Genomic DNA, 67,473 nt, shown 5'->3' with positions numbered 1-67,473 from the left:
TTGTCCTATATGTGAGTCAAAAACATAAACTATCCTTCATAATTTTATAAAATGGGGTTGTGCAGAGTTGCGGAGAAGTTGAAACCTATTTTAAGAGGAAGTTTAAAGGATTGTATGCATGATAGATTCCTCCAACTTTTAAAAGATTTGGTTGAGTGGTGTGTAATTAATTAATTATGCTGTGGTGAAATGACATCAAAGGAATGCCATAATTCATGGTGAATTATATATAAATATTTCGCTTATTATAAATTAATCATTGAAAACAAAGGTCACATAAAAAATATATATTTCATTAATAAAACAAAGGTTGAATTATATTGTTTCATCCTATGTCAATTCTATGATGCTACATCACTAAATTAACTTGCAATTAATAACAAATTATTTGTCATTTTAGCTGCCGCATCAATACATGATTACAATATTATTATTTTTTTCCATTTAATTAATGTAGTTTTCTTCTTAATTTCTTCAACGGTTTATGACTATCCCATTAATTTAGTTTGAATTGAGCAGCGTTAATGACAAAATTCTTCCTATTAAATTTTAATAAAAATGTATATATAATCAAAATCATTAAATAAATTAGAACAACCGTTACCAATTAATATAACTTTAGAAAGGTAATAAAAGATCAAATCAATTAAATTAAAAAAAATTATAAATAGTTATATTACTACTATAAATATCCCAAAAGTATTAAAACATTTAGGTGGTGTTTGGCTGGGAGCTTTTCAACCGAAATCTATGTTTCTGAAGTATGGCTTTTAGAAACACCATGTTTGTTTCAATGTATTTTCACCAAAAATCCATCTATTTAATTTGTCTGAATTTATGAGAAACGTAGATATCCGCACTGTTTAGAAACCCAATTTGAAAGTGAGATTTTTCGAAAAGCTTTTAATGCATTGTTGATTTCATAAAGTTACCTAATTTTCTCAGTAAAGTTTTTTCCCACCAAATAACTTTTTTTTACATTTTTCTACCTATATCACTTTCTCTATCTTTCCAGTCATTTCTTTATCTATTACATTTTCTTACTATTTCAAAAATTTTCCTCAAACAAACATCCTCGAGCGATAAAAGGTCCAATCAGTGGCACAATGACATTGCATCCATTCATATTCGTATTAGGTTCTAAATTTAAGTCTTTGGAATAAAGAAAGAAAAAGAAAAAAGTCTCTTGTGGGCCAGATCAAACGGCAATACCGCGTTCACTTGAACAAACCGCAACAGTACTGCACGAAATTATGACAACATTCATGATATTAGCAGTGGAATTGGAAATCAACACCTCGCATAGATGGATGAAATATAATATAATTATTATAGAATAGGTACCATAGTTTTTTAAATTATTAATGAATAAAAATATTCATATTTAAAAAAAAAAACCACAGACTGACATCCTTCACCAAATTAACATCCGAACAGAAGTTATAAGTGAATTTGTAATTTTACTTTTGGGAAAAATATTTTTGTAATTGTTGCAAACAATTTTATCTATCATACACTCTGTATTATTGGGAGTATATAATGTAACTTTTGTAATTTAAACAAAAATAGAATTCATTTCAAAAGTTACATTATATACTCCTTAGAATATATAGTGTGTGACATATAATTTTTTTACAGTAATTGTCATATAACTATTGCATTATATAGTATTTACCAAATAATAATAAAGTAAATTGTCATACATGCATGTATTCAATTTGTGCATGCAAACGATAAGAATATTCAGTTAATTTGACAATTTACATAATGAAAATCAAATCTAAAAATGTTACATTAACTATTATTTTTTATTAGTTCAGTACAAATGACAGGAAATATTGTGTGTACCGTAAGGAAGTATTTGATAGAAGGAATTTTTTTAAAATTATGGAAAAGTGAGATTGATATTTCAATTTACGATTGTAATTTCTTTTTTTCAAGAAAGTCGGATTTTGGGATTTATGTTTATGAAAAAAAAAATTTTATCTTAAAATACCACCAAATGGGTGATATTTTAAGAATCCCATATAATGAGAATATTTAATTATTCTTTTGGACATAATTAATCTCAATCCACATTCCCAACAATATTTAACAATTAACCAAACACAGCATCAAGAAAATTAACTCAACATTTGCGTAAATATTTCAGCTTATCAAACAACTTTTTGGTAACATTCGCAAAAAAATTCATTTTTTCATCATATTCCTTCAAATCGTGATTACCTGATAAAAAAAATTCTCCAATAATAAACGCTACCTAAGTTTTTTCTATAGGATGGAGATTTTTTTTTCCATTAGGTTTGTCATTTGGAACAGTGACAAAAATGTCATTGTTCCCAGATTTTTTTCCCCTAAATGTCACACCAACAGTGTTAATTCTCAACATGCCACGTGGGCATAGCAAACTTGGTTGCAATTAATGCACCTGCATGTTTTTACCTGCCACGCCACGTGGCAGGTGGAAACGTGTAGGTGCATTAATTACAACCAAATTCGCTACCTAGAGTAGCGAACTTGGTGTCTACCAGAAATGTGACACATTATCAAACTGAATTCGTTACAGTGTCCAACAAACTTGTTCACGTGATATATTGAGAATTATGGCGTGACATTTAGAGAAAAAAGTTAAGGAAGAGTGGCATTTTGATCATTGTTTGTTCTCATTTCCATTCAACTAATTTTCAGTTCCTTTAGTTTACTTCCCCGTCTTATTTCCTAACATAGGTTCAAAGAAAGCAAAAATATGGACGAAAATTTTGGAGGACACAATATACGAAGTAATATTGTATACATTACCTTAGATAACCTGGAGTAAGGTCCATCAGATCGAGTCTTAACATTTGAATAGTTGTCAAGTGGTGGAGTACTTATGCTGGTAGACGCAATTTGCTTTTCTTCTTTTATTTTGCTGAATATAGCAGTATAACCCTCTCCTGATTTGGGGTCTGTGACATCCCAAGTACCAAATTTGGGTATTGCTGTTGCTTGATGGTTCTGTCGCAACAAAACCATATAAATTTGATCACCATAAAAGACCAAGACTAAGGAAACATTAAACATATATATATTATAAGATCATTTAAGGAACATTACCGCATGGTCATTAAAGGAATGGCTTCCACTTCTGTGTCTATTATGACTTGATGAAGAGAAGCTATTAATGCCACTACCTCCTTTGGACATGTTCCTCTTGTAATCTGATTGTGGACCTATACCGATGACAGAGTAATCAGAATGGCTAAACTCTGCTGTGAAGCTACCTAGACTTTCCCTGCTCCTCCTGTGGTGTGAATAGCGTCGAGTATGGTTTCCCATTACCTCGTGGCTTCCCTTTAAAATAGAACTTTCGTTGTGTGAGTTGGTATGATAAGCCTTCACTTCATCAGCATCAACATTTTGGTCAACTCTCATGCATGTATTGAAGGCCTCTGGATTTTCCATTGGATCATTCGGATTCATTATGGTCCCAGATTTTTCTTTGCGCGCATTCTCAAAATATGCACTGTATGGAACGTTGTCACTGTCCCAATTGCCAAACTTTGGAACGTGAGAATGGTGCTGTCGACGATCCATTGGCAAAAGATTTATCAATGGATGTGGGTTCAAAACAAATGGAGAGGAGTAGTGATAAAAAATTGGAAATGGATACATTGACTATGTTACTAGGGAAGATCCTAATTATTTATGAACAAAATCAATGCTGAAAAGAGACAAGAGAGAAAAAAATGTTGGGATAGACTGACAATATCATTATCATTGGTTTGTCTTAGGATTATCTGATATAATCATGTTATACTATATAACTCCTCAAGTGATCCACTTCCTAAAAAATTATATCATTTCTGAAATCTTGGGATTAAAGGTTGAAATGCTAATAAATTCTAAATATGTTCAATATGACTACCGTTTAATCAAACCCAAAACCATTCCCTTTTAAATCTCGACTAAGTAGAATAAGGATTATCTCACATAATCATGTCATGCTAATAAAAAGAAGTTATTGTGAGAGATACTCCAGCTCAGATGCTCACAAATACATTAAGTTATTACTGAGTATAATAAATCCAATATAAAGTAATTTCGGAAATTATTGTTTGCCAGTTGCCACCACCAAAAACAAGAAATAGATGTTAGATTAAAACAAAATTAGTTTCTCATGTTTAATTCCCAATTATAAGATGCTTTGAACTGAGAATGTATAGAATGAAAACTTACCGCCATTCTTAGTTAGAAGAGTTTCTTATGGCACAGAATCCCGGGCCCAACCACTCTCTGTGCCTCTGAGATTAAAGAGAGTCTCTCCTTTCTGCAAAAACAAAACCCTTTATAGTTGACACGCTGAGGAATGATTATTAATATCTTAGCAATATGTATAATAAGAAACTTTAACCCCAAAAACCTGAGGACCCGGCCAACAAAGTAAATCGATAGTTACAAAGCTTCTTTTAATATTATCAAAATATGAGTCACTTTCTTCCAGTTAAGCAAAAATGGCAGGGAAAATGAATATGTAGCTTCCTTGACTCGAGTTTTGTTCTGCTCTCCACGACAGCATTCTCCTTGTCAAAATCTAATTTCCACCTATTAGAGATTCTTTCTAGTTGCTCTACCTCTATGTGGACATATTATATTTTTTAATAATATATCTAATTTGAGATATCAAAACCCTATATTTGATCGTGCCATTACTCTCAAGTCTTAACACTATCCTAGTATATCCTGCGGTACTGAAGAAGGAAAAGCATTTTTCCCCAGTTCTTTTTGATTGGATATATTACACAAGAAACCGTTGAGATGTCTATTTTCTTTATTCTATTTTTTTTAAAGATCCCAATATATGAACTAAGGCAAATAATTATCTCACGACTAAGAGCTCGTTTGGATGAATTTTTTTTTCTTCAAAAACTACTTTGTTTAAGAAAAAAAAGCACTTCTCAAAAAAAGTTTATTTGGATGTCTGCTTAAAAAAAAAACAGAAGTCATAAAAAAAGTCAAAAATTTACTTTTTTCGGAAGCTAAAAATTTTAGCTTATCAAAAAAGTAGAAGTCAAAAGTCAAATATTTTTTTTTTCAAAATCTAAATAAGTGTAACTTTTATAAAAAGTACTTTTAAAATAAGAAAATGATAAAAATGACTTTTAAAAAAAGTGAATACAAACGGGCCCTAATTATATCATGCAACGGAGAGCCGAGTAGTAGGTTCACTATTTTTTCTTTTTTTCTTTTAAAAACAATGGATCCCACTAGATTCCATGAACTAATCTCCGTTCAAATTTAGAAACTTGGCCTGGCTACACACAAGATGTTTCATATTCTTATTCTTAATAAAGCATTGGGTGAATGTTATTTATTATATAACCTAAAAACATTTATTTCATATTTTGATTACATGACAAATCAAGGAAGGTATGTGCAATATTTAAAAAGTAAAGATAAAATAAATATGAAATAATTGATATTTCTAAGCAAACTCAGCTCATTATTTTCTTCTTCTTGTTTTTCACATTTTTACCAATTCACCTTCTTCTGTTTTTGGTACATACCACCATTTATTTTCTTGATTTTCTTTTAAGTATATATATATTTTCATACATAGCAAATAGAGAAAACAAATAAACAACCAATGCCCACAAGATAAGGTTCAGGATCCTGAATTTAAATGACCCATTATATACAACCCAACTTTTAGATAGAATTAAAATGGAGTAAAAATACTTAATTGATATCGAAACATACATGTAACATTGTTTTATCATCTGAGAAAATTTACTATAATTTTAATTAACATATTATAAAAATGAAATTAATTTAATTTTCCTGAATAAATTAATGTTAACTTAGTCTCTCAATTAATGAGTATTTTATATTTTATATAATTTTTTAAATTCAATTAATATTTAAGAAACTATAGATAAAATAAGAGGTATTTGAGTCCAAAAAATGATATGATAGTTAGATGAAACATAATTTGATTTTTTTTAAATAATGATAAATGATTAAGAGAGAATAAAATAAAAAATTAAATTATATTAAAAAAATTATTCAAATTTAATAAATAAACAAATTACAAAGAAATGACATTAAATTGCAGCTGTATGTTAAAGCTTATTTCCACAACAAATGGATGTTTGCTAAAAAAAATAAAAAAAAATCTTACTTCAAGTAAATGCGACCTTAGAAAGTGTGCTAAGTCATAGAATATTGTTTCAGCATATGACTGGCAGTAGTGTTTTTTTTTTTTAAAGAAAATAATAATTTTCCTTTTAAGTTCAGTAAGTTGTTAATTATTTTTTTGGCTCCAAAAAAAAGTAATCAAACATGTACTAAAGCAAAACAAAGTTCTTAATACTCAATCATATAAAAGGTTCTAATTTAATCTTTTAATAATAAAATTAATATTAATTTATATTCTTTTCAAATACTGTTTTATTTATAAATAAATTAATTCCTAAAATCAATCATTCAAAACACCCTCATAAACATAAGAACTAGTATATAAAAATATCATATACTTTTAATAATATATCGCAAACATGATAATTATAATTGATAAAAATTAAATAATAATAATAATATTTATTTTTAAATAATTAGGATAAATAAATCTTATAACTAAATATCGTTATATTATATATCGAAAAAAAATATCGTTATACTTATGCAATTCGTAAACCCTTATCTGTGTTTTTTCGTTTTGCTTCAGTTCAGCCGCACGGACTCAGTAGTCAGTAGTAAGTTGCGCTTGCAATTGCACTGTGCAATTTGAAGTAGAAAAAGAATTACACAACCAAACAAAGTATCTTCCTGCACGTGACAACAATCGTGGCATAAACCCTAAACCCTGTGAACGAAACGCTCTGTGCAAAATCCATGGCGAAATCATCAAAACGCAGCAGCACCGACCAGACGAAGAAGAGCAAGAAGAAGAAGAACAAGAAGTCAGGTCCCGATGGTGTAGCTATGAAAGTGAAGGCTCCGAAGGTGAACAACCCTTTCGAGTCGATTTGGTCCCGAAGGAAATTCGATGTGCTGGGGCAGAAGCGCAAAGGCGAGACCCGACGCATGGGCCTGGCCCGTTCCCTGGCCATGGAGAAGAGGAAGAAGACGCTGCTGAAGGAGTATGAGCAAAATGCCAAGTCCTCAGTGTTCGTCGATAAACGAATTGGTGAGAAAGATGATTCGCTTGATGAGTTTGGCAAGGCTATTTTGAGATCCCAGCGTGAACGTCAGGTCTGAAGATTGTTGAAATTTTTGTATGTTTATTTTGTTTGTTGTCGAAATGATATCCTCTTGTTTGATGTTTTTCCTTTCTCCTTCTTTGGCTTTCCATAGCTGAACATGAAGCTGAGCAAGAAAAGCAAGTATCACTTGTCCGATGGAGAAGAAGACTTTGAAGGACTTGATGCTCTGGGAAGAGATGATTTTGAGGATGAGATGCTTCCTGACGATGATGGTGATGAGGCTGGTGAAATTGACAGTACGTGGCATTTACATACGATTTGTATACTCAACATATTAATAATTTGGAAGTGGATACCATTAACTAGTGGAGTATGTTCACCGTTTGATCTCTGGTATTTGACTATTTGTATTTTTGCACTGGAATGCATGATAGTTATACGAGATTATGTACATTATTATGTGACTGATGAATTGATGGTCTAACTGGTTATTTGTGATCATTCCAGAATAATAACTAAGGGAAAAATGTGTATCATTTTAAAGGATGTGAAGTTGTGTCATTTGAAGTGAGAGAAAGAGATAGATAAAGGAAGAGAGAGAGTGGACAAAAAAATATAAAGGTGTGGGTCCCATATCTTTGTGAGAGTGAAAGGATATAAGTTGTGTCATTTAAAAGTTTAAAAGGACAAACATTTTTCCCAATAACTAATTAAGCTGACTGTTATGCCATTTTTTGCGTCTTTTTTGGCTACACATTTCTGGCATTCCTGTTGCTGAAGCTATGACCTTATTTCCTACTATTATTATAGCCTTGTGCAATTTGCTTCAATTTTAACCAACTTCTTAGTATGCCCTTGTGTTATTTTTGCATCTTGGGGTTATGTTGAATATTGATTTTGCAGGAAAATCAGATTTGGTTCAGCATCTTAATGCTTATAGTACACGGATTCCGGGGGAAACTAGTGCAGTCGATGGTGAGGAAAATGTAAGACCTGTTATGCTATCAATGGTGATACTGTTATTTTTTTTTCCCTGTTATGATGGAATTATGCATATATGACATTATGCATCACATATGGTTTGTATAATGTGCCAGCTATTTCTCTTTTAATTGACTATATGAAATCTTAATATCCTATCCTGCTAAACTTCTTCACAATTGTCACTGTTTTTGAATACTTTGAAGCTGTTTCTTAATGGTGACTTCTCCTGCAGAAGCATAAAAGCAAGAAGGAAGTGATGGCGGAAATTATCGCAAAAAGTAAATTTTATAAGGTGTGGGATATTTCTTTAATCAGAGCTGTGGTAGTTTATTTGTCTTCTGTATTTGTTTACTTTTTTTTCACTCTAATATTTTCCAGGCTCAAAAAGCAAAAGATAAGGAAGAAAATGAACACTTGGTGGAAGATTTGGATGGAGGTTTTCCTTTGGTTAATTCTGAGAACTTATTACCTCTTGCTGCTTCTCGGACAATGGATAGTCTTGTGCAGGTACTATTTACCCATGAGGGTTCTTCTAGACCCTGATAACTTCCTATTATTATAAGAATATCCTACAATCCAACTTGCTCTATGTGGCAGGAAAAACCTAGTGATTTAGTCAAGCTTGCCAATCAAATGAGACTTGGAAAGCGTGCTCGCCCTTCAGAGAGGACAAAGACACCTGAAGAGATTGCTCAGGAAGAAAGAGAGCATTTAGAGCAATTGGAGGTTTGATTACATGACTTTTAACAATAAGTTTGTCTTTATACTATGAAAAATAAATAAATTACTCCTATGATATGAAGGAGCATTGTTTCACATTTTTAAGCATTAGTTGAGCTTCATTCTTGGTTGAATAGCTGAGTTGCATTTTTAGATGGTTTAGCTTACTTGTTTATGGCCCAAGTGTACGGATGGGCATGAACCCAGGACTGCCAAACTAAATTCATGATTGATGTTTGTAATTTTAATATAATATAGTATCTTGTTGTAGAGGGTGAGTGAGACTTATCACTATGGAAAGGTTGCTGTTTTGTGACCTGGTGGTCGTGGGTTCTAGTCATGGAAACAGGTCCTCTGCACATGGGGGTAAATACATTTTTATTTTCAGAGTCAGCTAATAAGTCCTTTTTATCCATAATTTCAGGAAGAGCGGCAGAAGAGGATGATTGCTGCCGAAGATTCAAGTGATGAAGACAATGAAGATTCAGAAAATCCATCTAAACAGAAACCAAGATCTCTCTCTGGTGACGATCTTGGTGATTCCTTCTCTGTCAATGAAGAAACTGTGACTAAGAAGGGTTGGATTGATGAGATTCTTGAAAGAAAAGATAAGGAAGATTCTGCTAGTGAAGATGGTGATGGTGAAGATTCTGATGACCTGGAAAGCTCTGAAGATGCTGATGAAGGATCAGATGAGTATCTTGATGAACACGAGAAGGGTCTTTCTTTGAAAGATTGGGAACAGAGTGATGATGATGATATTGGTACAGATTCAGAAGATGAAAATGATAATGATGAGGACATAGAAAGAGCTGCAGAAGAACTTGATGGGAAAAAAGGATTGGATGCTGGGGTTCATGTCAAGGCAAAGAGAAATGATTCTGTTGAAAGTGTGAAAAGAGATAATGATTCTTTGGATGGCAAGAAGATAGATGTTGGAGGAAAACAGTCAAAAGAGTTGGACATTCCTTATATAATTGAAGCTCCAAAGACCTTTGAAGAATTATGCTCATTGGTGGATAACTGTTCGAATTCTGACACTATCTTGGTCATCAACCGGATTCGGAAAAGCAATCCAGTCACACTTGCGGCTGAAAATCGAAAGAAAATGCAAGTATGAATCTCTTTACTTTCTATTTACCTTTTGTTTAGATTCAGATCTTCTCTTCTTGCTTGTATTTCTGTGTACTGAATCCACTGATCATTTTCTGTCCCAGTTATTATCAGCAAATGCACAATCTCTTGGTCTTTTTCTACTTGAGTAGAATTATTACCTTGTTATGAACTTTGATGTGGAATTGACAATTAACGAAAAAATTTATATCGCAATTACTATAATTGCTTCCCCCAACTGTGTAAGTAAAGGGTTTTTACTGTCTCATGTTTCATTATTTGAATGAAACCTAGCTGATATATTTTAACTATATTCTATTTTATGCATTTTCTGGTACTGCAGTTAATGCCTATAGTGAACTGACTACTGTTGCTGCCTCGGTGTACTGATTGAAAATTATTCCTGAACTATACCCCAAAAAAAAAAAAAATTATTCCTGAACTGATACAGATACAGATAGTGCATGCTTTATTGAAGGAATCCTGTATCATCAGTTGGGTCAAACTAATGGTTTAATGATGCAAGCCAGATGATGGGTTTTGATATATATATTTTTGTTTGTATATGCATGTGCCTGTGTATCCATCTTCTATTATAACCTTTAATAGCTCATTCATTTAAATATTTTGCTCTTGAAATCTGTAAACTGTAACGCCCGGCCGCTTCAAAAATCAACGACTATCCCCACATACTAACACGAGACTTTTCAGTGTGCTTTTTCCTCACTCGCACACTTCCCGGGAAAACTTCCCAGGAGGTCACCCATCCCAGAATTGCTCCAAGTCAAGCACGCTTAACTATGGAGTTCTTTCGTTCCGGGCTACCGAAAAGCAGATGCATCTTGTTAATATAGGTAGTACCAATTAATTCTTATAAGCTATCCCAAACTGTGCAATCCTATACCTGCACAGCTTTTGGAATCCCTCTCTTTTGGGTGTCGATTCGATTCATTCATGCATGTAACCCCCCACTGGAAGCCTGTCAGGAGCCGCTCCTTGTCTATGCCCTTTCGCACCGGCGATCACTCCCCGCCCTCATCAGTGCTCGGGATGTTACATGCCCACCAGCTTCCGCTTGGTTCGTCCTCGAACCACACCGTACTGGAAGAGAGGCTCTGCTCTGATACCACTTGTAACGCCTGGCCGCTTCAAGAATCAACGACTATCCCCACATACTAACACAAGACTTTTCAGTGTGCTTTTTCCTCACTCGCACACTTCCCGGGAAAACTTCTCAGGAGATCACCCATCCCAGAATTGCTCCAAGTTAAGCACGCTTAACTATGGAGTTCTTCCGTTCCGGGCTACCGAAAAGCAGATGCATCTTGTTAGTGTAGGTAGTACCAATTAATTCTTATAAGCTATCCCAAACTGTGCAGTTCTATACCTGCACAGCCTTTGGAATCCCTCTCTTTCGGGTGTCGATTCGATTCATTCATGCATGTAACCCCCCACTAGAAGCCTGTCAGGAGCCGCTCCTTGTCCATGTCCTTTCGCACCGGCGATCACTCTCCGCCCTCATCAGTGCTCGGGATGTTACATAAACGAATTATGAAAAAGGTCAAATTATGAGCTGATCACTGTATCAAATTATTCATATATTCTCTTTGTCTTTACTGCCCTAGGGGGGCACCACATGGTTGAACATTGGGTAGTTCCAGGTTCAAATTCCACCAGGATGAAATGGATAGGGGCTATATGTAGCCAATTCTTCTTTATTTGGAATTTGTTTAGGATAAAGGTCCTAGGATTAAATTTGTAGCACTTAAAAGAAACAGAGAAAAAATTATAGGCAAAGATATATGGTACACAGCCTGCCGAGGGCTGGTCTCCTGGTCAATAACCGGGAAAATAAATGAAATTCTTCTGTAATTAAGAAAATTTGAGCAGTTCCCTTTATAAAGGATCGAATCCTAATTTAAAACAAATCCTGACCTTCTCATTGATCAAATTTTAGTTGTCTAAAGTAACTTAAATAAAAAGGAAGTCAAAGATTGAAATAAAATATCAAGTATGGATGCTACAATATTTGTGCTACTGATTACTGAAGAATGGACAATATGTAAGCTACAAAAGCATGAACAGTAAGGCACAATGGCATTAGCAGTAACTCATTCCCCTCCTCCTCTTCTCCATTAATTGCTCTGGCATCAAAGATAGTTGGCATGAACAACAAGTCATCCCCCCTGCTCCTCCCCGTCTCCATTAACTGCTCTGGCATCAAAGATAGCTAATTAAAGTAGTTTATGTTGTCATTTATGGTTAGAAAGGTTTAGTTTGTATATTTATGGGACGTAAAAGATTATGTAAAACATATGCCTGATGGTTGTAGTCTAGTTCAGGTTGCACTATTTTGGGATGTTACACATGACTGTTTTGTATACTAGTTTAATGACAGACTCTTAAATTCTGTTCCTAAATATTTTAACGGGAAATTGTTGTTCATGATTAATATATGTCTAACTATATTGGAGGCATTTATAATATTCCTTCTCTTTTCAGGTATTTTATGGAGTATTATTGCAGTATTTTGCTGTTTTGGCAAGTAAGAAACCGTTGAATGTTGAGTTGCTTAATATGCTGGTGAAACCTTTGATAGAAATGAGTATTGAAATCCCATACTTTGCTGCAATATGTGCTCGTCACAGAATAGAAAGGACTAGAAAGCAATTTGTTGAGAGTATCAAGAACTCAGGTCAGAATGAAATGTAGTTGAATAGTTGCATTCTCTACATTAACTATTATCGAAAACTTTGAATTGGCTGATGTTTTTGTAACACATGGTATGAAATCCTTCTGTTGTCACAGAAATCAGTGGTTGGCCTTCTTCAAAGACGTTGTTTCTCTTGCGTTTATGGTCCATGACATTTCCATGCTCTGACTTTAGGCATCCAGTTATGACCCCTGTGATATTATTGATGTGTGAATATCTGATGCGTTGCCCAATAGAATCTGGTCGGGATATTGCCATTGGCTCTTTCTTATGCTCTATGCTTCTCTCTGTAAGTACATCCTGAGGCAAGATACTTTATCGAGTTTATTCTGTCTTTGACTTGTACACTTTTCATATGGTATCATCAGTAAGGAGTTCTGATGAGATCTGTTTGAATTTTATCATGGAATGATGACAATTTACCAAGTCAATCATGGAAATCCATATATAGGATCTGTCTCCACAAATGAGTATTGCTTTTGGATGTCTTGCTTTTGAAGATATTTACTCCATTCCTGAACCTCAATTTTCCCTGTTTTTCAGTTATTGCATTTGCATCTTGCTTATGGACTTAATATAAAATACAGGTATTTAGGCAGTCTCGGAAGTTCTGTCCCGAAGCAATAATATTTCTTCAAACTTTGCTGTTGGCAGCTACTGAAAGTAAAGATATTTCTCATGAAGATTCCGAGGTATGACTTCTTCATTGATCATTTGTAGTTCAAATCATATATATATATATATGTGTGTGTGTATATATATATGTGTGTGTATATATATATGGGGCAAAATTCTTTGAACACCGGTGTCAAACTTTGAAATTTGACACCAAATCCTAGCCGTTGATTTTCACCAATCAACGATTATCATTTATTGAGAATTAATAGTTAATTAATAAATTTGATTCCCAATAAATGATAACCGTTGATTGGCGGAAATCAACGGTTAGGATTTGGTGTCAAATTTCAAAGTTTGACACCGGTGTCAAAGGATCCTATCCCTATATATATATATATATAGGGCTTATCGTTTCTCAAGCTGCTTGAGATAATGTTATCTGCGGCTACTAAATCATAACCATACAAAGATGGATCAACGGTGATAAAGGAAGAGAGAGAAAAAGAGAATCATAACCAATCAAAGGTAAATCAATTAATATAAGGAAATAAATAAATAAAACGACGTAGTTTTGGGGTGGCCGGAGATAAACTTATCTCAAGCAGCTTGAGAAATGTTTTTCCCATATATAAACCACTCCCCATTAAACCTGACTAGCGAGTGTGGGGTGGAGGCAATTCTTGTACGCAACCTTACCCTTGCATAATTGCGAAGAGGCTGTTTCCTGCATTCGAACCTATGACTTTTCAATCATGAAAGGCTTTACCATTGTTCCGGTTCGCCCCCTTTATATATATATATATATTTGTTTGAGGGGGTGGGGGGTGGGTGTGTATCTATTTATGTATGGGGAATACTAACCTCCTCATCCTATGTATTAGCATCTTCCACTCTTCTCCTTAAAAGAAAACTTTTTCAGATATTCAAGTTCTTTCATAGAAAACCAAATTCCTTAAGACTAGTGCTAATCATTGTTTTCTAATCTTTCCATTTTAGACCATATCTGTTAGGTTCCAATCACAATGGGGAAGGAATTTAAAGAGAAACAGAACTAATGGATGTATTAATAGACTGATATCCCCAAGAAAACCAGTAAAATGTTCAAACACCAATGGAAATATAGAAAATTACAGAGGAAAATGATTCAACTACAGTTGCTTAAAAAAGATTACAAAGTACTAAAAATGCTGAAAAGGAAAGGAAACTAATAATGAAGTTCTCTCTCTGTTAGAGAATAATATAAACCATTAAAAAAACTTTCATCCCTTCACCTTAAGGTTTTGGGTTGAAATGGTTCTTTACATAGTATCAGAGCTTCAATGACTATAAGGTCACGAGTTCGATCCTCACCGCATCCCACTTGTGGAATTAAATAAGTATAAGGTAAAACCAAAAAAAAATATTGGGCCTATGCAATATCCACTTTTCAAGCCCAAAGGGCTCTTACGTGAGGGGATGTGTTAGAGAATAATATAAACCATTAAAAAGGTCTTCACCCAATACCTTAAGGTTTTGGGTTGACATGGTTCTTTACACTCCCAAACATCCCAAGTCCAATCCCCAAAATACCATGCTATCCGATATGATACCATTTGTTCGGTTCCAATCACAATGGGAAAGGAATTTAAATAGAGGCAGAACTGATGGAGGTATTAATAAGACTGATTTCCGTAAGAAAATGTAAAGAACCTTGGGATACACCACCCCAAAAGCTAGCTCAAAGGGTGAGAGTGCTCAAGGCCTTATAAAGGCCACATTAGTTGCTCATACAACCAATGTGGGACTATATATCTCAACACGCCCCCTCACACAAGAGCCCATTGGGCTTGAAGAGTGGACAATGCAACAGGCTCAACCTACCTGTGCTAAGAAACGCCCCAAGAGAAAGTGGGGGACGGCGAGGCTTTGATACCAAGTTAAGAACCTTGAGGTCACCACCCCAAAAGCTAGCTCAAAGGGTGGGAGTACCCAAGGCCTTATAAACCTCACATTAGTTGTCCATACAACCAATGTGGGACTATATTTCTCAACACGCCCCCTCACACGAGAGCCCACTGGGCTTGAAGGGTGGACAACATACAAGCCCACCTACATGTGGATATTCCACTACAAAGAAAGTGGGAGGCAGTGAGATTTCGAACGCTCTGATACCATGTAAAGAACCTTGAGGTCACCACCCCAAAAGCTAGCTCAAAGGGTGGGAGTGCCCAAGGCCTTATAAAGGCCACATTAGTTGCCCATACAACCAATGTGGGACTATATTTCTCAACACGCCCCCTTGTGGGACTATATTTCTCAACAGAAAACCAGTAAAATGTACAAACACCAACAGAAATATTGAAAATTATAGAGGAAAATGACCCGGCTACAGTTACAGAAAAAATTTACTGAAGATTAAAAATGCTGAAAAGGAAAGGAAATTGATAATCCAGTAGCATTTGAGAGGCTATGGTATTCTCCCCAAAGTCCCAAGTCTAATACCAAAAATACCAAGCTATGCTATCATTCCCCTTACTCTCCTATATATATGCTAGATTTGCAAGATTCCCAAATCTCCAAATCCTCTACTACACAAGTTAGTTATCCAGATCAGCAAGGGGGGAGTCAAATCCTCTGCGGATACACCTTTATTTGCACGTTCCTATCAATATCCTCCTTTCCTTGTAAATTTTCTTTTGCTATAGCATAATACAGTTGAGAAAACACATTCAAGCTGCTGGCTGTTCATTTTCTTGGACATTTATTTTGTTGCCCATAACATTTTATCTTTTTTCCCTGTGTTCTAGAGTCTGCAATTCTAAGGCCTAATTATGTAAGCTTTAGTACTCTCAAATATAAATAATAAATAAGGAAAGGCCACTGTGCTATTTTCTTTTTTAATTTTATTCATACTATACAGATACTATAGTATAAACATACTAATGAGATGTTGATGCTGAATACTATATTAAACATAATAAACAGCCAGTAGACAAGAAGTATATAATATGAAAAGGTGAATGGTCTGACCGTGGGAAACATTTCCTCTTCAATTTTCTTGCGGAATACACATTCATTTGTCTGATTGGTACTGTATATAAGTCTGCTTAACCTAAACCTCTAATTGAAATTTTGCTAAGGATAAACCTAATGCATAAAGAGGGGAGCTGGGCCCGGGAGAGGAAAATATTCTGGAAAAGATCTGACTATAAAATAGTGTCAACTTGTAGGAATTTGGTTTTCTAGAATTGCTAATTATCAAACAAGTTGATGTTGATTGGAGGAAAATCTTAATTATCTCTTAATACTTTCAGGTGTACCTAACTTTTGTGGAAACTGGTACGAATATGATCTAATTTCCAATTAACATGATGTTCTATGTGCATAATCTAAATGATATGAACTTCTGATTTACTGATGAATTTGGTAAAAAGTTTATTCTAAAAGAAACGATTGACTTTTGAATGATGTAACTTTGATTTAACTTTAACAGTGTAAGTGCATGTTTGATTTTGATTATTTGACACTTTAAAAAAGTTTTTTTTAGCCAAAATCACACACTTGAATATTTTGATTATAGGCTTTTCTAAAAGAAAAATAAGCTAATCCAATCACACTGAATCTAGATAGTTCTTGCACCAATTAATTGCTTTTTAAAGATAAAGTGATGAATGTTCCTCAAAACCTGCCATTGGATTAAAAGCTCTTAATGATTTTCTGCCGTATTCTTTTAATGTTGTTTTAAAAAGAATCAGTCAGTCTATGCATTTTCCTTCAAATTATGGGTCAGTTATTTCTATTCTTGCAGTTCCAATCTTAAGTTCTCTAAAGATTCTTTTCATGATCTTGCATGTGAGATTCAGTTCAAGTAAGTGTATTGCTTATCTATTATGATATGCTGAAGGTTAGCGCTTGAGTAAATCCATAACCTAGCTAGATATTGGTTTTGGTGTACAATATCAGTGGTGACTACATCATGATAGTACTACAGTTTCATGGTTGGACACTAAAATGACCATATTATTTGTTTTTTCTGCCAGTTATATCATCTTATGGAACTGAAAGCTCTCAAGCCTCTGCTGCGCATACATGAGACAGTAAATGAGATTAGCCCACTGAATTTCTTTAAGATAATAGACATGCCGGAAGACTCTTCTTTCTTCACTTCTGTTAATTTCAGGTAACCAATAATTTGTTACCGCCTTTTATCAAAATAAAATAAAATAAATTTGTACAACTATGTTGTTCTTTTATTGGACTATATCTTGGTTTTGCATGGGTCTGTGTTTAAAACAAGAATAATAATCAGGGAAGGGTGCGTAGGCTGGGGGGTGGGGTATATGTTGTATCATTATCATACTTATTTTTAGAGATATATATATGATGAAGTGGTCTGGAATTCGATCTTTACCATCGCTGTTCTTCCAATAAAAAGTGGAATTTCAGCATACCGTATGTAAGTCTGTGCATTTTTCACACTCCAAGCTTAAAGAGCTTTTACATGAGGAGACATATTAGGAATGTAATATAAAACCATTCATGTGTCCTTGTCTAAAAGCTTAAACTTTTGGGATAGTTGGTTCATGACAACTGTAATCTCAAGAACTAATAATGGATGCAGCTAATGTTGAGAGCTTCTATCTTCTGAACATTGATCATTGATGTATTTTTTTCAAGGTTTATGGTTTCCTTTATCTCGGTTATGATTCATTGATTACAGGGCTAGTGTATTAGTTGCTGCCGTTGAAACCCTACAAGGATATATCAACATCTATGAAGGCTTAAGTTCATTTCCTGAAATATTTTTACCAATTTTGAGATTGTTACTTGAGATAGCAGAACAGAAAACTATGCCAGATGCTTTACGAGATAAAATTAAAGATGTGGCTGAGCTCATTAACTTGAAAGTGGATGAACATCACACTTTGAGGCGACCACTTCAAATGCGGAAACAAAAGCCAGTACCAATCAAATTGCTGAATCCTAAATTTGAGGAAAAGTAAGTCCCTCCATGTCCCTTCCTTAAATTTGATAAAATGTTTTAGCCATGCAGGTAGCACTTAAATGTCATATTTGTTATGTAGCTATGTCAAGGGTAGAGATTATGATCCTGACCGCGAACGAGCTGAAATGAGAAAATTGAAGAGACATTTGAAGCGTGAAGCTAAAGGGGCTGCTCGTGAATTGCGTAAAGACAACTACTTCTTGCTTGAGGTGAAGGAAAAAGAGAGGTCTTTACTGGAAAAAGAAAGAGCAGAGAAGTATGGAAGAGCCAAGGCTTTCCTTCAAGAGCAAGAACATGCTTTTAAATCTGGACAATTAGGAAAAGGAAGGAAGAAAAAGAGATAAAACTGACAGCCTTCCTGTTGCTTGCATATTATTCCCCTACATGTTATGTTGAAATAGGTGGGGCTTTACCTTCATATTAGACAGCTCAAGCAATCGTTTTTGTTCAGTCTAGTTCGAAGTGGAGGAACGTACTTATAATTAGAGCGACTTAAAAGTAGACTTTCCTTTCCCCACTCACTATTTTAGAGTAGAAGCAAACTTGTTTAAGACTTTTAGTCTTTTAGACTTTCCTTGTGAATAGTATTATGCTCTTACTTTCCCGACTTATTCTTCTGGAAGGGCAAGTATTATTTATATTTAAGCATGGGGATTGGGAGAATTGTACGGAGATGTAGCTTTTTCTAAATTTCCTGTAAACATTCACAACCACTCTGGTTGAACAAAGATGTAACTTTGCAAATGAATTTGAAATTTAATATTCACTCGATTTTTCCTTCTATTATTTTCATGAAAAGATATGAGTGTGATTATGCAAACATCCAGTAGGTAGAACCATAACTCAGAAGTCAAAGCCCACTAAGCGTTCTCGTGGAAAGTTGATGATCTGTCTTCAATTAGCTGAATCTGATTTCATTTACATTTTAAAGCACATATTATCAAGCCAACCAATGTATGAAAGATAAACTTATATATTATACTATGGGAAAAAAGAGTATCATGTAAAATGATACAAGTTGTGTTCTTTTATATGATTTACATAAAGTATGATCGGTCATATTTTGTGTAAATCTGAAAAGCTGTTTTTTTTTCTTTCCTCAGTCACATCGCTGACGTGTAAAGTGAAAAAAAATAATTTTTTTAGATTTACACAAAGTATGACCGTAAGGACACAAACCCTTATACTGTTTACTAAAAGCAGTGACAAAATAAGGATGTGCTGTTAATAAATTCAATAGTCGAAACAATTATAATATTCGTTTTTTTTTTCCATTTATAGAATCGACTTTTTTACGCCATCGCTTTCTCTCCCATTTCTCTCCATTATCTGTGGCATGGTCTCATTGTTTGTGAGCTTTGAACTCTCTTGAATCTATAATACTTTCTACACACCATTTTCATCAAATATTAGATCTGAGGGAACAATTATGGCTAACTAGAAACAATAAAAAATTGGAGAAAAAATTCCGTTGAGTATACCTAATTACGATATATATATATATATGGGAAGGATCAGTTTACAAACTTTTTTGAATTTTTTTTACAAATTACACTATGTTCTCCCGTGAGAACATAGTGAAACTAGTGTTCTCCCGGGAAAACATAGTGTAGTTTGTAAACCAAAAAGTTTGTAAATATAACCTGCCATATATATATATATATATATATATATATATATATATATATATATATAGGGTTTAGTGAGTATAAAGTGACTTGATGTAAAATTTGGTCCAGTGCACTAAGTTCTCCCGCGAGAACACCATTATAATATTTTGTGTACTATGTTCTTGCGGGAGAACTTAGTGCACTGGACCATCCAGTCACTTTATTTTTATTTTTCCCATATATATATATATATATATTGGGAAATCACTTCTGCTGTCACTGCAAAAGTGATTTCCTTCTGCCACACTCATAGTCAGTTTGTCTTTTTTTTTTTTTAAATGGTGGAGCCCACTATGTTTTTGTGTCAGCTGCAAACTCACAAACTTTGCAGTGAAAGGAGAGTTGCAAAGCTATATATATATATATATATATATATATATATATATATATATATATATATGAGGTAGGATCCTTTGACACCGGTGTCAAATTTGAAGTTTGACACCGGTTCTGAGAGCCGTTAGATCGAAAAAGATCAACGACTCTGATTTGTAAGCATATGATACCATTGATTTTTTTTGATCTAACGGCTCTCAGATGAGGTGTCAAACTTCAAATTTGACACTGGTGTCAAAGGATCCTACCTCTATATATATATATATATATATATATATATATATATATGGTAGGTTATATTTATAAATTTTTTGTTTATGTACCGTATGGATCTATAAGCCCACTATGTTCCCTTCAGAGATGAGTCACTGTATGGATAATACCTTTAGCACAGGTACAGACCAAGCTAAGAGGTACTTGCCCAATATAAGCAAGCAATCAACAATGGATAAGTAAGCGATAATATGACTCAAAGTAAATGGGCAGAATAACGATACATAAGATACCTTCATGGTGTGCCCAAGGGGGCTATTTATAGGAAAAATGGTGTGGGTTGGTGAGGAGGGGGTCAACCCTCCTTGGGATTCACTCTCATGGTGGCAGTGTTTGGCGTGGCAGGCGCTGCTGTTGTAGCAGCGCTGCGCCTTCTGTGCCTGGCGATGTCAGCGTCGGGCAAAGGGGCAGTTTCCCTTTAAGGTGCCTGTGACAGTCGCCTTTGAGGGTTAAGGTCCCAAGTTGGGACATTTTGGTGCTTCCCCTTGGACGCGTCGCAGTATTGGGGGATGAAAGGGTCCACGTCAGCCCTTAGGGCTGATGTGGGTTGGAGCCTGGAGTTGGGCCTGAGCCATTGGGCCACTTAGTAGTTGGGCCATCCGGAACAGTTTACAAACTACGTACTCTGAGAAGTACACACTTAAGTGTTTGTACTCTCCAAAATACATAATGTAGTTTATAAATAAAAAATTTGTAAATATAACTCTGCTTTATATATATATATATATATATATATATATATATATAGACTTTAATGTTTCTACAGTGAATGTAGATAAGTTATCTACATTCCCTCCCAAAACGACGTCGTTTTTGGTTGAAAAATTAAAAAATTATAATGAAAAAAACTATTATAACCCTAGAACAAATTATAATTATAAAAATACCTTGATTTTCGCCTCAAAATGACGTCGTTTTGAGCTTAATGCAGATAATTTATCTACATTGACTGCACAAAAAATTAACCCTAAATATATATATATATATATATATATATGTGTGTGTGTGTGTGTGTGTGTGTATGTATGTATATATATATATATCCATTCATGCGTTGTGTGTTTTAAATTGTACAAGATAATTTTTTATCAGAATCATGGAGTTAGGAATTTGCCGGGAGACACAAACTAAACGGCATAAAGATAATATTTATTTACGTAAGACAAATATTAGTATTAACAAAATTTCAAGAGCAATGTATTTATGCAGAGTGACATCGTACCCTAAATGAGACTGAATCAATGTGTCTAGCGAATAGCAAAAAATATAAATAATTTCTTTGGAATAAGAAAACAGAAGATATGCCAAATGCATTATGAAGATGTTGTTGAGCTCAATAAGTTGAAAACGGATGAACATCACACTTTGAGGCTACCACAAACCGTTACTTTTCATTTTCTAAATTGAAAACATACTTAAATCCATTTAAACCATACATACTCAATATTTCCACCTAAAGGAGACCAACAATGCAAAAAAGAAAATTCCTAACCGAGACACACTTCAATCTCATCAAATAGGACAAAGCTAGTTAAACTTCATTAGTTTGCGCCCACCACCAACTAAAATATTATTGATTCTCCTTGTTTACTTGCGCAAGTCACGGAAGTAACCTGCAGGGTCAAGTTCAAAGTCATTTATGAAAATGCGATAATTCCTCCTCGGAGCCTTCAATCTTTTTCCTCTTGCATGGTCAGAACCTCTCCACACATTTTACTAAATAAACGAAATAAAAACAATAGTTGCCACTACTACCCAGAGTTTTAAAATCCCGCCCCACCTCGGGGTCAACCTCGCTGAATCATTGACCCCCTCTTTCTGAGGGTTCGGATTAGTAGTTAGACTTGACCCCTCTAATCCCCAAAATTCCCCGATTGAACCTGTAATTTCCGGGTCAGAGGAGTCGTTGTATTTTTTTAAAAAAAAATTATATACGAAATGACATCGATTGATGTGTAAAAAAGCAAAATAAAACAAAAACTCACTGCTGCTTAATTTAGAACTAGATCTGAAATCTGAACTGTTCTTCTTATTCTCTTTCGATCTTCTCTCCCATAACCAGTCCTAGTCTCACTGATCCGGTGATCTCTTCCTCCTTTCTGGTTCTTCTCTCCCCACCGTTAATTTATCATGTTGCTGCCTCTCCTCCACTATTCTCTATTGGGTAAGAGATCTCCTCTCACATACTATTGTAGGTGCATATTGAGAAGGACAAGAAGGACATGAGTTTGATGATATAACTTTTCATTAACTCCATTGGAATATGTGTTTTATACTTTGATTAACTTGTGAATATTGACTTGTGGATGTAATTGTTGAATTATGTTAAGTATATTTTGAATCTTTAATGATCGGTGGTTTGATTGTTTTGAATTTTTCATATAGGATATATATTTATATTTTTTTAATGTATAAAATCGTGTCAGCGAAGTGACCCCAAGACTCCCCCAGTTGAACCCGTGACCCCTGATCTCGGCCGAGTCGATGGCTGAGCCGGGTTTTTAAACATTGCTACTACCACAACAGCAATAGCAGCATATTGAACTTTTCCTCCTCCTCCATTTGTTCTACGTACCTTGTACACAAGTGTTGGTAAAGTCACTTTCTCTTGAGTTCTGTGTGCTCTCACAACAACCCATTCTTGCGCTAGCACACTATCAACGAAACTTGTTTTGATGTTGTTATACAAAATATGGGGATATATTATATGGGGTTTGCATTTGTCATTTAACATGACACAACAAACTTTTCTACACACACAACATTTTGTGGGACCCACACTTTTTGAAGAAAAAAGAAAAAAAAAAAAATTTGGCACGCAAAACGAATCTCTATAACATTACACAATCACTTTTCCTACAACATAACTCTTATAAAACCCATATCATATACATAGAAATTTATGGGAAGATATACGGTCATGCAATAGTTGTGCTTTCTCCCTGGATTGGATATTGGAAATGAGTGGAGAAACTGATCAATGAATGCTTCGTATTTGTGTTTTACATGTTTTAATACATGTGAAGTTGATCAATGCATGCAAACATTAGTTAAGGTTATAGGCAAATAACATGAATTATGAAGAGACACATTGTGTATTGAGAACTATATTGAGCATGCAAACATTAAGGGTGTGCATGACAATCTTCCTGGAATGAGTTTTTTTTTTTAATTTCTGTTCCCGGGAACAAAAATGGATGAGAATTGCGTTTGATAAAATCGGTTTATTCTTTTGTTCCTGGGATGAACCAGTTTTTTTTTTATGCTGGGGAACAAAAAAAAGAATAAAAAATTTTCTACTTTTCTAATTCTGAGCACAAAAAAAAAAAAAATCAGTTTTCTCTCACACTCTCACCCACTCGCTGGCTATGGCAGCGTACCAGAACAACCCCTTTTGAATGATTACTCTGTTTTCCACTTGGTATTCGTCCCTCTGGTCCTATCTTCTATTGATCCTACATTTTCTATCTCTCTCGTTTTCTCCATCTGTTAACAGTACAAATTGGGTTACCGTAGCACAAATTCCAAACCATGGAATAAACCAGATGCCAGATGCTAACAGTACCCAATGAAATGAGTTTTCACATAAACCATGGAATAAACCGATTTCTGGACAGCATTTAGGTAACCTAATTTTGTAGAATGTCCAATGAATAAACGAGAATAAACTGATAACGCAATTTACATTCTGATAACGCATTTAGGTAACCCAATTTGGACATTCTGGACAAAGGTTTTCACATAACTCATTTCTTGGACATTCTACAAAAATTGGGGATTGGGTTACCGTGAATTGCCAGATGCTGTTATTGGTAAACAATTCCAAACCTGCAATTTCTTGTAATATAGCAACCCAATACCTAATGAAATTCTAATTCTCAGAATGGAAAAAAAAAATTGTGTTAACAAACGTAATTCTGATTCTCGGAATAAAAATAAAATATGTTAACAAACGTAATTCTAATTTTCAGAACTCTTCCAAAGCACAGAAATAGAAAAAAATCATTTTTTTTCAGAAACAGTACCAGGAATTAGAATGGTTGTCATGCGCAGGCTAAAGGATATAGGCAAATAGAATGACTTACAAAGAGACGATGGTATATTGAAAATAATTTTACTTATCAGTTTTCGAAAGTGTTTTTTGTTTAAATATATTTTGATGTGAAGCGCAAACACTCTATTGTATGATCAGGGCAGTTGTTTGGTGTACTAAACCAATCACATTATTAATTATGGTAATTATTGATTGATTAATTATAGTGGTTATTAATTAATTATAATGTGATTGATTTAATTCACTTAAATGAATTAAGTTTATACAAGTATTTCTTGAAAGAAAGAGGGAATTGTTGAGTTTTTTTTAGTGTTACTTATTTCACAATAAATATTTAAACGAATTCTCTAAGGGATATATTTTTCTTATGTTGTAGGAAAGGAATTACCTCATGTTGTAGAAATAAAAGTATAAGTGGGACCCACATGTAAGAGGAGAGAGAAAAAAAAAAGTGGTGGGACCCAACCCTTTTTGTGTGTGTAGGAGAGATGTTTATCTCATGTAAAATGAGATAAACATAACCCATTCTCTAATTAGTACACCACGAGTTAGGATAAGAGATTAGTGTCTCTCATGTTGTAAAAAATAATTTTATCTCCTATACACATAAAAGTAAGTGGGGCCCGTGTTTTCTTTTTATCTTTCTTCTTTTTATATGGCCCTATATGGGCCCACACGTGAGTGTAGGAGATACAATTATTTCCTACAATATGAGAAACATTAATCCCTCATCACAACTTGTTGAGGAATTAAAATCAATAACAATTATTTACCAAAAAAAAAAAAAAAACAATAACAATATCCTTTGGACTAAATCATATTATACCAAAGGAGTTAGTTTAAGTGATACATACTTAATTCTGTTTAAGCAAAATCTTGAATCAAGTTCTTGTGAATGCGAAATATCACATTTGGGTGACCTAACCCCACCATGATGTGGATGTTCGTGGCTCGAAAAGGATTGCCTTCCATAGAGGATATCAATGGTTTATCCAAAATAAAAATAAAAATAAAAATCATACTATATCCTCCAAATTGCTTAAATTAATTTAATAATAAGTATTAAATAAAAAACAAAATTGTTTAATGCCTTGAAAATAAAACATATTTAATAGTAAGTTAAAATATTATTAGAAAACTCAATAGACGAATATAAAATTAGGGTTCATTTTTTCAGCAGTTACTGCAGATAAGTTATCTGCAGTAAGCCCAATACGACGTCGTTTTGGGACGAAAATCATGGTATTTTTGTAATTTTAATTTATTTTAAGGTTATTCTAGTCTTTATAATTATAATTTTTTAATATTTCAATCCCAAAACAACATCATTTTGGGAGTAAATGCAAATAACTTATCTGCAGTAACTGCAGAAATATTTTTCTGATAAAATTATTTATTCGAAATTGAAACTTTTGAATGTAAATACATGCATTAAATATCTTAAAAACCCAAAGAGCATTTCATATTTTTTTCTTTTTTAATAACTAGTACTATTGCGGTTCTTAAGCATTAGCAAGACCCATATTTAAAGGCCGATCAAAGGTACATTTAGATATAAAAAGAAATTATAATTTTTTTTTTTGTCAAAAACTTCTATAGATAATGAGAAAAATATTAAAACTGCCTTATATAGATTTTAACCCGTTTGTTTTGAAAAACTTAACTATTTATCTTTAAAATGTATACATATATTGATAATCTAAAATAATTTTTTTAATAATAAAAGCAAACGAAAAGGTTATAAAGTTTTCTTTAAAATATTTAGATACATTTTTTGATTTAAAAATTATTTTTTAATAAAAAAGCAAACAAACTGGTTACAAAGTTTTATTAAGGGCACAAGTCATAGTAACAAGATGCTTCCCATTGCAATTCCTCATTTTTTCATGATACTAGTTTTATTGCCGTGCTCAAGTGTAGCCGAATGGATAGCTAATGTTGCTTTAATGATCTGAATGGGATGATAACTTTCATAGCTTTCGTAACTAACTCTCCGTAGGTCAATTTTCATTGTTTAAGACTAATAAATTGTATATTCAAGTCATCGTATGTAAACAAGATCAATGACTAAAATTGGGTATAACACACAAATGTAAATTCATAAGCCTTTTAGTACATAATCCATTTGGTTGTGTTGTGTCTTTAGCATTTCTGTTAGTCCAACGATGAGTGGGACTGATATTCTATCTTTATTTGTTAAGGTTTTCATGATTAATAAGTAACAGAATTTAATTCTGTTCTGACCCTTTTTTTTTTTTTTTATCTAAATAATAAACCAAAGATCACACTACGTACGTTTAAACCATAAATAATATAAATTTCCAATACAAATAAAACGAAAGAGAGACCAAAAGAGCAAAAAAAAATTCATATACTCATAATTGAACTACACACACTTCAATTCCATAAAAAAGCAGAGAGCTAGTACAAAGAAAGTAGGTTGTGCCTGCCATTAACTGAAACATTATTGATCGTGCTTTCTATTTGCGCAAATTACGGAAGTATTCTCCTGGGTCACCTTCGAAGTCATCTCGAAACATGCGATAATCCCTCCCTGGAGCTTTCATTGTTTTTCCTCCTCTATTGTCAGAACCTCCCCTAAACAAATAATAACAGAGTAAAACAACAACACCAATAGCTGCCACTGATACTGGTGAGTTCAGTGTGCTCTCAGAACCACCCATATTCTTGCACCAGCACTACAGTTGACACTTGTTTGCTGTTATTATGAAAAACGATAGGTTGTTGTATACGTAGAAAATTGTTGGAAATTGTAATTAATATAGATAGTGGAGATTCTTAGTGGAGATAGTGGAGTGGAGCACTAAGAATTAGATTCTTAGTGGAGAAGTAAGAAGTGATAGTGGAACATGCATCTTAGAGCACTGAGAATTAGATTCTTAGTATTCTCCAAAAATAAAAATACAAAATCAGATTCTTAGTGGAGAAGTAAGAAGTGATAGTGGAACATTAAGAATAAAATATATTTTCTAGAAGAATGAAAGCATCATTTTATTGTATTCTCTATTTTTTTTTATAAATCACATGTATCATTTTTAAGAGGCAATCTTTCGGGATAAGTACAAAATTTAGGTTTTAAATCATTTTCAAAAATAGTATTGAGGAGAATCAAACACATGTTCTCACTTTCACATGCTCAACTCTTATGTGTGAATTGAACTACCATCATTTAATTTCTTCCATTTTTTTTTTAAATAACTTGGAGGTATCCCTGTTTGACCTCCTCTAGGCTCCAGTCATGAGACTAATCTCATCATTAAGTAAAAGCCTTTTTCTTTTACCCAAAAAATTTCAAGAATGTCTTTGTCCAAAGTTCGAATCCTGAACAAAGCAAACTGTACGCTACTATTATGGATTTGTATTCTCCATTTTAATATAAAGAGGAGCAGTGTATTTGGTCTGTTTAAGGCAAGCAATTCAGCCAAGGACTACTGAAACCATTATTTCCTCTAGCTTTATGTTTAATTTTTCTGCGCAAAAATTCTGGGAAAATTCTCCCTGGATTGGCACTTGAAAATGAGTAGAGAAACTGATCATCAATTAATGAATGCTCCTCCGTATTTGTGTTTTACACGTTTTGATAATTATATCAAGTTGAAGCACAGTACACTTGGTAGCAAATGTTCATCCATAGGTCTTTTCTTTTCAAGAATTTCTCTTTCTCTTTTTAATTACAAATAAGAGGGGCCTATATAACAAATAGACCAAACAAAGTACTGATAGATCAGATATAAAATAAAATGGAGAAAATAAAGTTGGGCAAAGAGGTTGTGTTCTCAACAGCTATCAAGAACTTATTCGATAAAACAAAGCAAAACAGCAGCTGACCATAAGAGTCTACAGATATATTCTGATGCTCTCAAACTTCAATGCAACACTTCAAAACCCACTATGGAAAATTTAGTTTAACCAAAACAACCAACTAGACACCCAAATATTACCACATTGGAGAAAAGTTTGTGTTACAGGTGCACAAGGTTCCCTTTATATTTTCACAAAAAAAATTTCATTTTATTCCTTTCTTCTATTTATATTTCTATCTATATACCACAAAAATACAAAAGGGGACCAGTGAATTTTTGTGCTCCTAGAGCACAAAAACTTTTCTCGATAAAGAAAGAGTAACAAGCAAAAAAGAAAAACCCTCATTTCGAGTTTCCTTTCCTTTCAAGAATAACCAAAAACTTATTGCAACTTGAGGACATGTTTGTGTATAGGATAATATAAGATCTGATAATATAAAGTCTTATTAAATTTTAATATTATCCAGCATTTGACATGACATTGTATAAGATAATATTATCCAGCGTTTGTTTATGCACTGTATAATACTATATACTAAATAGGATAAAAATAAATATTTTTGACAAAAACACATTTTAATAAAAAATTTATATAATTTTTTCAAATATATCATATGATATTAATTTTTATAGAAATTTATCAATCAACGGTTATCTCTATTCACTTTCAAAGTGAATGCAGATAAATTATCTCTATTCACTTTCATAGTGACATTATTTTGGGTTGAAAGATTAAGAAATTATAATAATAAAGATTATTATAACCTTGAAATAAATTATAATTACAAAAATATTTTGATTTCTGCCTCAAAATGACATCATTTTGGGCTCAATGCAGATAATTTATCTGCATTCACTACAGAAAAAATGAACCCTTAATTAATTATGGTAATTATTTATTAATTAATTTTAATGGTTATTCATTAATTAATAATGTGATTGATTTAATTTACTTAAATGAATTAGGCTTATAGATGTATTTCTTGAAAGAAAGTGGGAATTGTTAAGTTTTTTTTAGTGTTACTAATTTCACAATAAATCTTTAAAGGAATTCTCTAATTAGTGCACCAAAAGTCCTTTCTTAAAGTAATTAGGACAACTTGTTAAAGAATTTAAAACAGTAACAGTATTTACCGAAAAAAAAAACAGTAACAGTAGCCTTTGACTAAATCATACTATATCCTCCAAATTGCTTAAAGTAATTTAATAATAATTATTAAATAAAAAAATTATTTAATGCCTTGAAAATAGAGCATATTTAAAATTTAAAATATTTTTAAAAATTCAAATACATGCATTAAATATCTTAAGAATCCAAGGAGCATTTCATATTTTTTTTCTTTAAGTCTTGCTTTTTTAATAACTAGTACTATCAGTTCTTAAGCATTAGCAAGACCCATATTTTTCTTTTTTTGGTAAGCTTTAGAACCCATATTTTTTTTTTTTTTTTTGATAACATAGAACCCATATTTAAAGGCCGATCAAAGGTACATTTAGATTAAAAAAAAGTTTTTTTATAATTTTTTTTTTGTCAAAAGCTATTCTATAGATAATAATAATAAAAATACTAAAACTACCTTATCAAGATTTTAACCCATTTGTTTTGAAAAACTTAACTATTTATTTTAAAAATGTATACATATATTGATAATTTAAAATAATTTTCTTAATAATAAAAGCAAACGAAAGGGTTATAAAGTTTTCTTTAAAATATTTAGATACATTTTTTGATTTAAAAACTATTTTTTAATAAAAAAGCCAACAAACTGATTATAAATTTTTATCAAGGGCACAAGTCATAGTAACAAGATCCTTCCATTGCAATTCCTCATTTTTCATGATACTAGTTTTATTGCCTTGCTCAAGTGTATAGCTAGACGAATGGATAGCTAATGTTGTTTTAATGATCTTGAATGGGATGAGAACTTTCATATAGCTAACTCTCCTTAGGTCAATTTTATTTGTTTAAGACTATTAAATCGAACATTCAAGTCACTATACGTACGTAAACAAGATCAATGACTAAAATTGGGCATAACACACAAATGTAAATTCATAAGCCTTTACATTTGGTTGTGTTGTGTCTTTAGCATTTCCGGTAGTCTAATGATGATATTTTATCTTTATTTCCTTTTTTAAAAAATAAAAGTAATTTTTAAGGTTTTCATGATTAATTCTGTTCTGACCCTTTATATTATTATCTAAATCAAAAATCAAAGATCACACTACGTACGTCTAAACCCAAAATAATATATATTTCCAACGCAAAAAAAAAAAAAAAAAACGAAAAGAGAGACCAAAAGAGCAAAATAAAATAAATTCATATACTCATGATTGAACTACACACTTCAATTCCATAAAAAAGCAGAGAGCTAGTACAAAGAAAGTAGGTTGTGACCACCATTAACTGAAACATTATTGATGTTCATTTCTATTTGCGCAAATTACGGAAGTATCCTGCTGGGTCATCTTCGAAGTCATCTCGAAAGATGCGATAATCCCTCCCTGGAGCTTTCATTGTTTTTCCTCTTGTATTGACAGAACCTGACCCAAGCAATTTACAAAGTAAAACAACAACACCAATAACTACCACTGCTACACCAACAGCAGCATCAGCATCCCCATTTGTCTTGTTATCTTTCCCTTTGTCATCTTTCCCTCCTGAGTTGATCTGTGTGCTCTCAGAACCACCCATCTCCTTGCACTAGCACTTGACACTTTTTCGCTGTTATTATAAAAAATGAGGGGTGGTCCTATATATAGAAAATTCTCCCTGCATTGCCAATAGGAAAAATGAGTGGAGAAACTGATCATCAATTAATGAATGCTCCGTATTTGTGTTTTACACGTTTTGATAATTGTGAAGTTAACGGATGCATGCAACAAACATTAAAGGATGTAAGCATGTAGCACGAATTACGAAGAGGCGCATGCATTGAAAATTGTTGTTTTTCGGTTTTCAAAATAGGGTTTTTTTCTTTTCTTTAAAATATATTTAGATGTGAAGCGCCAGGGCGGGCAGTTGTCAGGTGTACAAGGCCAATCATATTATATAATAATTTTTTTAGTAATATTCACATTTAATGTGAGTCAATTTTATTAGGCTTTTACGGGGCTCATGTTAAGCTTGCAACTACTTGGACTTTGCACAATAGAAACAAATGGGTTTTAGTAAAGTTGGAATTTCGTACGTATTTAATTTCTTTAGCACCGTAAAAGATATATATTCAGTTATGCACTAATATACTACAACTGAAACATTATATATAAAATATTTAACAAATTAAATATTAATTTGTAAATTTGCAACGAGTTAATTTCGTGAGAAATAACACTATAGGCTTATGTTTAAGTTAACTATTCAGCCTGTTTGTATCTTTTTTTTGGCGCAGGCGTATCTCAGTTGGGTTTCCCAATACACTTTTAGGAACTTTTGGTTTGGTACTGAGAAATTTTATTTTACCAGCAAAATATAATTACTGAAAAATTGGTAGGAAAGTCAGTTTGATAGAAAAGTTTAAAAAAAAGATATCTGATTGACCGAAATATTACCAGAGAAATTTATTTAAATTTGCAAAGTCTATATTCGGGAGGAACTTCGCACCTATTTTTCCACTTCTCTAGTTATCTCAAAATAACACATCTCAAATGGTATTTTGTAACAGTAAATTTCACTTAAAAATCAACATCAAAGTCGTTTCCCACCCATCCTATTTGCCTAGTATTTTTTTTTTCAAAAACTTAAACCAAAACGTGAAATTTTTCAATACACACCCACATTTTCCCATTAAACCAAAATAAAACTTCTATCAAACATACCCTTGAATTTTAATCGCAGGGAAAAAAATCTATCCAGTCAAACATCTTTTGGAAGTCATACAGAATTTCAAGCAAACAGAGTATTAATAGTCTTGACCATGGTAGTTAAAATCTGGATTTAAAATTTAAAATTCTGATTTTAACGATTTATTTTTGCTAAAACGATTTAGATTTCACTTAAAATTCTTTCCAATATGAAATCCCGATTTAGACATTTACTTAAGTCCCGATTTTAAGATTTAAATCCCGATTTTAACTATTGGAATGATGTTAAGCAAGTTAGAAAAATTGTTGAATATAACATTGCTGATGTTCAATCCGAAGATGAATGGATTGTGGAAAATGAAGGAACTTTATCTCATGATGAAAGTTTAGATGAAGACAATTTTGAATGATGTAGTTGAAGATCACGTGGAACAGAATGTATTCGATGATAATAACTTGAATGATTTATTAGCTTAGACTCTTAGAGTGTGACAATTGTATGCAAATGTATAAGGATGGTGGCAGGTAGTCTATTTTTCTTAAAAAAATTTATACATAAGTATATGTATATAAAAATTTAATTTTAGAGTGCAGGTAAAATCTACGATTTGTATTACGATTTACGATTTTTTATTCCCTTTTCGATTTTAGGTAAAATCTCAACTGACCCTCTTTTCAGTCTTGCCCCGCAATTAGCACTAACAATTTTCTTCTAATTTTCTTGTAACATGACGTAAACCTCGGAAATTAATAGTTTTATCCTCCAAATTGCTTAAAGTAATTTAATAATAAGTATTAAATAAAAATATTGTTTAATGCCTTGAAAATAAAACATATTTAATATTAAGTTAAAGTATTATTAGAAAATTCAACAGACGAATATAAAATTATTTATTCGAAAATGAAACTTTTGAATGTAAATGCATGCATTAAATATCTTAAAAAAAAATTAGAGGTGGCAAGTTGGACGGTCCGCCCCTGCCGGCCCCACCCTGCCATCAACCCGCCAAAAAATGAGTTAGCCCGCCCCGCCCCGCTTTTGGAAGTGGGCTAAATAACTCAGCCCCCGCCCCGTTTGGCGGGTTGGACGGGTTGGTCTGTCAGTCCAAGCCTATTTTACACTGATCCGCCTATGCCCGCCATCAACTCGCCAAAAAATGAGCCCGCCCCATCCGGCCTAGCTTTTGAGATGGGTTGAAAAACTCAGCCCGCCCCGAAGTTTGGCAGGTTGGGCCACCGAGCCGAGCCCGTTTTGACGGCTCTAGTTGTACCGTTTAAATGGAAAAATATTTTTCCTTTATTTTATTATCTAAATCAAAAACCAAAGATCACACTACATACGTTTAAATCCAAAATAGTATATATTTCCAACGCAAATAAAACGAAAAAAGAGAGACCAAAAGAGCAAAAAAAATTCATGCACTCATAATTGAACTACACACACTTCAGTTCCATAAAAAAGCAGAGAGCTAGTACAAAGAAAATAGGTTGTGCCCGCCATTAACTGAAACATTATTGATCTTGCTTTCTATTTGCGCAAATTACGGAAGTATTTTCCTGGGTTACCTTCGAAGTCATCTCGAAAAATGCGATGATTCCTCCCTGGAGCTTTCATTGTTTTTCCTCCTCTATTGTCTGAACCTCCCCTAAACAAATAATAACAGAGTAAAACAACAACACCAATAGCTGCCAGTGCTACTCCATTATTGGTCATGTCCTTCACAGAATCACCCATATTCTTGCACCAGCACTACAATTGACACTTGTTTGCTGTTATTATGAAACTTCTCCCTGGATTGGCAATTGAAAATGAGTGGAGAAACTGATCATGATCAATATAATGAATGCTTTGTTTTACACGTTTTGATAATTGTGAAGTTGATGGATGCATACAACAAACATTAAAGGATATAGACATACAGCATGAATTACGAAGAGACACATATTTAAAACTGCTATTTTTCAGTTTTCAAAATAGGTTTTTTCTTTTTCTTTTAAATATATTTAGATGTAAAGAAAGCACTAGGGTAGTTGTCAGGTGTACTAGGCCAATCACATTATTAACATGATAATTATTTATTTAAGTATTATATAACAATAGAGCCATCAAAACAGGAAAAACCTCATTTCGAGTTTCCTTTCCTTACAAGCATTACCAAAACTTGTTGCAACTTTAGTTCCCAAAAATTTCATTTCTGTATCTAAGAGAAAAGGGATAAGCCAACAAACTAACCAGTAACCACAAACACAACACAACAAACGCTACAGCAAGAACTTGAAGCTCTGGTTGTTAACTTGTACTACTTGTAATTTGTAAAGTAGATAGAGATCTGAGACAACTCCAATGGTTTAAAATACTTTGAATATTTTTTTCCCCCAACAATTTTAGGTAGTTTATTAGTTAACAAATTTATATAGACAACTTCTGAAATTACTGAACCTCTAAAGTTTTCTGTTAAATTTGTGCTGCTAATCCTTCGCCATAAAAGAGAAATGTAGTTCAGCAGAAAATTCAACCTTTTAGTATCATTATTATAATCAAATCCTGAAGATTTGTATAACCATCTTAGATACTGATAAAAAGTTTGATACATATACCTAAGCATGTAGATTCTAAAAAATGAATTTCTTGTACCAAAAAAAAAAAAAAAAGAATTTCTAACTGATACAAGTCATCTAATCTCTCCAAATCGAAATCACAATAAAATAGGAACCAAAAAAAAAAAAAAGATGACACGTACAAAGAAATCTACCAAAATCACAAAAGAAAAAAAAATAGCACCAATGAGAAGTAAAAATAACCAAATCATATTTTTACCAAAAAAAAAATAAAAAAAATAACCAAATCATATAATCTGTTCATATTGAAATCACAAAAAAATTGGGGGCAAATAAAAAGAAGAAAAAGAAGAAGCAAATTAACACATAATAAGAAATCTACAGAATCACTAAAAACAAGAAAAATCATTCAATGATTATACAAAATAAAAGAAAAACAAAAAGAAAAAGAAAAAGAAAAAGAAAAAGAAAAATCATTCAACGGGTAGATCAGAGTGAAATAACACTCGATAAATCCATAACCAAACCCAAATAAAATCTCAAACCAAATTTCTCACCCATCGTCAAAACCCCACTACTCTTTTCACCACTAATTGTGAAAACCAAATAAAACCATGCATGCACACCAGTCAAGAAGTATAAACCCGAACGAGGAGAAGAAGAACCAAACCATACCTCTGTGAAAAAGAAGAAATTGGAAGAACTAGCGAGTTTCTGTGAAAAAGAACCACGAGTTAATTCGTGAGAAATAATTGAGGCTCTTAATCATTAGCAAGACCCCATATTTAAAGGCCGATCTAAGGTACATTTAGATAAAAAAAAAAAAGATAAAATATTTTTTTTAATAACAAAAGGAAACGGAAGGGTTATATAAAGCTTTCTTTAAAATATTAAGATATATTTATTGATTCAAAAATTATTTTTTAAATAAAAAGTAAACAAACTGATTATAAAATTTTATTAAGGGCACAAGTCCTAGTAACAAGATCCTTCCATTGCAATTCTTCATTTTTCATGATACTAGTTTTATTGGCTTGCTCAATTGTAGCCGAATGGATAACTAATATTGTTTTAATGATCTTGAATGGGATGAGAACTTTGATAGCTAACTCTCCTTAGGTCAATTTTAATTGTTTAAGACTAATAAATTGAACATTCAAGTCACTGTATGTGGGGTGTAAATGGGCCAGGCTGGCCCAGCCCGGCCTACATTGAGCCCAGCCTAGGTCCGGCTTTTCAGAAAAGTAGAATAAGCTCAGGCTTATAAAATAGTTTTTTTAATAAATAGGCCATAGGTCAATTTTGTCAAGCCCGGCCTACAGCCTTGTAGGCTGGCCTATTTAATTTATTAAAATAAAATAATATTTATTTTATGTGGCAAAGACACAAAGTGCCAAATACCAATATCTCTTACTTTTTGTGCTATTTTATTTTATGAAAGGAAAACTTGTCTAATGTCTCCAAATTTTACATGTTGTTGCAACTTAATACCATGGAGCAATGGGTACCTTGCTGGATTACTGATAAAGATCTTTCAATAATACTCTTCTTTCCCTTGTCTTGATGGTGGTTTAAAGATTTTTAGATGAATGACATTCTCTTGTAGACTTTATTTCAGCATCTAGTAATTGTATTTTTCTTATTTTTCCCATTTCTTTGACTCTATGCCTCTATGATATACATTCTAGAGCTGAGGTATTATGTTGACTCTTTCTTGTTTGTCATTTTTTTCTTATGAGAAGTACTAGTGCATACATGAATGGAACTTTCTTTGCTCTATACAATTATTTTTTTTGCTTAGTATATATAGTGGGAGGCCTACAAGGCCTGTAGGCCATGTCAGACTTTCTTATTTTTTAAAATGAGCCGGGCTTTGCCTACAAATAAAGCCTTTAATAGGCCAGTAGGCCAGATAGGCTAAATTTTTTTTGACGTAGGCTTGGGCCAAGATGGCCAAAGCCCAGCCCAGCCCAGCTCATTTACACCCCTAACTGTATGTAAACTAGATCAATGACTAAAATTGGACATAACACACAAATGTAAATTCATAATAAGCCTTTCAATTTGGTTGTGTTGTGCCTTTAGCAATTCTGTTAGTCTAATGATGATATTCTATCTTTATTTCCTTTTTTAAAAAAAAGTAATTTCTTAAGATTTTTATGATTAATAAGTAACAGAAGTTAATTCTGTTCTGACGCTTTATTTTATTATCTAAATCAAAAACCAAAGATCACACTACGTACGTTTAAACCCTAATAATATTAATTTTCAACGCAAATAAAACGAAAAGAGAGACCAAAAGAGCAAAATAAATAAATTCATGTACTCATAATTGAACTACACACACTTCAATTATATCAAAAAGCAGAGAGCTAGTACAAAGAAAGTAGGTTGGGCCCACCATTAACTGAAACATTATTGATGATCTTTTCTGTTTGCGCGAATTACGGAAGTATTCTGCTGGGTCATCTTCGAAGTCATCTCGAAAAATGTGATAACCCCTCCCTGGAGCTTTCATTGTTTTTCCTCCTCTATTGTCAGAACCTGACCCAAGCAATTTCCAAAGTAAAACAAAAACAACAATAGCTGCCACTGCTACACCAATAGCTGCCACTACTTCACCAACAGCGGGACAGTGATCAAAGTGTCACGTTTGGACAAAAAAATTATCAGACTATCACGTTAACAGTAAATTTTGCCAAAATGCCACGCGGCAGTGTAGCGAATTATGCATACAAGTAATTCACTACACAGTGTAGCGAAATATGCCACGTCAGAATGCACAGAATCAAAAATGTCACATGTCGAATTTCTCAAAATTGGACATGTGACATTTTTGGTTCTGTGCATTCTGACGTGACATATTTCACTATACTGTGTAGCGAATTACTTGCATGCATAATTCGCTACACTGCGTAGCGAATTATGCCGCGTGACATTTTGACAAAATTTACTGTTAGTCTGGTAATTTTTTTATCCAAACATAACAAAATAGTCACTGTTACACTAACAGCAGCATCAGTGTCCCCATTGGTCTTGTCATCTTTTCCTCCTCTAATGAAGATTAATGAATGCTCCGTAGTTGTGTTTTACACGTTTTGATAATTGTGAAGTTAAACGGATGCATGCAACAAACATTAAAGCATATAAGCATATAGCACGAATTACGAAGAGGCACATGTATTGAAAACTATTGTTTTTGGGTTTTCAAAATAGAGTTTTTTTTTTTTTTTTATAAATATATTTAGATGTGAAGCGCTAGGGCAGTTGTCAGATGAACTAGGCCCATCACATTATAAATCGATAATTATTTATTGAGTATTATATAATATATTTTTAGTAATATTTACATTTAATGTTGTTGTTGTGGACCACTTAGATGGTTCTTACTTCCTATCCCCACTACATGGAGCATCTCATTCTATCACTCTTCCATAACTTCCATCCACTACCAATAACTACCCATTAAGCATTGCATCATGTCATTAAGTCACCTGCAAACTATCCACTAGAGGCAGAATCTCTTAGTGCATTCATCTATATATAACCCCTTATAGCTAACAAAGAAGAGGATCTAGGAACTCATCTAGGAACTTATCTAATAACTTATCCTGGCCACCATGACAACAACCTACATACTTGTGCCCAGAGCACATCCTCTCCACCGCAGGTGACTCACTCACACCCTTTGTTCATCCCATCAGACTTTGGCCTAAGGTGCAGGAATTCTTATTGCCTGTCATCTTTACCATAAGCTCCCTAGATACAAATACTAGCTATCATGTTAGACAATTAATGTTCACTCCAGAACATTTGGCGCCTTATGTGGCAACTGTGAAGTTCTAATCCCACCTCCATTCACCGATACCCATCTCCTCCATTCACCAATACCTACCGGAGAACAGAGAATTTCACGCTAAAGACGAACAAAATGCAAAAGCCGAGCCTAGAGAATCGCCGCCCTCCGAGTTTGGGTCTTGCTCTACAATCAATACTTTTTCAATGGCTTCAAAAGGGAGAATGGTTTTGTCACGCACGCAGCAATAATACCATAATTGCAAAACTATGTTGGGTGTTCGAATACTTAGAAAAGTGTCTAAGATAAGTGACATCTTTCTTTTTCTTTGTTTATAAATTAGCTATTCTTTGCAGATTTGAATAAGTAAATTCAAAATGAAAGGGAAAACAAATATACAACTACACCCACAATACCAGCCTGATCTGTGTCACATCCTCGTGGATCCAATGCACATTGATTATGCGAGTTATATATGCAAGTAATTAAGTATAACTGATTAACCATGGACCAGTGTACTATGTAAAGTTTTTAAAACTTTAAAAAATAAAAAAATAAAGATAAAAATTATACATAATATAAAAATTATAAAAGATAATATTCATATAGAATAAAATTATATGGGTTTGAGATTGTTTCCTCTTTTATGTGCTGCAACTTTTATATGTTAAATCTATTATGACCCCCGGTTGGTTTTATTCTTAAGTGTGATCGTGGGATAGGAGTGTTTTGTTTTGAACATGATAAACAATTAAACACAAATATTTGTGGCAGAAAACACGGAAGACCATCCCTCTTGCATACTTACTTATCTCTTCAATTGTACATTGATCCGACAAATTTTTATTCTGTGATTAGCATATCATCAAGTTGGAGTTCCACCGATATCTCCATAAACATTCTCCTGGTATAACTAAAGTGACGAATGGTTAATTCCAATAAATGGTTTGGCAAGTCGATGTAGGAATCATGACAGGGAATCCCCACACCGAGATGCATCTCGACACCTTTCATTCCTCAAAATGCAAAGTCTACAATTTTCAAGTACTTGACGAACAACACCACCAATCCAACAAACTATCGCATTTGGCTTTGGGAAGGAGAAAATATTCGTCTGCACTTTATCTCAATTGTTGCTGCGATCAAAGGGTCGATGTCCACACAAAGTTTATAAGGCGGGAATCAGGAAGAGGGAAGCAGGAAGTAGGACATCCGACTTCCCCAAGAAGGAAGCGGGAAGAAATACACCCGAATTTCCCAAGAAAAGAATTCCCCAAGAAAGAAGCGAGAAGCGTGAATCGAAAGAAGCCCGGAAGCATGATGTCACATAAGCTAAGTTCTCTTTCTTTCTATTCTTTTATTGAATTTGACATGTACTAAAACAATGAAATATATACTCTGCTTGAGTCTCTTCCCAGTAATGGTTAATTGAATAGGAGTGGCAATGACGGTAATTCTCATAAGGTGGGTTTGCAAAGCCTTAAAGCTGACAACACCTAAACCAAATGGCTACAACAACCAGAGTTCTGAGAGTGCACATGGATTCGAACGATAAGTTCCACTTTCTATTTGATTATTCATGAGTGATTATAACCATGCTATATTGATTGATGATGGTTGAATATTGCAGTTCTAATTAAGAAAAACCATACTTAAGTGAAGTTGCAGGGAACCTCTATACATAATTTAAAAAGATGGATACTCACGATTATTAATTATTTCCTTGTGTCATATGGATAATGGAGTATCTACCCGAAGATGTTGGAATGTCTACATGAAACAACTTTCATCTTATCTGAACCTCAGTCACTGGCAGGTCGTCATTGTTATCGGCATGCATCTTAACTACAAGGAAGAATGACTTCTCAACAGGTGCAAGACATCAACCGAGTTTATAACTCAAGGACAAAGAAATCACATGATGGGAAGAATTATTTGCCGGATAAGTTAAAAAAAGGCGTTTGATAGGTCAAATTTTTTCTGGAAAAATTAGATGAATTTTAATGATGTTATGTTTGGATAATTGTAAAATATTGACAAGTTACTTAAGTTTACCAAATTACCACTTCCTTCTCAGCATCATATATGCAGTAACTTGCAAACTCAAATCGACCTTGGCTTATAGCATCATCTGCTTGTGGGAGAAAGTAACTCAATGTGTTAGTAGCATTTGTCAAAATGTCATTGACCATTATAAGGACCATACCCTTTGGATCAGTATTGGGGCTTAGAGGATTTGAATGTAGTATTGAGCTGCAAAGGTCATAAAAGGGTGTCTTTTTGCATATTTCTTGTTAGGATCTCCATCTGGATGTGCAACACCGGTAGCTACAGCCATTTTCAGGCAAAATGCGCGAACATCCATAACCAGAAATCAGATCATAAGAGATAGAGGCATTAAGCAGAAGAAAGACATGGTACCTGAAAGAGGGAGCCGAAGATGAGCATACATATTTTGAGGGCATTTTTGTCTTAAAAAAGCATGATGACGCCAAGGAAAAAATGTATTCCATCTCATCGATGGAAAAATTTGTCATCTACTCCATGTGTAAAAGCTAAAGCCGAAGAGAAATTTTTCCCACACTCCGTTTACGTAATGTTCCTACCATACACAGCCATCTATTTTTCCCTACCCTTTTTTCCTGGGCAATTTTTTTTTACTCTCCTATCAAACACCCTTTAATAGTTTTCTTCTAATTTTCTTGTAACATTTTTTGTTATACTAAAAACTACTTTTAAATTAAAATTTATTTTTAAGTTAAAACTTAAAAAAAAAAAAATTAAAGTTACAGGCTGTTTGACGATTATATAATATTTTCAGTTTACAAGTTACTCAAAAATTTGTTTATTTATAAAATAAAACACATTTTAAAAAAATTGAAAAAAAACTTCTTCTAGGAATTTTTGATTTTTTTCATCATTATAAAAAAAAGTTCTTCTTATTACAAGCGTTTTTTTGTAAAAATTATTTGGTCTAACTTTTACTTATAAGAATAAAAGAAGCTCAAAAAAATTCTGTCGGCAGTAACATAAATTATTCATGGCAAAAAATGTTAGGTCAGGTGCCATTGTTTGATAGCTCTGGCCATTTACAATCTTATATTTGTATAAAGCGGAAAGAAATCTTTTGCCAGTTCTCTGATTAATCAGCAAATGAAATTCATTGCTTATCAGCCTGATTTACATAAAAAGCAACAAAAGCCTCTTACTCAATTCTTATAATATTTGAAAAGCATAAGAACTTTTAATTTGCACGGTTTTAGCCATATACCAACAAAAGCTGCTTTCGACACTTCAATGTACTCTGAGTCATCTGATATGAGGATTTGTCCCGCTGAGTAGTAGGAGCTAGATGAAGTCACATTTGCGATAGTCTGAGCAATTTGTGGAGCAACCACATCGTTTACATTTCATAGATCAAAACCAGAACTATAAGATCAAAATGAACTAATGACTATATAAAATGCATAATGAGCAAAGTAGTAGGATCACATAAGTTTCTTTCTGTCTCTAAACACCGACTGTCTTGTTAAGTAGCCAAAGGCAAAGAGCCATTTGAATGGCAAAAATGGAGTGAAGCCAAGTTCTGTCAAGCATGAATCCAAACACTGTGATTCCTGCTCTATTGTTCTCCATGTATGTCACTGCATTAAAAAGCAAGTAATTCAGGACTAAAAAGCAAGTAATGTCACTGCATTAAAAAACAACTAATAAATCCCCATTTACCTAGAGCCTGTCTCTTGTGGAATGAGATGGTATAGGTGTAAATTGGCATTAATTTTGTGTTATCCAACTCATCCTCTTCATCTCCTACCTCATCATCCGAAGATCCCCAACTAATATTAGCAGCAAAAGCTTGGGCTGAAGCTACCTGTTCTGTTGGTGTCTCTCCTTCCATGTTGTCAAATGAGTTTATGGTGGCACAAACATGCCACTTAGCAGCAAGTCCAGTAGTGGATTGTGCTTTATGTGTGATCTTAGTTGCACTTCGCAAGAGTATGTAAAGTCCACTCACCAGGGTGATGGAGACTAACTGCAACATTAAACTCAACCTATTACTTTCCATTTGCAATATCTAATGCTTGAACATATTAAACATTTTGAACAAAAAGATAGCAGAACTAAATGGGGTAAATAAGTGCTTTACCGCAAGTTCTCCAGCCTTGAGGATATCAACATCAGCATGGGGTCTCGTAGCCATAAGCAGAAAAATTAGCTGGCTTGCTGTTACCAAAATTAGAGAAGCCAAAATAAAACCTCGAAAACGATGGCTAATGACCCGCAGATTCCTTCTTATTTTTAGGTGCTCCATCAAGATTGATGCCACCTCAGTTTCTCTTTGGAAAACTGGAGCGAATTCATCAAGTCTTAGTATTTGCAAGTGGCAGATAAGTCGAAAGAGGACACACACAAGGAAGAAAATGGAAGTTCGATAAAGCCAAGAAAATAGCTCCAATGTGCACAAAATGATGCTGCTAAGGTATATATCACCATAATATGGTATTTGTGATGCTCCTGAGACAAACCACCATATCTTATACACACATTCAGCTATGAAACAGGGAAGTCCCCAAAGCAAGATGAGCTTCCTGGTTCGCTGCATAATATAAAACAAGTTAATTTTGTTAGAAAATAGAATAAGTTGGCAATGTTAAATGTTGAATCATGTGAATTAAAATATTCTCCAACAAATGATTTTCTCAGCCATTGATGAGGGTTGGAGTTCTTTAACAAATAATAATAAAAAAAATCACCCAAAAATTGAATGGCAGATATAGACTTTACTATTATTTATAAAACTAATACCAAAATACCAAAAAGAGAGAAGAGAAAAAAAAGAAAAAGAAAAAAAGAAACCTGAATCTGTTCTGCATATCCTCGTTGAATCTTGAGGCTTTCATCACTTACTTTATCAAGGAAAAGAAACTTGCTCAAACCATATTTGCGATCCCAACGAGAGAGGGTGATGAAAGAGAGAGTTGCGAACACAGAGAGAGAAATCTGAACGGGTATGTGATATGGTCGATTATGATCAGCGTCGCAGGTTGTTGGACAATCAAGCAGAAAGTGTGACAGAACGGGTACAATGAAGGCCAAAGAGAAGAACACGGACCAAGAAAGACAAGCTTTCCATACGTTGGATTGATCCACATAAAGGCATGACCTGAAGCTCCTTAATTCTTCTCCATCATGGGTTAAGTAGACATGGTTCTCCTTGTTCTTTGGTAAGAGACTCCCTCTTTCATCTTCCATAGCCTTGGAAATCTGGGAAATTTTCTTTGTGCCAGAACCAAAGAACCAGATGAACACATAAAACTAAAAGATCAGGGATATATGGATACAGTCTCTGTTTCAACTCTCTTTCCTTCTCTTTGAAGCTCCAATAATATAATGTCCCTCATTTAAATTTTTCATTTTTGTTATGGGTTTGGGATGCAGAAACTTTTGTCGCTATGTGGTTGTCAACGTCATAAGACTCATGACAACCTTTTTTGCTGCCAGCTAGCCTTATTTCTACGTTAACAATTCCTATTACTTTAATCACCGTTTGCCACGTCTACTCGTGACTTGAATGTTTGACTTTAAAGCCGAAATACTGTTTGTTATATTGCAGGAGATAAATTCATTTTCTATACAAATATAAAAGTAGTGGATGAGACGTTCGTATGATTAGAGAAAAAAAAAAGAGAGATATAAGTCATGTATACTTTTATTTATATATAAAAGATAAATTTATCTTCTGTGATATTAAATATAATAAATCCTTATACTACAGTTCTGGTTTGAATTGATTTTAATAATTTATTTAAACTGAGTAAGTAATTAATATTAAATTTAGAATGTAATGAATGTGAAGAGGATTAGATTTGTTTAAGGGGGTGTTTGGTTGAAGGTTTTTGAGGAGAATGATAGGAAAATGTGAAGTGGGGAAATTGGGTGCCCATGTTTGGTTGACAAGCTTTCAAATTTGCCTACCTAAATGAGTTTGCTAGGCATCCCATTTGCATGGCTATTTGGATCAAAATTGATGGACAAATATTCCCACTTTAGATGTGGTATTCCCCCCATTTGCATGGCTATTTGGGATTTTGTTGGTTGTTTTTTTTTTTTCCCATCTATATTTTACCTACAACCAAGCATAGACTTTATAAAAGTTACCTAATTTTCCCAGTTAAATTTTTTCCTACCAAACAACTTTTTTTTATATTTTCCTACCAAACTCACTTTCCTATCATTTCCTACCATTTTCCTATGAATATCATTTCCCAATCATTCATAAAAAATTTCCTCAACCAAACGCCCCCTAAGAAAAATAGGCGAAAAAGCTGGGCCCTACCGCGTGAAAAGTGGAAAGTTATAAGTGGTCTGTGATGCATTGGAAATTTGGAGGTTTCTCCGGATTCTGTCTTTCAATCAAAGCTATGAACAACTCATCAAGTCTTGGATTCGATAACAAAACCTTTCTATGACTCACGTCACGGCACGGCTCGCTTGTGAACATAAATCAAACACAAAGATTACGTGCGTAATATTGCTACACGTATGCTATCTTTTTACGCTAGTGGTTGATTGGTTGTTTATGAATCCTTTCGGGTATGCCAAATGCCTTGTCTTTTTGTTTCGTGGTTAGTTGACATCTAACTAAAATATTAATATAACGAGTTGTTATATGTTTTTAAATATATTTGACGGTCAACAAAAGTAGAGTATTCAATATTTCATGTTAAATTTAGGTTCTTTCAATTTGAGTTTGATTTTTACTTCATGACTTACTTTATAAAATATAAATTGCGTAACGTAATCATATTAATTTTTTTATTTAACAAGGTTTCAATCGATTCAAGCATCAAATTTTAACTTTTTTAATCCGCTTATAATAAAATGAGCTGTTAAATGTTTTAAAATAGATTAATTATAATTAATTGTCAGTAATAAAAGTAAAGTATTTAATATTTCATATTAAATTTAGTGTCTTCAGTTTACAATATTATAGATAAAAACAAGAAAGCATGGACGATTGAGTTTAATTTTGACTTTATGACCTAGTTAACTTGATTTAAACTATTTTATAAAATTAAATTATGTTTTCTAATTGTATTAATTTTTTTATTTAATTGGATTTCAATCGATCCAATCGGTTTACATTGGTATAAGTTACACTTTTAATCTTGATCATTGATTCTATTTACATCTAACAGTTCTCACTTATTAAATATTTGAGTCGCTAGATATAACTAAATCAATGATATAGATTTAGAAAAAGACTTCTTATTCTTGCACTGGTAGAAGAATGTCTTGCCTCTGTATATATTAAATGGCTTTTATACTTCTGATGTCGTTGCAGAAGAAAATTTTTGCAACAATAGATAGAGAGTCAAGATAGGCGGCGAATCTTGGCTTTTTAAAAAAAAAAAAAAAAATCGATGGAGTCCACTTTTTCGGTGTCTGCAGTATCAGAAAAAGTGATGCAACGACAGCATAAAAAATGTTATATAGAAGACAGTGGGTGATATTAAATCATTAAGAGGTTTGAACCCATGTATAGAACATAAGAGATTAATCATTAAAATTATCAAACACAGTGCAATAAGGAAATTAGAACAGACTTACAGGATGTCAGATAATGGAATAGAATGATCAATGTATGTAGGATAATACAGAAAATTTGAGCCCACAGAATGTGTCTCCTTAAGACAATTTGCCCCGAAGGTTGATGAACACTTGTCTCGCAGGATAGAACAGATTACATCTGAAGATTGATGGCACTACCAGTCAACAACCCAAACGAACACAACAAAATGCCAAAGGAATTACACCGAAAAAATATAAGGAAGTATGCAAATTCGGATGAAGTAAAAAATATGGCAGAGTAACAGTGCAGAAAATTGAATAATAATTTCTGAAAGAGGTCATGGTCTATATATAGAAAATTTAAGGTCACGTTTTAAAAGGCACCTATTCGACGACGAAACAACACATTCGTTGGACACGAAAAGACACATTCGTTCAACACGAAAATACACCCATTCAAGGATGAAACAACACGTCCGATAGGATGAAACAACACATCTGTTAGATGAAAAGATACATATGTTTATCGACGAAAAGACACATATTTTCGCTACTAAACTTGTTATTCATAACTTATGGGATTTAGACCCACAATTCAACAAAAAAGGTACTCATATAACATTTTATCTAAACCATTAATTCCTGGCAAATTGATGGTGATAATTTATTTAATTATTTATCATTCTTAAAAAATTATCATGTTAATAAAAAGTTTACATCAGTGAAAAATAATCTTGCTACAAAATTAATGAATATATAAGATAAAAAAAAATATTTATCATTTTAATGACATAATTTTATACCATTTTAAATGAAATTATAACATTCTAGTTCTTTTTTACCTTCTATCATCCATAAAATAAGGAGGAGAGAGAAAAAAAAAATAATATTATGAAGAAGAAAAAAATAATATTGCAAGGAGAAAAAATTAATTTTTTTAAAATATAATAATTTCATTAAAATAATACAAAATTGTGTGTTAATATATATATATATATATATATATATATATATATATATATATATATATATATATTTTCCTATAATATAAATACCGACGAATTTCAATTTTGTTTTAAAAATGCTTGTTAGACACGCGTTGGACACCAACACGTAGTCAACTTTTTCGACATGCATCCAATTTTTTTTTATGCATAAATTATATTTTATTAACTAAACATGAGAAAATGATTCAAAAATTATTTTTTTTCTATTATGAAATTTGACACGAAAAATTAACGAAATGTGAAAAATTGTTTTTGCTTTATATTATGGATTTTGAATATTTGATTAATTATATGACCTATTATAAACTGTTACATATATTAAATATAAATTATATTATATATATTAAAAATATTATTTAATATTAAAATATGTATTAATATATTAAAATATGTTACATATTTTGTTTTTGCACCACTAGGATTAGCCTAGTGGTGTTGGGTGTGTGTAGTGTTCGATTCCTGTAATATTCAAAAATAAAATAAAAAATATGTTAGTTTTTAAAATTAAGTGTGCATGTTGGGTGTATCATATTGTATGAAGGTTTTGAGAAAAAAAAAAAAAAAAGTAGTAACCTAACATGAACAGAAAGAATATACCGACGCGGCAGTCCAAGTTGCCGGAATTGGCGACAAAAACCCGCGAAACGACAAACACGATGCCTTCGTGGACAGAGTACTAACGTTGTTTGTCTTTACTCTTTCCACTTTCCAACTCCATTAAATATCTGAGACTGAGCTCCATCTGCCAAATTTATCGAAGATGGCGGCGATTTTCTCTTCTTCCCTCTTTGCAACATCCCCTCTTAAGAATTCAGCATCTCCATCCCACTCCCAAATCCATCTTCTTCACTCTAATCATAATAATAGTTCCCTTTCATCTCGTGTTCCACTTTCCAGGTTTGTAATCTTCGACTTTCCTCTTTCCTCTGTTATCAATTCCATTTTCTGAATTGCTTCATCGTTTCTAGGACTAAGACACGAGCTTCTCTCCTACAAGATAATGAGGATAAAGTGATTGTACAAGACTCTTTCCCCTCCAAGACCTCTCTTTTTGACACCGCTAAATCTAGTACTGGGGACTCAGTTAATGGTTCATCCCCCAGTACCGTGGAGAATTGGGTTATCAGGTTTGAACAATCAGTCAATATCTTTCTCACGGTAATTTTAAATTTCCTTTTTCTCTTTGTTTATCTCATCATGTTCATGTTGATTCAGTTTTTCTCCTTCAATCTCTGAACTGAAATAGGGCAGCAGAATGGGTTTTTCCCTTTTTATTGTGATAGTGTTATGTATCCTTATTTTTTGTTCATCTTTTGCCATCTCATGTTGTTAGATGATAGTGGTTTTTTTTTTTTTTTTTGGGAGCTCAATTTGGAGTCTTGAATTATCAAGAGTATGACTGCAAGCAATTTATATATATAGATATAATTGATACTTTCTGGTATGATTTGATACCACTAATGGACGCTGAAAAATTGATCTCCGGATACTTTGTCAAAAAATTTCATGAGATAATTAACTTACCATTCTCTCATATTTAGTTGGTGCCTGTATTCTTGAATCACCCATTCTGCTTTTGGGGATAGTTATTCATGGAAAGAAGGATCTTATTTTTGTTGTTCATTGCTTAGTTTAAGCTTCACTGATAATTTCAGGATTCCGTCATAAAGATACTTGATGCTTTGTACCATGACAGAAATTATGCAAGGTTTTTTGTGCTTGAAACTATTGCCAGGGTTCCTTACTTTGGTGAGTGCTCTTTTTAAATAATATGCAGGGCCTTGAAATCTTGATCTCTATTTAATAAAGTGTAATCCTTGCTAGAACACATGATTATACTCTCTCTTTTAAAAAAAAAACAAAAAAACACATAAATAAAACTGTATATCAGCTTTTAGTTTTCTTCTGAAATTCGTCATAATATAAGGAACTTAAAATTCTTCAGCTGTACTTGAAGTGAAAATTACTAGGCTAATTTAGCACCAAACTCAATTATGTATTTAATTTACTTGTAAATTTAGGGAGTCACTGTGCATTGTGATTGCAACTTTTCAGGATTAATTTTTATATATCTGAAATGGGTCTTTACAATATCATTATCTATGGCAGCCTTTATGTCAGTTCTCCACATGTATGAGAGTTTTGGATGGTGGAGGCGGTCAGACTATCTGAAAGTGCATTTTGCTGAGAGCTGGAATGAAATGCATCATTTGCTCATCATGGAAGTAAGATCCTTGACAATTTTTTTCATTAAACACAACTGATATCTTATTTGTTGATCCTCAAAAAATGTCATTCCACAAAATCTTAGTAGTTGTCCGTCCATGCATTGTTTTGTTTTTGAAGGATCAGTAGTTGAATATATTAGAATAAAGTGAATATATATATAGCAATTGGGAGAAGCAGCAACCCTCAAATTTGTTGAGTTTCATTTTCTTCTTTGCAATAACTTTTGGTTCTTGATTTACGATGGTTGGTTTTTGCTTCTATCATAGTTAATATATCAGTATTTCAGTAGTGTAATATTTGTTGCTTTAGATCATTATATATAGAAAATCAAAAATTTCTGGGCCAAAACCTCTGTGTTTACGATGTTTGTAGTGTTTGATATACTATCAAAGTACGCTCATTTTATACCATTATCCCATCCATACACTGCTAAAGAGGTTGCACTGTTCTTTATCAAAGAGATAGTCTGATTGCATGGGTTCCCATCTTCTATAGTGAGTGATATAATCGAGTATTCCTCAACTCTTTTTGGTCTAAGCTATTCAGGTGTCGTGGCACTAATTTGTGTTTCAGCACAGCACATCACCAATAGTCTAACGGGCAAACAGAGGTTATTAATCACTGTTTCGAGTAATATCAATTCTATTTTTGCAGCCCCAAACCTAAAACTTGGTCGTCTTGGTTGCATTGGGCTAACTTTTGGTATAATACATCATACAAGAGCTTAACAAGCATCACTCCCTTCAAAGCATTGTAATGTTATGACCTTCATGTATTGATCCGAACCAGTTTTACTATTTTACCTATTTATGAAGTTTCAAAAATGCTTTAAGACTGAGACTCAATAATTCAAGAGTTGAACCATAACCTGACTTTGGCTCAAAGTTAGAGAGATGTGGAGTTTACTGTAGGAGACATGGTTTATTTAAAACTTCAGCCTTATAGACTTCGCACACTTGCAAGAAAGATGGAAACTTAGTCCTTACTTCTATGGGCCATACAAGATTCTTTCCAGAGTTGGGTTGGTTGTTTATAAGTTGGAGTTGTCTACTAACTGTTATGTGCACTCTGTGTTCTATTTATCACTCTTAAAAGGGGTTGTTTCAATAATATTCAACTTTGCCTCCTCCTGTGCTTACTAATGAGAAAATGTTGTCAACTCCATTTGTTAGAACAATTTCCATTGAGGATGTGCTTCAATGGTGGAAAAATCCTTCTAGCAGAATCGAAGTCTCAATCAAATGGTTAAATCTTTCATCTTATTTCACTCACAAATTAAGTTGAATGAGAAGACCTAATTGAAAGAGAAAATTGAGGGGATTCCTTTCAATAACTGTGTTCAAATGTGTGATTCAAATAAGAAGAACCTTCCTTAGGCTCTGCACTGAGCGGAAGCTTTATAGCTCCTGGTTGCCCCTATATAATCTACATGAAACAAAAGGACCCTTAAATGAAAAAGGAGAACAAAAAATATACTTCTGGGGGAAGTTTTTGCAAGTTTTATAGTATGTAATCTCTTGCATGTGGACTCCATTATTCACATACTTCATTGCATGCAATAAGCTTGGACCTCTTGTTGCAGGAACTCGGCGGGAATGCTTGGTGGTTTGACCGGTTTCTGGCTCAACATATTGCAATATTTTATTATATTATGACAACTTTAATGTATGCAATAAGCCCAAGAATGGCATGTAAGTATTAAGTAGTTGATTTTTGTTGGTTGGATTATCATGAAAATTTAGTGAAGTAAAGTTGTATAGCATATCATGAGGAGTTTTGAACACACCAAATGAAAAATTGGCTCTTGTTTGATTGAAAAGACAGAAGTTGCTTGCACATTTGAATACATATTTTACTACTAGTTTTATGCTTGGTTATAACAAATATGCTGATTGTTGATATATATAAAACCATTAATATAGCCTCACCCAAAAGCTTAAGTTTTTGGGTTGAAGTGGTTCTTTACATAGTATCAGAGCCTCGTGTCCCGAGTTCGATCCTCACCGCCCCCCACTTTCTTTCAAGTGGAATTTCTTTCTTCGCACAGGTAGGTGGGCCTGTGCATTGTCCACCCTTCAAGTCAGTGGGCTTTCGTGTGAGGGGGCGTGTTGAGATATATAAAACCATTAATATAGCCTCACCCAAAAGCTTAAGCTTTTGGGTTGAAGTGGTTCTTTACACTGATCAACTGGGGGATCAATTGAGGAAGTATCAAACATGTCCATGTGGTCTTTGCTTAGCATAATTGATAAAAAGAAAATAAGGAAAGCAATTGACATTAAAGTATAAAACTACATTACTGAACTTAAAACAATTAAAACAATACAGTTGATCAGCACAAACAAACAAGAATGAACAAACTGACCTAGATTTCTTTAGCCAAATTATCAACTTTGAATTACACATTTCTACCACTCAGTACCTGTCTGCTTGGTTAGCTGAATTTGTCTATGGTTTATTGCTAGTGCAGATCATTTTTCTGAATGTGTAGAGAGTCATGCATTTGAAACTTATGACAAATTTATCAAGGTCCAAGGAGGTATTATGGAGGTTTCTTCTCTTTCTTTTATGTGTTATTAAGATTTAATTGTACGTTTTTATAGTTTATACTCTTGGTTGTGTATGCTTTCATAATTGAGGGTTGGAAAACCATTGGATTATACTTATCTTGCTTATGAGTCATGATTTATTTGATATGGAAATTAATTAAGATGAGACAAGTTGTTAGGTTGCTCGTTGCGACCAAAAGTCACATGTTCGAGTTCAAAAAACAGTCTCTTTGCAAAAATATAAGGATAAAGCTACATACAAACAACCCTCAACCCTATCATCGCAAAGTCAGGAAATCTTTGTACACTGGAATTTGCCCTTTAAGACCAACTGTTTGGCTGATGTGTGGTTAAATAGTGACAAGTTGAGCTTATTCTGGCTTTGTTGAGACTTGTGACTTGCATTTTCATTTTTATTTTATCTATCTTGGATTGACTTGTTCTGGAAATGACCTGAATTTTTCTTATAAATAGAAAAATAACAGAAAAGAAAAGAAAACAGATAAATGGTCCTCCATTGATTATTTAACGAATAATATATTAATTATTTAATTTCATGAAGGTTCCAAAAACTGTTCCTCTTTCCTTCACATGCAACTTTTATTATGTTGTGTATTCCAGGTGATTCAATAACTCTAACATGGTCTGATAAAAAATTTTGTAGAGGAATTGAAAAAAATGCCGGCTCCTGAGGTTGCTGTGAATTATTATACAGGAGGGGACTTGTATTTATTTGGTAAGCTTTTCATTTTTATGACCTAAGATTATCTACTGGAGGGAAAAACTGGAATTTCACACTTACCATGTCATTTTCCTCAGATGAATTTCAAACTTCCAGAGTCCCAAATTCTAGAAGGCCTAAGATAGGTATGCCTTGAAACTTGGTCCAACATTCATTACTAATCTGATTTGTTGTGTCTGATCAACCATTTTATTGTCATGGCAAAAGAAAAAGTAGGGGGTTGGGGGGGAAGGAATTTTACTAAAAATAAATCCATTTTAAGAATAATTAATCATTCAATTGTTTAATCAATTGGTTACTCATTTACCACTCTTTGAACATTGTTTATCATTTTTGTGGTTAATTGTTCATGTCCTGAAGTAGAACTCTTTGCACTCAGAATTCCTTTCCTGTAGTTTCCCCCCAATAAAATACCCTTTGCTTGCATAACTCTTGTTAGAACTCCCAGGTTAGGGTGATTGTCTCAGCATCAAACCAAATATTCCATTGCCTTGGACTTATTTAATGCAGTGAAATTTCTGACATCAATGATTAACAATATATTTATTTCCATTTTAGAGAATCTGTACGACGTATTTGTAAATATCAGAGATGACGAAGCTGAACATTGTAAGACAATGAAGGCTTGTCAAACCCATGGGAACCTCCGGTCACCTCATTCGTATGCAGAAGAGGATGAGGATGATGATGATGAAGCCTCAGTGTGTGGTATTGAAGCAGATTGTGAAGGAATAGTAGACTGTATAAAGAAATCTGTTACTTCTAGTCCAGCTAAGGTGAAGTAAGATATGTGGCACATTACTAATGCATTCATATAGAAAATATATACGAGGCAGGGGATAATGATTAGAGTTAGTTTAAAGTAAAATTGTCTCTAAATATTAAATAAGCAAGTAAGAGTATATTTATTTATTCTTAAATTTTATTCGGTTAAGTTTGTGATTCAACCAAATGAAATTTAAATCAAAGATAAATACATTTTCACTTATTTTCAGAGATAAATTTATTTGAAAGGAGTTTTTTTTTGTTAAATTTTTATGCATGCAGAGACAATGTGGATCTTATTTACTTCATCCTCAAATATACAAGAATTAGTTGTTGTTGTTTTTTTTAAAAAAAGAACGAGATATTGTAGGAGTTTCATGTAATTTTTCCTAGTACAATGTTAATGAAGTGTTCGCGACACTTGGTTTACATAAGCTTTAGCTATCTCACATGGTTTGCATAAACTTTAGCCCCAATGCGGGTATTAATTATTTGTAATTTTTAAACACTCCCAACTCTTTCCAAAAAAAAAAGAAGCCCTTTTTTCTTGCAACAAAATGTATCACGGCACAATCCAAAAATGCATTAAAATCTACATATAATTCAACAGACATTAAACAGTGGTACTCCAAAGGAAGTTAAAATTCATTTGACTTATCTAAAATGTAAGAGGTATTTTAAAGATGAAAGTATGGAGTTAATAGTTATTAAAATGTTAACATTTTAAACATTTGTTATTTGGGGCAAGTTATATTTACAAACTTTTTTATTTACGAACTCTTACAAATTACACTATCTTCTCCCGGGAGAACATTAGTTACACTATCTTCTCTCGGGAGAAGATAGTGTAATTTGTACAAAAAAATTTGTAAACGGATCTTTTCTCTTGTTATTTTATTTTTGCTCTACTACTTAAAAATAGATACACATAATTTCCTTTCATCTAGACAAGTTATTCCTGCATGTCAATCGATCATTTGCTTGCAAAAAAATAGGAACACTCAGCACTTTCCCCTCGGTTTGGAATGTGTCAGCTGGAACACTGCATGTGGCCAACTTAAATCCAATCCCAAACTCTCATCATCCTTTGCTTTTGATAAGACCCTTTAGGTACAGATAGTAGATAGATGACACTACACCTATTCAAGTTTCTTTTTCTCTTTTCCTTTTTAATGGAAATCAAGTGTCCTCTTTTTCTTTATGTAAAATCTGCATTGATAGATCACGTGTATATACCTTTTCCGTTCGCTTTAGGTACCAAATTGCACCGAAAAGTTATTAGCAACTTGATATTTCGGCTCCCCTTTTTCCCAAATTTTCTCTACAAAATATGGGGTCCAATTAGTTATTTTGTCTAACAGTGTATCGTTTTATAATTTTTTTTTGATAGCCAATCATTTTATAAAATTTTAAATTACAAATTTTGTGTTGAATAATATAGATTGAGTATTAAAGTTATAAATTGAATAATATAGATTGCATACTTGTAAAAAAGTTACACATTTTTATAACTTAATTTGTAATTTTTATTATTTACTGTAACTTCAAAGTAGTTAGTACGATACTCTGTTTTTTGAAGAGAGTATAGAAATAAACCCTAAATGATATGTATTTTAAAAAGTTCACACAATTCTAATACTAATTTTTTAGATAAATAAAATAAGTTATTTATTTTAACACACTTGTTCTATATTGGAGCATTAAGCCCCTTTTTCCTGCCCATTTCCCACTCCCCCAAAGGATAAATTGACCATGACATGGAATATTGTCCCCTCTTTCTAAATAATCACTTTTTCACCATTGTTGAATGATTCATCATATTTGCCCCTCACCTCACACACTCACTTGCATATTCGTAGTGCCACTTCATAATTTCTGGAATATTACACAACTATCTATACAAGACGCTTTGGTCATTGACGCATTGCACTCTCTCATCATCATTTGAGCACTCAACAAGTGCCCACACACCACGCTAAGCCACCATCTTTTCCCTTACATTGACCGTCATAGAATTTTGATCTTCCTCATACCAACTTTTATAGCTCGGTTGACACATCATCTTCTTCTCTTCTTGCTTTTATTTCCTCAAATACATAAGGTGTGAAAATGATTAAGAATTTTCATGTATATAAATAAGGTCAAATAACTTATATATAAATCTTGTTTTCAATCCAATAATTCACATAATTAATAAATTATAATCTTTAAATATAAATGAGTTCAATAACCAATACTAAAAAGATAAATTATAAGGGTGAAAAAAACCATACCTTGAATAAGTATTTTTTTGAATTGATTATGATTGTTGAAAGAGAAAAATGTTTCTCGTTTTAAAGTATATAAATAAGGGAAAGAATATACTTACCACTAAAAAAATTTACAACCAATCTAATCACCATTGATTTTCGTCAATCTAACGGTTATAATTTATTGAAAATTATTGGGTCGCATTTATTAATTAATTATTAATTTCTAATAAATTATAACCGTAAGATAGACAAAAATCGACGGTGATTAGATTGATTATAAAAGTGATAAAAAAAATTTATGGTAAACATATTCTGCCCCTATAAATAATTTTATTTTAATGTATATTTATTTATTTTTTATATTTTTTTCTTAATCTTATAGAGAGAAAAAGGTTAATAAATAGGGAATGGTTATATTGGCTATTTATTCTATCTTGAAACTAAGGGAGAAAGAAGCAAAATAATAATAAAAGTATTATATTTGAGACCGTTGATTTAAATTTAATATAACAATAAAAAAATTAAAAATTAAAAAAATTAAATAGATATTAGATACTATAATTTTTCGTAATAAATATATAACAAAAATTCAAATGGTGTGCTTTAAAATGATATTCATTTACAAGAGTCTAAACAATATACATAAAGAAATGAAATGTCAGGACTCAGGATCACTGGGTGTTGAATGTCCCATAGATCGTACGGTCCAGGAGGACAAAGGCACGGCCCCACTTTGCCATGGTGAATATATAAAATATTTATGAAAAAAGTGTTCGTCATTTTAAAAAATGTAAAGTTGTTTCATTTTAAAAAAGAAAAAAAATAAATAAAGAAAAAGAAATAGTTGACAAAAAAAAAAGTGTGGGTCTCACCTCTTTGTGAGACTAAAATAATATAAATTATGTCATTTAAAAAGAAAAATATTATTTGTATGTATCTATATGATCTAATCATCTTCGTAAACATCAGAAACAATTAAACTAAATCCGAAAAAATTAAGTCATAAATATGAATAAAGTAATTTGTGAACATCGATCAAAGTGCCATTTTTTTGCAAATTTTTTTTATCAAATATCACATTAACAATATTTTTTACCACATTATCATCCAACCTAATTCGTTATGACTGATAGCGAATTATGTCTATCAATGATTTTGTGACACGTGACATATTTTCATAAAAAAAAGTTGACTAGACATAATTCGTTATTAGTGATAACGAATTTGGTACGCAATATGACCATATATAACGAAATCATTGACGAACGTAATTCGTTACTACTAATCATATTGAATTACATCGCGTGACATTATGATAAAAATTATTATTCGTGAATAAAAAATTTGACTAATACTTTACTCACTGTTCCGAGTTTTTTGATGACTCTTCCAAAGTCGAAGGACCCAAAAGTCTGAAGCAATCCTTGTTGGAATTTTTTGAATGTTACGGAGATGCTGAAAAAGTATGGATCATATCTTTTACTTACTCAGTTTGTTTGCTAGAATAAAGGTAAACTAACAGAACGCACTGAAAAATATTATCTAGGGTTTCAAACTTGAATAGCCCAGTTCTCAAAACCCAACATCACTGCTCAACCTAGCTTAACCCCACTTGTTCTTCCTTTAGAGTTCGCCTTCTCCACTGGGCCAGAAAGATTCTTTGCTTTTTTGGAGAAAAGAATTCAGCTTTCAGCACCTCACTCGTAAGTACCTCTCACCCACCTGGGAACATTACCAATACTGGTTTTCATTTAGGTAATAAGCATTTCTGCGTACATAAATCGAGGTTGTGTTTGTGTCTGAGCGATCAAAAGAGAGAGATTTAAAACTGAAATATATGGGGAATTCCATCGGTAGAAGAAAAAAGGGTGTTGGTTCAATTGTTGATAATTCAGCCCCAACGGGTAATGGTGGTGTGGAATTGGATTCTTCAAAGTTTTTGAAGAGTGCCCATGAGCTGAAAGAAGAAGGGAATAAGAGATTTCAGAATGAGGACTATGTTGGTGCTCTTGAACTGTATGAGAAAGGTCTTGTGCTAATTCCCAAGACCAACCCTGATAGGGCTGTGTTTCATAGCAATAGAGCAGCGTGTTTGATGCAGATGAAGCCCATTGATTATGAACTTGTGATTGCTGAGTGCACCATGGCGCTTCAGGTGCAACCACAATTTGTGAGGGCACTTGTTCGGAGGGCTAGTGCGTTTGAGGCTATAGGCAAGCATGAAATGGCAGTGCAAGATGTTAAAGTGTCGTTGGGAACTGACCCTACCCCTGATGCTTTGGAGATTGCTCAGAGATTGAGGACAGTGTTGGGACCAAAGAAGCAGGACAAGTCCCAACCCATTGAAAATGGTCCTGAGACTAAGTACCAATTGAAGCCCTCAAATTCAAATGGCTTGGCTAACCCAAGAAAAGAAAATCACCAGGGGAGACCATTGAAACTTGTTTATGATCATGACATTAGGCTTGCACAAATGACAGTGAATTGCAGTTTTAGAGCACTGAGAGATTATGTGAGCAAAACTTTTCCATCATCTAAGTCAGTTCTGATCAATATAAGGATAATGATGGTGGTTTGGTGACTATAACCTCTACTCATGAACTCGGATTGTTAAAGTTAGTCCTGAGCTGGAGCCACCTTTATTGGAAGAAGAGGAAGAAAACCCCATTGAGAGTGAAGTGATGGAGGGAGATGGAGGTGAATCCGTTTCTAAAGCTCCTGATACCAAGGTTGATAAGATAGAGAAAGATGGTCCAAAGGAAAAACCAGTTGCTACAGAAGTGGAGATGGATGGTTGGTTGTTTGAATTTGCTGAGCTTTTCCGGTCACATGTTGGTATTGATCCAGATGCTCATGTTGACTTGCATGAGCTTGGGATGGAGATTTGTTCAGAGGCACTTGAGGAAACGGTACCTAGTGAGGAAGCTCAGGATCTCTTTGACAAAGCTGCTTTAAAGTTCCAGGAGGTGGCTGCTTTGGAATTCTTCAACTGGGGAAATGTACACATGTCTGCTGCTGGGAAACGTATCCCCTTAGATGAATCAGTAGTGGCAGAACGGCTTCAAGTTGCATATGACTGGGTCAAGGAAAAATTCTCTTTGGCAAGATATAAGTACGAACAAGCACTCTTGATTAAACCAGACTTTTATGATGGATTGTTTGCTTTGGGGCAGCAACAATTTGAAATGGCTAAGCTTCATTGGTCTTTCACACTTGCTAAGAAGGTAGATTTATCAGGCTTGGATTCTACAGAGACACTTCAACTTTTTAACAGTGCAGAGGAGAAGATGAGAGCTGCAACTGATATGTGGGAGAAGCAGGAAGAACTGAGAGCAAATGAGCTAAAGGACCCGAATACAAGCAAGAAAGAAGAACTATTGAGAAGAAGAAAAATAAAGAGAGGTGCCACTGAAGGTGATATATCTGCAGAAGAAGCTGCAGAGCAAGCAACTGTCATGAGATCGCAGATTCACCTTTTCTGGGGTAATATGCTATTTGAACGGTCCCAACAAGTTGAGTGCAAATTAGGAATGGGTGATTGGAAGAAAATTCTGGATGCTGCTATTGAGCGTTTTAAGCTTGCAGGAGCTTCTGAGATCGATATTTCAATGGTTATAAAGAATCATTGCTCCAATGAAGATGCAAGGAAAGGAGAAGTAAAAGGATCTAGAACATACAACCGAATTGCACTGGTGAAATGAGATCAATGAGGCTAGTAGAATTTGAGATGAATGATATGTGGCTTTGAAATATCATCTATGTCTGTTCAGTGGTATATCCAATGAAGCCTTTGGAGAAAGAATGTCCTTCTGATTCTGAGCTCAAAAGGGAATTTCTGCATGCTTTTTAAATGGAAATTGAAAATTTTGGGTTCCTAAACTATATAGTTCTGCGATTGTTTATCCTTTATTTTTTCTTGTGTTCTTGTTAATCTGAAGGAGAATATTAATGAACATTATTTTCACAATATGATTTTCCAATAATCAATTTTAAACACCAAAGATCTGTCATTCTTTTTCCCCTATTTTGGGTGTGTTGCAATTTGCTGAGGAAAGCGTATTTCTTGAAAAGATTTGTTTGTTGCCGACCCTTTGGAAACTCATGTTTGAATAATGATATTTACACATCTTTTTCATTATAAATCCTTCAGAGGCTAATATGAACTCATCTATTTTTTATTTTATTTTTAAAAGTTATAGTGAAAATATAGTGTTATCTAATAATTTATGGGGCCTTGCTATCCTCTGCTGGAACTTACAAATGTTAATATTTTCTATGATCATAATTAAAAGTTATGTGGAACTCATTAATTGTTAAAAGACACCAAACAACAATTAATTATTATTTTAAAGAAACCATTTTTTTTTAACATTCCATGAGTGTTTTGTATATATAGTATTGATGTATGTATATTACCTGTTCGACGCTATCCAGTTTGACTACTCAATTTAAATAGTTGAGTATAAACTGAAAGTGTTATCAGTTTCTTGTCAATAGTTCAATTTTAAAAACATTAATAAAATCTATGCATGATAAGCGTAACTTCAATCCAAAATTTTAAAGCATTGAGGAAAACTAAATTAATTATTTTATATTTCTCTAACACATCCCCTCACGTAAAAGCCTTTTGGGCTTGAAGCGTGGATATGACACAAGTTCATTATTGGTCTGTCTTGTACTGCACAAACCTATTTTTTTGGTCTGCCTTGTGTTTTTCTTAATTTCATCTTAAAGTGGGAGCGGTGAGGATCGAACTCGTGACCTCGTGGTAAAACTTTGATATCATGATAAGCGCTACTTCAACCCAAAACCTTAAGACATTAGGTGAGACTAAATTAATTATTTTATATTTCATTTTTCCTCGTACACCAAAAATTATTTTCAGTGCCTGATAGGTTTGTTTCCTATTTGGACATTATTTGCATATAAATATAAAGCTTCAATTTCTTCGGAGCATGCAATGTGAATGCATATTAATCTTATAGAACACAAACGTATTCCATTTTACCAGCAATAAAGTAATAGAAGGAAAATATGTGTTGTTGATAGACATCAGCCTATCCATTCAACACTTATCCTAGTCACGCTGTTGATTGCATTCTTTTCCTTTATTATAACATGTTCATGATTATTAACTTGGCTTTCTTTTTTTTACCCCTTTGGGGTAAACTTGCATGCTATTCTTCAATGTGAAAAATCAACTATATTCGAAGTGATTTTTGGGTGCCTGAAGGAAAGCAGCTTTGGTGAAGTGGTCCTTGTGGTCCCAATTTAGCATTATGACTAGTTGAAGTTCCCCATACACTTTTTTATAAATCAGAGCCAAAAATAAAACCAGAATCCATTAGTTTGTTCTCTTATCAACTATAGTGTCCTATTTTTTTATATTTTTTTTTTTCAATTCTTTAATTTCATGATGCTGCTGATAGCCACTTATTAGTGTTGGTTTTTAAATCCAAGGAACCTGCTTTCTTACCTTTAGATTGTTAATATTAATATTCTAGTTTGGTTGCTGTTCAATAGATTTAATATGTCAGTATAAGGTGCCTTTCGTTTCCTCAAATAGAATCACCAATCTCCCCCTCTAAAAAGTAAACTGGTATCATAGATTGGAATGTCACGGATTGCATAACATGAAGTTTTTTTTTTATATATTATTTAAAGAAGGTGCAAGCACTTAAGTAAGGGAGAGAGACTAGATGAGATCTAGTGAGTAATTAAGCCTTTAACAGCATCATGATTAAGACCAATATATGCCAATTGAAATACACGTGTTGACGTAATTGAAGTTATTAAGGGACAACTTATTTATTGGATATGCTACTCAATCAGAGACTGGAACAAGATATAATAATAGGGTCGCTCCCCCCCCGTTCTCTATATATATTTAACATCTTTTGACACCAGTGTCAAATTTAAAATTTGACACCTCATCTGAGAACCGTTAGATAAAAAAAGATCAATGGTGTCACATGCTTACAAATCAGAGTCGTTGATTTTTTTTAATCTAATGACTCTCAGTTGAGGTGTCAAATTTCAAATTTGACACTGGTGTCAAATGATCCTACATTATATATATATATATATATATATATATATATATATATATATATATGTATGTATTTTTAAATGCATCACAGGATATTATTACAAAGCATAATAAGCCAAAGAACAATTATGAGAGACAATTTCTTGTGAAATAGGCAAGATGAGGATACTTTATAAACAGAACTCAGTACATCGCACTTACATAAACACCAGACAACATAATTGATCACACACACAATATATATAATCGAGCTAATACTTTATTTTGAACTATAAGGTTTATACTACACATGCTTAAGCTTCCATACCATACCAAACACTAATGGGTAAGCTTAGTAGCCTTATCACATTAACAGAAACACACATAATGGATCAAATGCTTCCATAAGCTCAGGCTCAGACAGTTGCTATGGGGCCCAAATTAACGTTGGAAATGGCCTTCATGGCTTCAAATCTTGGCTCTTTGGCCTGGAACTTGAGACCAGCATAGAGCTTCATGTAATCATCAAAAACAAATTTTGGGTAGACTTGATTTGTCTCATCTTCCTTCACCAAGGCTGGTGCTGGAGAGATGACAGCATCATTGCCTGGGTTGTAGAATGAGGCTAGAGACATTCTATTACCATCTGTTTGAGCAAGTACTCTGTGCATGACGCTCTTGTACTTGCCATTGGTTATGACCTGTTATGACCAGAAAAGCACTAAAATGTTAAATTTTAGAATCAAGTTAATAAATGCATTCATTGCTAAGACTATGCTATTGGGTGTCATGGAACCTATTTTGTCCACAAGGACTAAAAGCTTGCTCATGAGTGATAATCACCTTAATAGTTTTATATTAATATCCCATGCAAGAGTCTTTGGACTTAAGCGTGTATGATGCACAATTCCATTCTTTTTTGTTTACATTATGTTGATTTTAACATTTTTTTAAATTAAAAAATGAGACGGTGAGATTCAAACTCATGATCACTGTATCCTATAAGGCAACAAATTTAACTCAATAATTTAAGCTCGTAAATGATGATTACCTTAATAATTTAATATTAATATCTCGAAGTAAGAAATTAACATTATATATACCTCAAGTTGGTCACCAAGGTTGATGACAATGGAGTGAGGCATTGGTGGGACATCAATCCACTGGTCATCCTTGAGGAGCTGCAGTCCACTGACCTTGTCATCTTGGAAGAGTAGGATGATACCACCAGCATCTGTATGGGCTCTGAGGCCCTTGATGAGTTCAGGCTTGGTACAAGGAGGGTAGTTGCTAACTTTGGTGCCAAAATTTGGGCCCTTTGATCCATAAAAGACCTTCTTCATGTACCCTTTCTCCAGCCCCAGATTCTCACACAGCAAGTCAAGAAGTAGCTCTGCCAGTTTCTCCAATTCCTGTGCAAATTCCTTCATTGCCTTCCTGAAATTAAAATGCCCCAAGGAAAAAAAAAAAAAAAAAAGGACACAAAATATTGTACCAAAAATAAGCACAAATAGATGCCCAAAGATATATATATATATGGTTTAACAAATAGTAAGTATTACCTGTAATCTTCATCAAGATCAGGGATCTCCGAAGTGTTAGAGACTGGACGATGGCGCAAAAAGAAGGTGCTTTCCCAATCTAACTCGTCGACTTCTGACTCAACAGAATCAAGACCTTTGCTGGCCACCATTTCTTTGAACCTTTGCTCCCTACGCTTCTTGTAGTCCTCTTTTGTGAGCCTCTCCACTGTGTCCATCAACTCAATGGATATCCCATGGTTCACCAACTTGACAAAGAAAAAAAAAAGGAATTAAAACCCACAAAAAAGAAATAATGTTGGCAAAGCCTTTTCAGTATAAAGGATATAAAGTACCTCAAAGAAACCCCAGTTCTCACAGGCATCTTTAATCATCTCCATGGTTGCTCCTCTCTCTTCGTTGTTAAGCTTCCCCATGTCAACTACTGGAAAGTTTGCCATTTGCTTCTTTCTTTTCTCTTTCACTTTAATCAGCTATATGAGTATATGCTATGAAGAGTGCGGTTCTAGGAGGTGCAACTTGATGAATTTATAGGCCCTTCAACTTCAAGGAGCGGCTAAGAATTGAAGAAATTTATTTAAGGATTAATTTTTATCATGTTGTACTCCTACACACGTGTAAAAGTAGTAGTTATATTTTCTTTTTCTCTCTATTTCTATTCACATGATCTCAAATGAACTCTTTATACTTTTCCATGTGTGTATGAAATAATTTTATTTCCCATGAGATGAGAAATATTAATCCATTAAGAAAAGTTATGCTGATACATGTTGTCTTATTATCTACAGATTGTTATATGTAATACCAAAATAAAATAAAATTATGGATTGTTATAAAAAAAAATAAAAACAAATTATAGATTAGTAAACTAATTTAGTAAATCGTATAAAAATAATCAATTCGTTTTAGTCTTAAGATATATATTTATTGTTGAGAGAGAATTTTTAGGTCCTCCTCTAGAATTAATAGATTGAGTTTAATCTTAAAAAATATGAGGAAGATTATATTTACAAATTTTTTATTTTTAAATTACACTATATTTTACTGGTAATACACTTTAGAGTGAAGTCTTACCGGTAAGACATAATATTATAGTTTGTAAATTTATAAAAAAAAAATTATCAATATAATCCTTCTTATAAAATATATACAAGAGGTTTGTAGGTACCTTTGTATATGTATTCCTGGAAGAAGAATTTTTTTTTAACTTATGTCATTTAATGTCTATTATTTTAACAATATGATGTGACATACATTAAATTAATAATACATAATAATAGCTTACTCTTACTCTAAGAACATTTAAGAATTTCTTCCCTATCAATAATTGTTTCTAATACACATTAATTTTATCAATTTGATACCTCATAATTCAAATTCTAAATATCCCAGCCCCTCAATCAATTTTAGTTTACACATCATTCAACTCACCACCACGTGCGATTATTTCCTCCATTACACAGCTAGCCCTCATATATGAGAGAATTCTTGATCCACCATGATCAAGCAATATTATATTAAAAAAAATTCATATGATATCAACCGATATAATTACACTCTGGAATTACTACTTCTCAAAGTTCACGGACTCGCCCACAATGACATGGGGTAAAAATTAATTGGTGATTGAAATTTTTAACAATTTAACACGTGTATGCTGTTTGCAGCCAACATATTGAGTTAAAATCACTAGCTTACAATCGTGAAGTTGAAAATTTATTATTAAGATATCATATTTCCACTTTTCCCAAGTAAATGAAACTTCTTTCGTCTCGTTAACGAAGTATTCGAGGAATAAAAATGCTACTTTTATTTGAGCTGAAAATGATGTGAGTTTTAGTGGATATGATGGTAAGTTCGAGCCTAAAATAATTAATCTGAATTTTGAAGAAACCATTGATGTTTTTAAAACAAAAGAGAGGAGGATGCTTTCGCCATATGAATAGTGCCACTTGAAGAATATAGATTTAAATATAGAAATAAACTAAGTTGGGTGGGAAACTTTAATCTCGGGAAAAGGAAAGAGAGAGCAAAAAAATAATGGGAAACGAAGTTTAATCTCAAAGTTTTAAAAGACACTGCAGAAACTTGTGGAGAATGCATGTGTACACATACTGATGGACCCCTACCATCTTTTGTCACTTGAGAATGTGACCATGTTCTTCGTTAAGGGTTTGAGTCATCTTCGTTTTTGGTAGGAAATGGGACCCTACTTGGGTGGCTGTTCACCCTCTCTTGGTTTTTTCAGAAACTAACCCAACCTCACATCCACAGGTGGCTACCATCTTTTCTCTTGCACGCGCTTCTCTCTTTCTTTCTTTTTTATTTGGGTTTTCTTTGTAACTTTTTTACATTTTTTTTCCCTATAAGAGATTTGTAACTTTCTTGTCTTTTTTTCTTTCTTTTTTTTTGGTAAACACTTTCATGTCTTTTTTCTTCTAGGGAAGCACGGACAAGTTAAAGAATCTATGATGAAACGATCAAGCTAGTCTCTCATTATTAAACATCCTATAAAGGATAGACATAAAGCTAAGCTTTAGACATCATGATACCAAAATCAATTATCCTCTCTTCTCAATTGATTATACTTTTAACTCGACAAAATCATGCACCTAATAATTATGCTATTTAAACAGAAATTAAAAAATCTAATCGCGTAGACATAGATGCGCTTTTAATACGTAAAATATTATTTTATATTACATTACTACGATGCATTCTCGATATCCCATATGGAATGTACGTAGCATTTTCATTGTCCATTACTGGCGTTGGCATCAATCTCTAACTCAAAAGATTATCATTCATAAAACCTTAATTGTTTAACACATAAATTGGGATATCAAAATCAAATTATATATGAAAAAATGTTTCTCTATATGCATGACAGTAGAAAAAGTTATCTTCTATAAGTATTTTGGGGTTTAGGATTAAAAATAAAGGATATTTTAAAAAAATTACATTCCTCTTTATATTATAAAGTTAAATAAATTATCCTTTATTTTCAATCTTTAACCCCAAAATAATATCATTTTAGGATTGTCGAAAATAACTTTATATCATGTGACAAAAAAAAACGTCAAAAATCCTACTCTACACTTTTTTTTTACATATATGCTACGTCCTTAGATCCTAAAAGAATAATAACTAAAAGAGTTAAAATAAAGATATCTAGCTAAAATATGCAAAATATTATTTATCAGTGTTACTAAAACCGGTTCAACTCTGCCGGTTCGGACCGGTTGAATAGTAAATCGGACCACTAATCGATACAGTTCAGCCAACTAACTGGTGATGAATACAACCTAATCAAGAACTAGTGAAACAATCAAAACTCAGGTTCAATCGGTGTTAACCCGGTACTGATGTTCTGGTTGAACCGATTTTTTAAAATTGTGGAAAAATATTTCACCACAATTTTACTATGGGGATTTGAATTTGACACCTAAGGGAAGGAGAGTGAAATGCTAACCACCAAGCCAAACTATTTGGGTTGTCATATTACTTCCATTTATATATTTATTATATATCTTTACATAAATTTAATTTAAACAGTTCAACCAGTGATTCATTGACCCGCTATCCCAACCAAGTCGATGACCGGTTTGAGCTTAATAATATTGTTATTTATATTTGATGATACCATCCGGATAAGAATTCGGTAAGTAAATGTTTGATAATCAACCTATCAAATAGAAAAATAAGATGTCATCATCCTTGATATTGTTCATTGCATGAGATTGATGCATACACAGGAGCATGCTTAATTAAGCTGGCTTTTTGGTTTTATTATTTGGTGTCCATAAGAAACTTATATCAAAAGAAACTGAAAGTGATCATACAACAAGAACAAAATAAAATTGCATAACTAATTAAAATGCAAAGACAAAATTGACCGATGACCTCATTATGATGGATACGCTAATATATAGATTTGGCAGCAGCCAGCAAGAGGGAGAAAAAATGGCACAACACAACACAGCCATCGCTCGTGGGTGCATGAACTGGGGCAGCCCTTGATTATATTTTTGGAAATACGACATTATAATAAAATGCCTATATATCATTTTCATATTATTTCTTTCTTTCTTTTTCCCTTTAGTAATTATATGTGTTACGCAGTTGTCCGGGGAGTTCAAAATAAGGGAGACATCCA

General features: G+C 33.1%; 5 protein-coding genes and 1 pseudogene across 9 annotated transcripts in view; 3 read left to right on the top strand and 3 right to left on the bottom strand.

Annotated features, from left to right (window-relative positions):
• The window catches only part of LOC133287236 (uncharacterized), a 4,509-nt gene extending 933 nt beyond the window's left edge, over nt 1-3,576 (bottom strand). The window contains exons 1-2 of the mRNA XM_061484802.1: nt 3,097-3,576; nt 2,800-2,997 (exon numbers count right to left, since the gene is read on the bottom strand). Coding sequence (XP_061340786.1) covers nt 2,800-2,997; nt 3,097-3,576 — 678 coding nt within the window. The remainder of the gene's footprint in view (nt 1-2,799; nt 2,998-3,096) is intronic.
• A 3,168-nt stretch (nt 3,577-6,744) lies between these two features.
• On the top strand, nt 6,745-19,081 carry LOC133287248 (uncharacterized). Of its 2 annotated transcripts, none has more exons than XM_061484813.1 (13): nt 6,745-7,233; nt 7,336-7,480; nt 8,088-8,170; nt 8,401-8,460; nt 8,547-8,675; nt 8,790-8,894; nt 9,313-10,002; nt 12,504-12,696; nt 12,810-13,003; nt 13,302-13,406; nt 17,352-17,491; nt 18,032-18,310; nt 18,396-19,081. In XM_061484813.1, the coding sequence occupies exons 1-13, from the start codon at nt 6,874-6,876 to the stop codon at nt 18,658-18,660; spliced, it is 2,748 nt and encodes a 915-aa protein (XP_061340797.1). In that variant the 5' UTR covers nt 6,745-6,873; the 3' UTR covers nt 18,661-19,081. The 2 variants fall into 2 exon arrangements, with proteins under 2 accessions (XP_061340797.1, XP_061340796.1); XM_061484812.1 differs by having other exon boundaries at nt 8,766-8,894.
• Nucleotides 19,082-40,755: 21,674 nt separating this feature from the next.
• LOC133287218 (uncharacterized) lies at nt 40,756-44,005 on the bottom strand. Of its 2 annotated transcripts, XR_009748219.1 has the most exons (5): nt 43,490-44,005; nt 42,780-43,229; nt 42,359-42,665; nt 41,904-42,276; nt 40,756-41,053 (listed from the first exon to the last, which is right to left on the bottom strand). XR_009748219.1 is itself a non-coding variant. In XM_061484779.1 (4 exons), the coding sequence occupies exons 1-4, from the start codon at nt 43,883-43,885 to the stop codon at nt 42,143-42,145; spliced, it is 1,287 nt and encodes a 428-aa protein (XP_061340763.1). In that variant the 5' UTR covers nt 43,886-44,005; the 3' UTR covers nt 41,646-42,142. The 2 variants fall into 2 exon arrangements, 1 of the variants encoding a protein (XP_061340763.1); XM_061484779.1 differs by lacking the exon at nt 40,756-41,053 and having other exon boundaries at nt 41,646-42,276.
• Nucleotides 44,006-47,788: 3,783 nt separating this feature from the next.
• On the top strand, nt 47,789-53,674 carry LOC133287249 (ubiquinol oxidase 4, chloroplastic/chromoplastic). 2 transcript variants are annotated; one of them, XM_061484815.1, is made up of 9 exons: nt 47,789-48,094; nt 48,187-48,369; nt 48,867-48,960; nt 49,321-49,436; nt 51,023-51,131; nt 51,911-51,979; nt 52,654-52,725; nt 52,809-52,856; nt 53,290-53,674. In XM_061484815.1, exons 1-9 carry the CDS (start codon nt 47,972-47,974, stop codon nt 53,514-53,516), a joined length of 1,041 nt encoding a protein of 346 aa, XP_061340799.1. In that variant the 5' UTR covers nt 47,789-47,971; the 3' UTR covers nt 53,517-53,674. The 2 variants fall into 2 exon arrangements, with proteins under 2 accessions (XP_061340799.1, XP_061340798.1); XM_061484814.1 differs by having other exon boundaries at nt 47,789-48,108; nt 48,180-48,369.
• Nucleotides 53,675-57,308: 3,634 nt separating this feature from the next.
• Nucleotides 57,309-59,530, top strand: LOC133287272 (protein CLMP1-like; annotated as a pseudogene).
• A 2,421-nt stretch (nt 59,531-61,951) lies between these two features.
• LOC133287262 (1-aminocyclopropane-1-carboxylate oxidase-like) lies at nt 61,952-65,637 on the bottom strand. Of its 2 annotated transcripts, XM_061484832.1 has the most exons (5): nt 65,617-65,637; nt 63,653-63,763; nt 63,339-63,565; nt 62,880-63,213; nt 61,952-62,477 (listed from the first exon to the last, which is right to left on the bottom strand). In XM_061484832.1, exons 2-5 carry the CDS (start codon nt 63,755-63,757, stop codon nt 62,193-62,195), a joined length of 951 nt encoding a protein of 316 aa, XP_061340816.1. In that variant the 5' UTR covers nt 63,758-63,763; nt 65,617-65,637; the 3' UTR covers nt 61,952-62,192. The 2 variants fall into 2 exon arrangements, with proteins under 2 accessions (XP_061340816.1, XP_061340815.1); XM_061484831.1 differs by lacking the exon at nt 65,617-65,637 and having other exon boundaries at nt 63,653-63,803.
• Nucleotides 65,638-67,473: the final 1,836 nt, after the last annotated feature.

The sequence above is a fragment of the Gastrolobium bilobum genome, unplaced genomic scaffold, assembly GCF_033153095.1.
Source record: "Gastrolobium bilobum isolate Gb01-03AN ecotype WA unplaced genomic scaffold, APGP_CSIRO_Gbil_v1 utg609, whole genome shotgun sequence".
Taxonomy (NCBI): domain Eukaryota; kingdom Viridiplantae; phylum Streptophyta; class Magnoliopsida; order Fabales; family Fabaceae; genus Gastrolobium; species Gastrolobium bilobum.
Note: the sequence above shows the minus strand (reverse complement) of the source record. Positions and strands in the feature narration are given on the sequence as shown.

Bases quoted from the DNA above. Each gene is read 5' to 3' on its own strand.
- LOC133287248 (XM_061484812.1), top strand. From the start codon at position 6,874: ATGGCGAAATCATCAAAACGCAGCAGCACCGACCAGACGAAGAAGAGC. The intron at 10,003-12,503 runs GTATGAATCTCT...TTCTCTTTTCAG, and splicing joins AAAATCGAAAGAAAATGCAA to GTATTTTATGGAGTATTATT. The intron at 17,492-18,031 runs GTAACCAATAAT...CATTGATTACAG, and splicing joins TTCACTTCTGTTAATTTCAG to GGCTAGTGTATTAGTTGCTG.
- LOC133287218 (XM_061484779.1), bottom strand. From the start codon at position 43,885: ATGGAAGATGAAAGAGGGAGTCTCTTACCAAAGAACAAGGAGAACCAT. The intron at 42,666-42,779 runs GTAAAGCACTTA...TTAATGTTGCAG, and splicing joins TCAAGGCTGGAGAACTTGCG to TTAGTCTCCATCACCCTGGT. The intron at 42,277-42,358 runs GTAAATGGGGAT...TTTTTAATGCAG, and splicing joins CCACAAGAGACAGGCTCTAG to TGACATACATGGAGAACAAT.
- LOC133287249 (XM_061484814.1), top strand. From the start codon at position 47,972: ATGGCGGCGATTTTCTCTTCTTCCCTCTTTGCAACATCCCCTCTTAAG. The intron at 48,370-48,866 runs GTAATTTTAAAT...TGATAATTTCAG, and splicing joins CAGTCAATATCTTTCTCACG to GATTCCGTCATAAAGATACT. The intron at 52,726-52,808 runs GTAAGCTTTTCA...CATTTTCCTCAG, and splicing joins AGGGGACTTGTATTTATTTG to ATGAATTTCAAACTTCCAGA.
- LOC133287262 (XM_061484832.1), bottom strand. From the start codon at position 63,757: ATGGCAAACTTTCCAGTAGTTGACATGGGGAAGCTTAACAACGAAGAG. The intron at 63,566-63,652 runs GTACTTTATATC...TTCTTTGTCAAG, and splicing joins AGAACTGGGGTTTCTTTGAG to TTGGTGAACCATGGGATATC. The intron at 62,478-62,879 runs GTATATATAATG...TGGTCATAACAG, and splicing joins ACCTTGGTGACCAACTTGAG to GTCATAACCAATGGCAAGTA.